The 69722-nt window shown below is 34.7% G+C and overlaps 9 protein-coding genes and 1 long non-coding RNA gene across 17 annotated transcripts in view; 6 read left to right on the top strand and 4 right to left on the bottom strand.

Moving 5' to 3' along the window:
- Positions 1–993, top strand: part of LOC146903135 (uncharacterized) — a 2133-nt gene extending 1140 nt beyond the window's left edge. For 4 of the 5 annotated variants that reach the window (XR_015022084.1, XR_015022085.1, XR_015022083.1 and 1 more), the window contains one exon: positions 1–993. This exon is cut by the window's left edge and continues 32 nt beyond it. This is a non-coding gene — a long non-coding RNA (uncharacterized LOC146903135). The other variant, XR_015022082.1, reaches the window with a different exon arrangement.
- Positions 994–3600: 2607 nt separating this feature from the next.
- Positions 3601–6144, top strand: RUXF (small nuclear ribonucleoprotein F). The gene is made up of 5 exons (XM_085732634.1): positions 3601–3740; positions 3898–3985; positions 4136–4173; positions 4287–4351; positions 5896–6144. The coding sequence occupies exons 1-5, from the start codon at positions 3735–3737 to the stop codon at positions 5963–5965; spliced, it is 267 nt and encodes an 88-aa protein (XP_085588760.1). The 5' UTR covers positions 3601–3734; the 3' UTR covers positions 5966–6144.
- A 3985-nt stretch (positions 6145–10129) lies between these two features.
- Positions 10130–15539, bottom strand: ATR2 (P450 reductase 2). The gene is made up of 18 exons (XM_085731815.1): positions 15080–15539; positions 14919–14978; positions 14727–14803; positions 14544–14598; positions 14365–14451; positions 14217–14253; positions 13382–13451; positions 13091–13282; positions 12917–13009; positions 12587–12812; positions 12386–12469; positions 12148–12299; positions 11654–11750; positions 11416–11565; positions 11244–11321; positions 10996–11118; positions 10795–10908; positions 10130–10567 (listed from the first exon to the last, which is right to left on the bottom strand). The coding sequence occupies exons 1-18, from the start codon at positions 15407–15409 to the stop codon at positions 10487–10489; spliced, it is 2106 nt and encodes a 701-aa protein (XP_085587941.1). The 5' UTR covers positions 15410–15539; the 3' UTR covers positions 10130–10486.
- Positions 15540–21025: 5486 nt separating this feature from the next.
- LOC146903132 (uncharacterized) lies at positions 21026–21778 on the bottom strand. Its single transcript, XM_085737202.1, has one exon. The coding sequence runs from the start codon at positions 21776–21778 to the stop codon at positions 21026–21028; it is 753 nt and encodes a 250-aa protein (XP_085593328.1).
- Positions 21779–23033: 1255 nt separating this feature from the next.
- LOC146903131 (uncharacterized) lies at positions 23034–30304 on the top strand. The gene has a single exon (XM_085735903.1). It carries the CDS (start codon positions 24506–24508, stop codon positions 29951–29953), a length of 5448 nt encoding a protein of 1815 aa, XP_085592029.1. The 5' UTR covers positions 23034–24505; the 3' UTR covers positions 29954–30304.
- A 1468-nt stretch (positions 30305–31772) lies between these two features.
- On the top strand, positions 31773–34960 carry LOC146903130 (uncharacterized). The gene is made up of 2 exons (XM_085733952.1): positions 31773–31902; positions 32227–34960. The coding sequence occupies exon 2, from the start codon at positions 32235–32237 to the stop codon at positions 33402–33404; it is 1170 nt and encodes a 389-aa protein (XP_085590078.1). The 5' UTR covers positions 31773–31902; positions 32227–32234; the 3' UTR covers positions 33405–34960.
- Positions 34961–45480: 10520 nt separating this feature from the next.
- Positions 45481–46812, bottom strand: LOC146903129 (pre-mRNA-processing factor 19 homolog 1-like). 3 transcript variants are annotated; one of them, XR_015023105.1, is made up of 4 exons: positions 46679–46812; positions 46250–46490; positions 46047–46165; positions 45481–45927 (listed from the first exon to the last, which is right to left on the bottom strand). XR_015023105.1 is itself a non-coding variant. In XM_085736299.1 (3 exons), exons 1-3 carry the CDS (start codon positions 46793–46795, stop codon positions 46161–46163), a joined length of 363 nt encoding a protein of 120 aa, XP_085592425.1. In that variant the 5' UTR covers positions 46796–46812; the 3' UTR covers positions 45481–46160. The 3 variants fall into 3 exon arrangements, 1 of the variants encoding a protein (XP_085592425.1); XR_015023106.1 differs by having other exon boundaries at positions 45481–45878; XM_085736299.1 differs by having other exon boundaries at positions 45481–46165.
- Positions 46813–54757: 7945 nt separating this feature from the next.
- Positions 54758–59715, top strand: LOC146903128 (Afadin/alpha-actinin-binding protein). Its single transcript, XM_085739476.1, has 16 exons — positions 54758–54868; positions 54946–54974; positions 55063–55174; positions 55267–55364; positions 55455–55551; positions 55764–55853; positions 55966–56028; positions 56179–56253; positions 56346–56411; positions 56499–56576; positions 57347–57457; positions 57537–57614; positions 57717–57836; positions 58267–58310; positions 58393–58411; positions 59455–59715. The coding sequence occupies exons 1-16, from the start codon at positions 54836–54838 to the stop codon at positions 59467–59469; spliced, it is 1128 nt and encodes a 375-aa protein (XP_085595602.1). The 5' UTR covers positions 54758–54835; the 3' UTR covers positions 59470–59715.
- An 863-nt stretch (positions 59716–60578) lies between these two features.
- Positions 60579–61705, bottom strand: LOC146903127 (uncharacterized). Its single transcript, XM_085739475.1, has one exon. The coding sequence runs from the start codon at positions 61363–61365 to the stop codon at positions 60796–60798; it is 570 nt and encodes a 189-aa protein (XP_085595601.1). The 5' UTR covers positions 61366–61705; the 3' UTR covers positions 60579–60795.
- Positions 61706–62603: 898 nt separating this feature from the next.
- Positions 62604–66887, top strand: RPA32B (Replication protein A, subunit RPA32). Of its 2 annotated transcripts, none has more exons than XM_085739473.1 (10): positions 62604–62929; positions 63073–63183; positions 63258–63355; positions 63457–63498; positions 64264–64341; positions 64510–64588; positions 65424–65522; positions 65598–65674; positions 66314–66382; positions 66485–66887. In XM_085739473.1, the coding sequence occupies exons 1-10, from the start codon at positions 62834–62836 to the stop codon at positions 66564–66566; spliced, it is 831 nt and encodes a 276-aa protein (XP_085595599.1). In that variant the 5' UTR covers positions 62604–62833; the 3' UTR covers positions 66567–66887. The 2 variants fall into 2 exon arrangements, with proteins under 2 accessions (XP_085595599.1, XP_085595600.1); XM_085739474.1 differs by having other exon boundaries at positions 62642–62929; positions 65433–65522.
- Positions 66888–69722: the final 2835 nt, after the last annotated feature.

Genomic DNA, 69722 nt, shown 5'->3' with positions numbered 1-69722 from the left:
GATTTTGGAGAAGGTCATTTTCAAAAGATTCCTCACATTGGTAACTGTTTTGTCTATTTTTTTTCTTTGAAATAGAAATTTCTTTACTCTCTTGAACCATGTCTTTTTGTGTTAAATGTCTCTTGGACCACCATTATTGGAATGCACATTGGTTGTAGGAGAAAGGGGAACACATGTTAACCTTGCTTACATGATTTATGCAAAAATGAAGTAACATTCACTTGAATGAATATTTTTTTTTTCTTTTTTGTGACTATTTTAAGCCAAATAAACACAAAAATATTTACATTTGTAAACTTAACTTGAGATGTAAGATCCTTATAAATACATTTTTTTTTTACTCATTCATTAGTAATTTTTCAGTCCCTCCTCCAAAAACACGGGGGGATTACCGGAGTTATGCTTCGGAAAGTGTATTTTGTGCTTTAACTTGTGCATTTCCCAGGACTGTTAATGATGGTGAAGCTTTGAAAATGTGAGCAGAATTTGCTTAGAATCTGAATTTGGAGAGGGGATTTTTCTATAACAGTATTCTCATTTGGATTAATAGATGCACATCTATTAAACTATTATTCATTAATCTTATTTTTTATTTTTTAGTGGTTTCTTAAACTTCATTTGTATGTATAAATTGAAAGCAGGCACAAACACCTTTACAACATGGATAGAGAATGAGGAATAAGGGATAAATCACTCAATCTGGTCATCACTCTTAGGATCTTCATTGACCGAGAGAGTTCTGAAGCAAATAGGTTATTTCGTGACACCTAGAATAAGAAAAATATGATTCATACCTCTCTTATATGATTGTTTCGTTTCTATTAATAATGACATCTACCGTTTATGTAATTAGATTATGTTTATTAACACTGATCGCAAATGTGTCAAGAAAAGCTCATTTAGTTATGTAAATTTTTTCCTTCCTGAGGCTAATGTAATTGTTAGACTGGACTTTTTGTTTTTCCACAAATTATAGTTGTTTTGGTGGACCAAGAATAAGCGTTAGTTTTTTGTAATTAATCAATTTAGTCAATACATTATAATCGGTGTACCAGGAATAAATGGAATCTAGCAATGTTATCTTAGTCAATTTAGGATTGGAGACTACGGATTGAAAACATACCATTGGAACTACTAGATACACGTTTATTTGAGACGTGCATTTCTTCTGAAGTCATACGATGCATACATGTGGGGTTATGTGTGTGAAGGCTCCGAGATTTATACCGGAAAATGTTTCAACTGAAGCTACCTCTATATCCTCAAATCAAATGTCACTTACATATTATGAGGCAGAATAGACTGCGAAGAATCAAACAAATAAAATGTGTATAGCAGAATATGATTTTGTATTTTACGATAACACTATTATATAATACATTAATTCTGATTTTTCACGGGACGCATATTAATATTTTTCACACTTAAACATATTAGTAAATAAAATATATGATTAATTTTATTTATTAGTTTTTTTAATATCGTCCATACTAAAACAAGAACAATATTATAATATACTATGATTAATCATACTTCAATTTTTTCCGTTGTTTTTTTAAAAAATGTATCACTAAAAACCTGTTGGAGTGTACAATTGTAACATGGGATCCATTTTAGTAACTACAACGAGTGATCAGTTTTAATTAGTACTTTTTTAATATCTATATTTAAACACCGCGACTGCCTAAGTTTTATTAATATTAAAACAAGAACAATATCATAACATATTATGATTAATCATACTTCAATTTTTTCCGATGTTTTTTTTAAAATGTATCACTAAAAAAACCCGTTGGAGTGTACAATTGTAACACGAGACCCATTTTAGTAACTACAACGAGTGATCAGTTTTAATTAGTATTTTTTTAATATCTCTAATTAAACACCGTGATTGCCTAAGTTTTATTAATATATTAATAAAATATATGTGCGTGTATGGACTATATATTAATAAAAATATATATGAGTATATGTTTGTTTTACGGGAATATATTAATATATTCTTATTTATGAAATTTAATGGGAACTATATATTGATAAAATATATGAGTATATGGACTATATATTAACAAAAATATTAGTATATGTTTATTTATTAAATATATTTTACGGGAATATGTTAGTATATGTTTATTTATTAAATATATTTTACGATAATAATATCATATAATACATTAATTATGATTTTTCACGGGATGCATGTTAGTATTTTTCACACTAAAACATATTAGTAAATAAAATGTATGATTATTTTTATTTATTAGCTTTTTTAATATCATCAATACTAAAATTTAATATATATTTGTTCATATTAAAATTTAATTATTTTGTCATTTTTTATTACTACCGATCAATACATACATTATTATGCTTTAAATACTTTATATATTTTCACTATGGACAAAAAAAAAATCATTATGCCAAGCGTAGCCGAAACGCGACACGCGACGGAGCCGCGGCCATATAGCGCGGCGAAGCCGCGCTACCCGTGCTGTAGCACAGGTATCTCGACTAGTTGTATTTGAAATGAATTCATTGTTAGTGGCGAACTCGAGCCATATAAACTCTTATGATATATTCTTATCAACCCCTACCCCAAAAAAATTACTACGACGCATAAATTGACACATATTGTCATCAACGCAGACAAAAAAGAAATTGTTATGAAAACTTCCTTGATAACCACAAGAAATTGTTAAGAAATTGTTAAGAACTTGAGCCTTCATTAATTCAAATTTTCCTTGAATGCTTCAATCCTTGCATTTTTTTCATATGCAAATGTTACTAAGTTGGTATTATGTTAGTTTCTACTCCCTCCGTTTCAAAATATAAGCAAAATTCATTTTTTAGGTTCATTCATTTAATGATGTATGTGGTTCATAATATGGGCCACATACATCATTAAATGAATGAACCTAAAAAGTGAATTTTGCTTATATTTTGAAACAGAGGGAGTAGGAATTAGGAATTGATAGCTTTAATATTTACATTGTTATCCGATTATATTAATTGCATTTTCAACAAATCATTTAGACAACTTTGTTTGTATCTTGTTTGATTTATAAATTAGTCATATGACTCAATAAAACATGTCACAATGGACCGAACAAAAGGAAAAATTATTGTCCCACACTAAACCATGTAATTTGTCCAACTCCAGAAGATAAATTATAAAAAAAAAAAAAAAATACCAAATGACCTTGTTTATTTTCCAACATAAAATATATTATCTTTCTACCTCTCTTCAATATAGTTCTGTTATGTATTGCACTACTATGTTAAGTATTTGTTGTTTTGTAAATCAAACACACCTTTTAAATAAAACTAAAGTGTGTCGATACCGATGGGAGGAAGGGTAGGAAGGTGTGGGAGGGGAAAGGGAGATGTATTTTAGAGGAGATAACAAGAAGTTTGTCCCAAACTTTGTCGAGAAATTGTTGTACAAATATCATTACTTTTTTTTTTAAAGAATGTAGGGGAGTGTGGGAAGTAATTAGGGAAGTGTAGATATGTAGAAAGCCTCCAGATGATACTCATTTAACCAACTGGGCCAAATTTACCTGAATGGGCCATTGGGTTAGCCCGAAAATAACGAAATCCCATACCAAGTTTCGTTCGCGACAAAACCCTAATTTCCAATTTGTTAAACGAAAACCCTAATTTTCACTTCAAGCTGAAACAGAGAGGAGAAAGCATCCACCGTTTCAGCGTCTTCGTTTTCGAACCGTTCTACAATGGCCGTAAGTATCTTTTTCCCTCCGATCAGAATCTTCTATACTTTCGATTAGGTTAATTTCGTTATTCCTTAATGCGATCCAATTTTCTCTATGATTTGTGTATGGTAATTTTTATCAATGTGATTTAATGTGAATTATTTTTCTAATTCATGTTTTGCAGACTATACCTGTTAATCCCAAGCCTTTTTTGAACAATTTAACTGGAAAGCCTGTTATTGTGAAACTCAAATGGGGAATGGAGTACAAAGGTTAACCCTTTATTATTATGTTGCTAATTTTCTACATTATAAACAGTTACATGTTTCATTTCAGTGTTAATTTTATTTGAATTAAACAATGTATGCATATTTTTAAAATCTGTTATTAATTGTATTTTTTGTGTTGTTTTTATTTTGCAGGCTACCTTGTTTCAGTTGATTCCTACATGAACTTGCAGGTACAATTCTAGATACACTAGTTGGTGCCGGTTTTGACCATTCTTTTTGCTACTTCTTTGGCTTTGTTGCAATAACTTTAACTAATTTTTAATATCTGTGAACTTCTCTGTAGCTGGCCAACACTGAAGAGTACATTGAGGGAAATTTTACTGGGAACTTAGGAGAGATTTTAATCAGGTAACTTGCATCTCATCTATTTTATTTGCTACTGGTTTTTGTGTTTTAGCCTAGCACATGATTTCTCAACATGGTGTTTGCATTTTAGTGTGTTTTTAAATTGATGTCGAAACTGGGAACTAAGTTTTGTTTATCTATCATTTGGTGTTTTGTGCTTTCTATTACATGTTTGATGAGCCAGAAGATATATGCTATATGATTTCTGAATCCTGTTGTTTGTTGTTGATTTGAATAAAGCGACCTCGATCTAGTTGGTTTATAATTGCTCAAAAAATCATTTATCCAATTCTTTTGCTTATATTAGCTGTATGATTAGCTCGTTTCTTTTCTCAATAAAGAAACTTACTCCCTCTGTTGTCAATTATAAGCAAATTTTGACTTTTTAGGTTCATTCAATTAATTATGAATGTGGTCTATAATATAGATCATATGCATCATTAATTAAATCAATCTAAAAAATCAAAATTTGCTTATAATTGACAACGGAGGGAGTATATTAAGAAGATGCTGACTCAGCTGCTAAAACAATACAAAGGAAATATGAATATTCTTCAAACCAAGTCGTATTACCCCAACAAGAGCATGCTTAGCCAACAAATGTGCTACATTGTTAGCTCTTCTAATATGATAAGGAAATGCTTCTGAAGCAATGGGCCTTGCTCAAACCAGATGGAACTAAAAGATCCCACATAATCACTAAAAGATATGTGACCCAATATCCCGTTAATGATACCATTAGCATCTGATGCATCATTAAGTTTCCTGTAAATTGAGACTGCGCTATACCTAGTGCATGTTTGGATAAACAAGCTTATTTTCAGCTTAGCACAAGCGCTTATCATGATAAGCTTACATAAGCTATTTCAATGCAAAAGATGAAATAAATTTAAATTGTTTTTGTATATGCTATAAGTTGTTTTTATAAACTATATTAGAGAACTTATGAAAGCAAGCTGAAAATAGCTTTTGAAAATCATCATAATTTGTTTTCATGAGTTCTCCCAAACAATCTTACAAACCTTACGTCAGTAGATAAGCTCAAATAAGTCAATCCAAATAGGCCGCTGCCCCTTCTAGGAGAGCTTTCTCCTTCACCGTTAAAGCAATTGAAGGGCCAAACAAAACCCCACTTCTAGTTATGTCTTCGTTAGCTTGGATATGTCTTAGTTATGACATATTTTATGAACTCCCCAAATAAACATCAAGGGTGTGATGGTGTCATAAAGTTATGTCTTGCTCTTGTTTGTATATATGTATTTGTAATCTTAATATTTTTAGTGCAGGTGAAATTCATGTCACACTGTTATCCTTGCCTTGTATTTATGGTGTGTTGTAAATAATATTTTTTATTAAAAGGTCTGAATATATTGGTGTTGTATTTCTGAGCATGGACAAAATGTCTGACTTTGGCATTGGAAACAATATTGTGCATGTTAATTTTTTTTATCTTCATGAAAAGTTTGGCACCGACTGTGTGACCTCTTTTAATAGTGTTATTTCTCAAAGATGATTGTCATGTCTAATTCAATTGTTTGTATTTGTAGGTGTAACAATGTTCTCTACATGCGCGGAGTACCAGAGGATGAAGAAATCGAAGATGCTGCTGATGACTAGAATTGACTATTGACTGTTATGACATAAAGAAAACTCTATTTACCGTTTTTGTATCTTCACTTAGATGAGTGGGTTTTTCTTGTCTAGTTGTGTGTAGAGATTTTTGAATCAATGATACCCTCAACAATCGGGGGTCTATGTTTAAATTGTTCAAATTATATGTCGTGATTCACTGGAAATCTCATGTTTATACTATTGGAAATATAGCATATTGTAGTTGTTTCAAATGGGAAAACAGAAAATACAGCTCCTACCATAGGCAATTCCCATTCTGTCAGCAATGAATGACATTAGACATGAGCGGGACCATTCACCAGGACAATTAACTGATCCGCACAATTGGTTCCCATCATAATCAAAATATTTAGTACAATAATTCCCTTTTCAAATGTCATGTCTCAATTCCAACCTCCAATTCTTTCTCCATTAGCGATGTATCGTGGATAGCAAACTACCATATATTTACACAATTCTTGAAATTTTCCCTTGATACCAGTTCCTTACCTAAAATAAAGTAGTGGCCCCTTTTTCTTATGAACAAATTATTTATTGTTTTTTTTTCTTTCGAGAAAGACAGATTATTCATCAAATAAACAAGAAAATTACATTTAATATCATTTTTTTACCATCATTTTATCATTTGAATTTTAAACTATAGAATAATAAATTATTTTAGGGTATCAAAGGAAAAAGATAAATAATCGTATCAAACATAATAATGTTTTTTACTGTCTTGGTATGTATGAAAAATAAAATAAAAAAACAAATTATGAACAGAGTGATACTTACAAAGAAAATTTTATTTTTTGTTGATTTTGATAATTTTTTTTTTCCTATAACATAATATCATTAACTATATTATCTCATTTTATTTTGCTTACTCTGCAAAAAATAAGAAATAATATTATTCTTTAAAACTTAAAATAAAAAGAACAAAAAGCTGTTAAAAAATCGATACTTAAGAAGTCACCTCTTTAGAAAAATAAAAAGAACAAAGCCTTTATTAATCGAGTAATGATATTTTGACATCCATTTGATGACAACTTTGTTGACAACCTTGTTTTTCTCACTTCTTATTGGTCAAAAACAATGGAGAGAGAAAAAGGAAGAGAGAGGATAACAACGTCATATGAGTGAGAGAGAAAGTTGTCCAAAAGTTGTAAAAAAGTGGTTGTCAAAATATCATTTCTCTTATTAATCATACCTAAAAACTCACCTTTATTTCTGCGGCTAGTACCTGTTAGCATGTGCAATTATGTACACCACTCAAGTGGTGCACAATGTTAGTGGCTAAATTTTGGTGTCCTCGTACTTCTGGAATCCTCTAGCAATTTATGGCTTATGCAGATTTCAATTCGATAACAGCATTAATTACCAACAATTTTGTATTTAAAAATACAATATTTTAATTTTTAAAAAATTAAATGTAATTTTTTACTAATAATTGTCGTAGAGAAACATGTGGGTACGTAAGGTGGATTCTTTCATTCCATCCATATTTTTTCTAAACATTGAGTTAGGAATCGAACCTATGGTCACACACCGAAGAGGTCCATGTCCTTGAACAAATCCATTGTTGATTGAATGTACAATTTTTAAAACATATATATCTATATTAAGTTTCTTATCTTGTATTCTTAGAACATGTGATAACATTTACCAAAAACAAATTACTGATCCTTTTTTTTTTAAAAGCAAAGAGAACTTTTATTAAAAATAAAAAGGGAAATGTTAACTTGTGCCCTTAAGGCACAAGTTTAGAAGACAAATGTAGAAACTTATTTTTGAAAATTGTGCATTCAATGTCTTGGAAAGTTAAAAACTTATTTTTTCAATACAACACACATGTTTTAATTCTTTTTTTAGATCCTTAACTTGTGCCCTTAGGGCACAAGTTAACATCACCCAAATAAAAAACAACCCACTACATAAGCTATGCTGAGCAGAATCTAGAACATACAGGACAGTATCATATTGTGAGAGATACAACTCATAGTATCAACTCCAACTACAACAGAAAATACAAGAGAAGACATGTATAAAGTGACCATTATCATGTGTATGTACCAGAAAGTTATTGTACCCAAAAAAAATTAAGAAAAAATGTTTTACATTAAATTTGGCAATGGTATACATTCTATTTTTTAAAACTATCCATCAATTATTAAGAGAGAAAAATGTTTCCTCTTTTAATTTTTTTTGTTTAATTAGGAGTATTTTTGTATAAGATTAATTAGGATTATTTTTTTGAAAAATTAACTAATACATCTTGATATTTGAATGTGTCATACAAAAGGACAATAAAATTTTGTATAATAGTCTTATATTTAAGAAGGAAGGTAGAAGTAGTAAAATTATGTGCCTATTTTCTACACAAAGTATCTTATAAAGGATAATATTATAGAAATACCTTCACTAAAAATTTTTAGTGTCACATTCCATCCAATGAAAAGAGTATAACATCTCATAAGAACGGGTCATTCTGTCAAAAAAATAATAAGAACGGGTCATTGTTTTTGATACAAAAAGGTAGAAGAATTAGGCTTCGAAGACTAAATATTTACTGAGTTATGTATAAATCATTCATTAAAGAGTAAAACTCACAATTTTACGAATGAGTAAACTCTTTGCTAACCTCATCAACATTAAATCAGTCATTAAAAATACTATAGTCTCCGGTCTCAAATGTAAGAAACTTTTCACTTTTTAGATTCATTCAATAAATGATGTATGTGGTATCTAAAAAGTAAAAAGTTTCTTACATTTGAGAGCGGAGTGAGTAGAATATAGTTGGGTGAATCGGTCATTGAATTAGTACTATAGTGTAGGTGATGGTGCTTTGAAGTCCCCACCGAAAACATAAATCAATCGCCAATTGAATTAAAGTAGCCTGTAATATAACCGAGTCCAAGCTTACAGGCCAGAAGCGGTGTGTGTCATTGTCACAAACAAATATTTTCCTATCAAAATGATTGACTTTGTTCACCACTTGACATTGATGAAACATGTCGTGCATCATGAATTCATGATAGTCAGGGACTTGGTGTTAAAGAAATTGATGAGTTTGCTGAACTAAACTGAATATGGTTGAATAAGAATACGGCATCACCTAATTGATTAATTATTGTCATCATCATTACAACGGTACGCAATGTGAATTCCGCCTATTTAACTTATTTTTCTTCAAAGTGAGGCAAATCAAACCGTAACCATTTATTTAAGATGTCCAATATATCATTTGAACCAGTTTATTGTTGGTATATTTATTATACAATCTTTTCATAAAAGTTAAAAATAATGACTTTGTTCATTAATGGCAATAGGGTCGGCCGCGGCCTAACATAGATTGAGTTTAAAGCGAAATCTAAATGATGCATTTTAGTAAGTTATTAATAGTTTGTAAAAAAAAAAAAAGTTATTATAATATTTGTTTTACGAAAGTAATATTTTTATTAAAAAAATCACTTTTCAAACTTTTTTGAATGCAAAATCTTCCATTGAATTAATCTTTCTTGACACATTCATCTTAGATAAGATATTAACTTTAATTTTGAATTTTTTTCGACAAACGCAACAATTATATGAATTATTAACATTAAATATTTTTATATAATTCAGTATATCGATTGATGTATCATTTTTCATTTGTATTATCTCTCTTAAAAAATTTAGCTCCATAATAAAATGAGAGATTGGGTATAATAGGTAAAAAAATACTGAGAAAATAAAAATAAAAATTGGAGGCATTAGACAAAGGCTTAGTTTACCTAGCTTGGGTCGACCTTAAATGGCAACTTAATCAAGATTTCATTATATTGTTTTTATGATTTCTTTTAGAGTGTCTTTGAAAGTTCTTTATAAACATTTCGTCGTTAAAGATGTAACTTAACATTAATTAAGAAAGAGTCTTGCTAACTTATACTCTAAGGACACAAGATAAGAAACCATATGCAAAAATTTAATCTTCAAAATTGTGCATTCATAGTCCTAAAAGCTTAACGGTACATAGCGAGAAAATGGTGTGTGAGTTCGACCTTAGTTCACCCGTCCCCCCTCTCCGGTGTGTGCGTCTCTTGGCCACTAAGCCATTGATTATAAAAAAAACATGCTTTACAAAACAGTAATGAAAAATGGAAATTGCATCAGATAATTGGGATATCAAAATTTAATATAATAGTAGCAGAAATAATTCTCATTTTTCTGCAAACAATTTTATTAAAGGTTTACAATACAAGGAATTGTCTGAGTCTCAAAACCCTCCTTATAGGTTCATACAATATAAGAAAGCTAAAATACATAATCTATGTATAAACAAAGTATAAGTTACACGAACAAAAAAGAATCCATTTGAGAATATAGTGACAAAGAATCGTAGGAATTGTTGCCGTGATGTAACAAGCAGAAGTAACCCCTTCTCCCTCTTTTGAGGGCATAACTGAGGGCAAATAAGGCCTTTCCAATATCTTATCTTCAATCCATTACTAGTCTTTACAGGCGTTTTATCATAACCCCGGTTCATCATTACCATACATCACGCAAATATCTGCCACTCATTTGTAGGTTCTTAACCATGCTCTCAGTCTTGGAATTGTCCAAAGAGCCCTAAAATAAGTATAGGAACTTGGTTAGATATTGAATTCACTATGCTAGTAAGCAATACATCTTAAAAGAAAATTAACGGTATGGCGGAATATTAGAAGGCAAACTCAACATGAACAGTAATGAGAGGCTAAAATAGATATATTGTTTGGCATTATGTGTTGATAACCACATATCACAAATGAAAAACTATTGTGGTCAGCCAATAATACATGGCAGCGAATATTTACCTGCTCTTGCAAAATTGTATGCAGAGTGCGGTGTACATCCTTAGCCATACCCTTGGCATCACCACACACATAAATGTAAGCTCCCTCAGATATCATGTTCCAAATATCTAAAGCCTGCACAGAGGAAAGTGTTAATTAAGATTTAAGAGAAGGTATAAAATGTCAATTGGCAATTAAAAGTATTAGAGAAAAAGTAAGCACCTTCTCCATCATTTTATGTTGGACATATTCCTTTGTAGGCCCCTCTCGTGAGAAGGCAACAATGAGCTCGGAAAGTGCGCCACCATGAACGAAATGGTTCAATTCATCTTCATAGATATAGTCCTTCAATAAAAAATATTTTTTAAAAAAATTAATAATCCAATAAAAAATATGTTACCCTACTCACATGCACACGCATTACTTGTCTGCTTAAAGTCATAAATCTAAATGGAGAGCAGACAACTTACCACTTGACGGTTCCTGCATCCAAAGAATAAAACAGAGTGGCCTAGCTCAGCTCCTTCTTCTTTCAGAGCTAATCTTTCCTGAAGTGCAAATAAAAATGCATAAATAATTGGCATAGATAGTTGGATGGAAGAGAGAATTAACAGATCGAACATCAAGTATGTTGGTTCAAACCTGCAAGAAACCTCTAAAAGGAGCCAACCCAGTGCCAGGACCTATCATAATTATAGGCACTTTATTATCAGCAGGGAGTCTGAAATTGGACTGCCTAACAAAGATAGGAGCCCAACTACAGTCCTGACTTTTCTCCATTGGTGCAGAATTCTGGACAGCAAAACAAAAGGTATATCAATTAGACCCGGCAAGTTTTAAATAGTTGGCCACAATTTAGGAATCAGGTAAATATAAATACCTTCATCCAAGTTGAACACACTCCTTGATGAATCCGTCCAGTGGGCATTTTATCATGCACTAATGCACAGGTAACATGAATTCTGGATGGTGCCATTCTGTGAGAAATAACAAACAGCCAAACGGTAAGTACAACATAAAATATGTTATTAAATTAGGAAGAGGAAAAATTACAAAGCCACTTTTCCTCTTGATGCCAATTAAGATATGCCCAAACTTAAAACTTGAAGAAAATTCTGGGTCAAATAGGTTGATAAAAAATATTTTGATATGAATCTGGTAATCCAAACACCTCAGAAATTGCAAATTGTAGCCAAAAGATTTGAAAGATACGCACAAATTCTTCTTCTTAATGCATGGTAAAAGACTAGCAAGTAACAAAGAACTATAAGGCTTCTCCAAGTAAGTGTTCAGTCAAAGGCCTCTCCCTGGTTCTACATACCAGCACAATCCCACATGCACCAACAAACGGCAAGAGTCGCAAACAGAACTAACCTTGGAGATGATGAGATTGAATAATATCTTGGCTGTAGGCGAGGAGCAACTGATGCAAAAAAGACACCAATTGGAGGTTTGGCTGATGAAAATTCAGCCATAACCTCAAGGAGACTTCTTTGAGAGGCAATCACCCACTCTGCATACTCATCCTGTGAAGGCAGACCCACATACCAATGAGAAACATAAACACAAAAAGTTTATTTAAATCCTCAAGGTATAATAAAAAAGTAACAACCTTTCCAGCAGGTGAGGCAAGATGTCTTAGTCGATCAGCTTCAGATGGATCAGATGCATGAGCAGCTAAGGCAAGCAAGGCAGACTGGAACATACATTCAAAAAATTATTATTGTTAACATAAAGCGAATCTCTTTAACAAGTTAGCAAGATAAAGGGATAAATGTTGAAATTAAGGTACAGCAGAACTCAAAAGACGCACCTTTTTAGGTGAACTCAAAACATCTGCGTATTTAGCAAGCGCTGTTCTTAAAGTACAGGGTGGGAAAGGAGGAGGCAAGGAGCTTCCACTAAGAGGCTTCCCATCTTCGTCATCAGTATGGACGGAGAAATAGGTGTCCGGTGACAAACCTAGTATCCTTTCTGCCTCTTCCACAATGTCGGATAAATTATCGCAGTAAACACCAACATGGTCCCCTGTTTCATATCTGTGAAAAAAATATGATATGCATAAGAATTAAAAAAAAAAATGTCAATACATTATACAAACAATTGTGTCTCTGCGTGTATATTCCCACATGCAAATACTTACACAACTCCGGTGCCTGAAATGTCAAATTCTAAATGAGTACAGGAACGATCTGATGCAGGAGTATGAAGCTCCTTTCGCACAGCCACATTAGCCCTGCATTGGCAGTAAGTATACATGTCAGATTACAGTTTGGTACAACTCAGTAGCCAAATAATATACTGCTATATACTGCACCTGACTGGATGATGAGCGTCCACAACAGCATGGCCATTTCCATTAAGCTGCTTCTTTTCGTCCATAGTTGCATCCAATGGATCACGAATAACAACCCGGTACTCCAAAACAGAAGCAGTATAAGGTGTAGCCACAGTTGCATCATCCTCATCTCTTAGCAATTGATCCAACACTGGCCATAGTTCTTCTTTCCTGAAATATAAGTCATAGGGAAGGAGAAGAGCTTGAAACATCAGCATTGAAACAGAGTGCTGATCCGATATATTCATATCCACTTGAATGATTACATACCATGCAGTAAAATCATCTTCTATACATTGATCATCGTCTCCAAGACCCACAGGGACAAGACGGTTCCCACCTGAAATAGCAGAATATAGGTCATATTAGATTTGATAATACACATATATCAACGCGGGTAAGATAAAAATAAAAAATAAACTAAAAGTTGACAACAGTTATTCTAAAGCTTTGTAATACACAAACTTCATTGCCACCAAGATTTATGTGAACCATATTAAATACTAACAACGAAATTAAATTTATAAGGAGGGAAATTGATGCTTAAATATGCCACTTCATTAAGAATGTTTTTTAGTAATAATTAAATCTGGAGAATAAAGAGAGGGTTACTAGCAAGTAAAAACCAACATATTATAATCATTTATGCACAGCTAAAGTCATTTCAGGACAATCATTCGATTCTCATGTGAGGGCCATGTGGAGAGAGAGAGTAAATTTGTATTAAGATGTGTGTGCCAGGCTATCATTAAAAATATAACATGTCATGCGAGATCCAGATCCAAATAATTAAAATAATATTCTACTAGAAGGTCAATGTTATACAAGGAGAGGAGATTCCAGTGTATTTATTTTATTGATTGACTAGCAAGGTTTTCAACCACTGGAACATGCTTGGAAATTTTAATCAATGCACAGCATTATACGTAAGAGTGTGTGACAAAAAAATGAATGGAATTCAAAGTTACAAATTGATAAAGAAAAAATATGCAACTGCAGTTGATTGCCTGCAAGCCAAGTATCAAACTTTGTTCCAAAATATTCAAATGGACCAATTGACATCAAATTCTTAAAAGGACCAAATGTGATCAAGATGACCATATACCTTTCTCAAGAAGCTTATCATCTACTATTTTTGCCACCTGCGTTGAATGACATAGATATGAGATAAAGCATAGAAACTAGCAATACCACCATCATTTTAGTCAAAAGCTTAGAAAACCACAAGAATGCATAAGAACTTGAGTGCAAACCTTATTAAAATGCTCATACTGTCTGTTCCCAAGTCCAAACACACCATACTGAAGATTCTTAAACGAATCTTCTTCCCCTTCAAATTCCTGAAATCAAAATCACAATCACCCGATCAAGATAAAATCCCAATACTAATAATAATCTCACGCTCAATAACAAAGAAACTGCATAATCTTACCTCAAACCATTTATAAAATCTCGCGGCATTATCAGTTGGCTCACCATCACCATATCTACAGCCATCCCACCAAAAAAAAATTATTACAATTATCAACAAAACTAGCTCAGGACACACACAAAGATGCATATAACTCAATTTTTCAAAAAGGTAAAAAAAAAAAAAAAAATCAATAAAACTTACGTAGCTAAAAAGAAAAGAGCCATTGTCTCCTTTTTTAATTTCTCCTCGTATTCATCGTCATCAGCAGCATAATCATCCTATTATCCAAATCCAAAACATATATAAAATCAACGTTTAAAAAATAGATCAAAGAAGAGAATTATGATTAAAATCAAAATCAAATAAACCAAGTTATTTTAAATTAAACAGTACCATATCAACTACTTTAAACTTGGCCTTTTCATAACGCGCTTTTGCCTCTTCCGCTATCGCCTGTTAAGTTCAAAACGAGAAAATTAATTAGATTAAACTCAGTTAATGAAATATATAAAAACAAAGAAAATTAATTAATTGATTGATTATGATTGAATTACCTTGGCAAAACCTTCGGCGGTACCGGTTTGAGTACCAAAGAAAACGGTAACTTTTTTGGTACCATCATCGATTTCAAGTTCAGGAAGTTTCTCAATAACGCGTTTAGGAACTTCAATTGGCTTTGGTTTCTGAGAATTGGATCTACGCCAAATTAAAACGACGACGCAACCGATGAGAACAGCGATTGAAGTAGTTAAGATCATAACGAATTCGCGGTTCTCAAGTATGAGTGAAGCTGGAACGGTTCCATTGGATGGATCGATCTTGCCTTTGATTAGTGCTGACATTAGATCAAGTGGAGAAAATTTGATTGAGCTTGAATCTTGCATGGTTGAAAAAATGAAATGAATTGAATTGAATTGAAGAAAGAGTCTCTCTCGTCTCGTGTGGTAGGTGTGAAGTAGATGGGAGCAGAGAGAAATAGAGAGAGAGAGACTCTTGTGTGAAATAAAATGAAATGAAATGAAATGATATGGGGAGTTATATTAATATTGATGCAACGCGAGGGAAACGATGCAACCAACAAACAACAATGCAATTGTACTGTTATTTTTTTTTTTTTTTCCTTTCTTTCTTCACTCAACTAAACCAACGCCCACCAACCCAGACCGGTCAAATTCACCTACTTTTTCCCTTAACCATGGTTAACAAACAAACACGTTTGCCTTTTTTTTTTTTTTTTTTTTGGTACAAAAGAGGGCCAAAGGCCCAGCAGAAAACTAAACAACTAATTAAACATGCCTAGGAAAACAAGTCCCAGAAAGATCATTAAAAAGAAACCTATGGAGCTCACTAGGTGGAGACTCCAATCTAGTAACAACAAAAGAGTCTAAAGAAAGGCTAAAGATCGCCAACCAATCAGCACAATGATTACCCTCCCTCCAAGTATGACGAAACTGGACATGCCAATCTAAAGCCAAAAGGTTACGAATACGCCGCACCAACGTGGGAATGGCTCCACTAAAGTTACAACTACCAGTAACCATATCAATAAGAGTTTTAGAGTTCCTTTCCACAATAAGCTCTGGAATCTGTTCTCGCCAAGCCATATCCAAACCAAGGTACATGCCCCACAATTCAGCATGAAGCGCGTCACACACTCCAACCTTTTTAATGTAGCCTTTTAACCATCTTCCATCTAAGCTGCGAAAAAGGCCACCACACCCTGAATTTTCTCCACCACCTTTGCAAGCACCATCACTGTTGAGTTTTATCCAACCTTCAGGGGGTTTATCCCAACCCACGTAGATCGTCTCTTTCCGCTGAAGATTGTGATGAGGCGGAAGGGTTGAACAAAGGTATATCTGTCTAGTAAAGTCTTGGATCACCGTGACAGGGTTGTTTGGCAGGTGAAAATCATTTTCAAAGATAGCTTTGTTTCTCCACGTCCATAAGAACCAACAAGATGTCATGAAAATTGTCTTCCAGTTCTTAGTAGTTGCACATATGTCATGCTTGCCGAGGTTGTTGAAAATCCAGTCCCTGCAATCAAAAGTAAAGAAATCAGTCATGAAATGAGATGGAGCTAGGCGGAGCCATACCTGAGTTGCATAGGCACAATCCCGGAGCACATGAATGGTAGTCTCATCTGCTGTCCTACATCTAGAACAAATTGGAGATATGTCGACTCCCCACTTGCTTCTACGAAAATTGGCAAGGGTGCGCTCATGAGCTGCAAGCCAGATAAAAGTTTGAATATGATGAGGTCCTTTCCATTCCCACAAAGAATTCCAATCTCCTTCCAAGGCATGAATATCTCCATGTTGCAATCTATAAGCACTTTGAATGGCAAACTGATGAGTATTAGTTCCTTCCCATCCCATAACATCAGGCATTTCTGCATCAATTGGGGTTGGTAAAGCAACCACTTGGTTCACAATATTAGTTAGTAAATTTTCATGCAAAAAAGTTAGGTTCCAATCTCCCTCGGCATTCAAAACATCCCGCACAGAAATGGTAGTATCAATGAAATTCTGGGAAGCTGATGGGAGGAGCTCGCTCCTGTTAGGGACCCACTTATCAAGCCAAAAATTTGTAAGTCTTCCATCCCCTATTTTCCAAAAAATATGGCGTTGAAAATCATTCCAAACTTCAACCAAAGCTTTCCATAGGGGGGGAATCATAAGGTTGTGAGTTGCAGGAAACCATAAAATCATTATTTCTACCATACTTGCTGATAAGAACTTTGCACCATAGCTCATTCGGATTTTTTATGAGATTCCATATCATCTTCATCAAGAAATCCTCATTCATACGATGTGGTCTCTTAAACCCCAATCCACCGTCACATTTAGGCTGGCAACACACATCCCAATTCACCAAATGTACTTTACGACCCTGATTTGTGTCCCCCCCATAGGAAACCACGTTGAATTTTCTCAATCTCATCACAAATAGTTTTGGGAAGCTTAGCGTATTACATATGATAATACGGAATAGAACTAATAACAGACTTAGAGAGAGTAATTCTCCCCGCAAGACTCAAACATTGTTGTTTCCAACCACTGAGCTTATTTTGGATTTTCTGGACAATGTGCTTAAAATGCCCTCTAGTGGATCTACCAGTAGTCAAATTAGCCCCAAGGTATCTACCAAAACTATTGACATTGGAGAAACCAGTATGAAGTAAGATATCATCACGAAGCTGATTATCCACATTTTTAGAGAAAAAAAATTGAGTTTTTTGACTATTGATCTTTTGACATGAAGCTTGACAGAAGAGATCAAGGCAATGCATAACACAGTGAGCTTGCTCAATAGAAACCTCTACAAAAAGAAGAAGATCGTCGGCAAAAAGAAGAAGCGGAGTACTGGAAATTTTTTAATATTTTTTAGGGGTAATATATTATTGTTTTTTTTAACAGTATATTATTCGTTTTTTTATAAAACTTATTATATCATTGTTTTGTTTGGAAGGATCAGTTTTTGAACATTAATTACAAATCACAACGTGCAAACTAGTATTTTGACATTTTAATAATAATTGGTCCAATGTTTTCTATCATTATTGTAAAAAAAGAAAACTCTCAATTTATATATAATTTTATAATATTACAGAAAGTATTATTTGGTTTTTGTTAGAAGTTATTATTTACTAATCAAACTATTTTCATACTATTTACTGTTAGGCTTTGTTTGGGAGTTTGGTGGGGAGGGGAGGGGAGGGTTTTGGAAAAAAGGAATGAGCAAGTGGAAGAAATAGAAGACATTGGAAGGAGAGGGCTTTGGAGGTTAATTTTTTACTCATAATAAAAAACCCCCCTCATTTGGGGGAACTCAAAAATTGCATTGGGGGAGGGTTTTGGGGGGTTATGGGGGGTTTATATGAATTTTTCAAATTCAATCTATGTTGTTATAATATTCTTAAAATTAAAAATATATTAATCATAAGTATTAGTTTATCATTCTCTAAAAAACTGTTCTTTTAAAAAATGTGAATTTTTTGTCCATTTTTCTATATATTTCCAACCCCCCAAAGTCATCCCCTCCCTTCCCCTCCAAACTCCCAAACAAAGCCTTAGAAGCTTATGCTAATCTTTTCAAACTAAGTGGTCTTTTCAAATTTTTGTATAGAGCCCACGCGCTTACTTCGGTGTCGTCTTTATTTTACTATTTGTTTTGTGTACAGTAGAGTAGTACAGCTTTGAATGAGCCATATTCAATTTCAAAATACCGGTAGTCGATGGAAATGGGATCGCGTCTGTAACCAACATCTCAACCGACTTGAGAAATTCGATCACTGTTGAGCAAAAGTTGACTTTTTAAATTCATTTAATAAATAATGTATATATCATTTATTGAATGAACCTGAAAATGAATAAAGGATTAGAGATAAGATGTTGGATCTCTCCGAACAAATTAGTGTAGATGTTAATGACAAGTGTAGAGTCATAAGATTTTAAGTGAATCAACAATGTTGTGTCATTTTTCATATTTGAATATCTTCTTTTATGTATTTTTTTTTTTGTAAAAAATTAGCTTATAGTTAGAGTTTTTTGAAAATGTTTTTTCAATAAATTAATCAAAATGAGTTGAAAAAAATGTGTATATAATTTTTGGTGCTCCTAAAAAAACAGTATCTTGGACTCTCGGCCCACCTGTCCATGCTTACTGAGACTCTTAATTGAACATGTCTGAAAGGGAAACAGAGAAAGTGGTGATGATCGAAGTCTCATGCAATTCTATGTTTCCACTTGATATTAGAGTCGACGTTATACAAATATAAAGAATTTCTTGTATTTTAAAGTAAGTCTTAATTACAATATTCAAATTGTACCAAAAAAACATTATTCAAATAAATGAATAACAAATAGTTATATTTTTATATCATTTAAAGTAAGTTTATTTTACAATATTTAAAGTAATCTTTTTGGCCGTTATCAATGACGATGATGATAGTATAATTCGTGTTTGTTAAATCTTTCTTAAATAGGTCGGTCTCACATACATAAGAATATTTGTATATGGCTTTTGCACATTGACTTTTTTTAGCTAAATTAGCTTGTAAAAAAAGGTTAACGTTGTCTAATTAAAAAAAGTAAGGCGCATATATAAATCTTAGTTTAATTGGCAAAAATACTTAAATTGTTGGATCAGACGTTACAAATGGGATTCAAACACAAACATCTCCATTTGCGTGTATGAGTTTATAACGACTTTGTCATTTCGTTTATCTACAAAAAAATTGACCAACACATTTTAGGTTGTAGGCTCTTGCCGACCGGCCTAACTTATTTTCAACCCTAATAAGTTAATCTAACAGGTGACGGAGTTTAAAAACAATATATCTTTACATTCCAACTTCGAGACGAAGTTTGTTAGGAGACAAACGAACATGATTTTGCTCATAGTTTAACTAGGGCGGCCTGTTCTTGGGCTAGTCATCATATTTTTTTATTCTTATCATTCTTGTATTGAACATTGGTTGATTAATGATAATAGTTAACTTTGTTTTGGTAAAAAAACACAATATTTTACTAATAAAGTGATTCAAATTAAAAACAAACAAAAGTTTAGTGTATGCTTAATCCATCTTTTTATTGAAAAACCACGTAGTTATCGAGTTTACACATAAATAGATCTGATTCATCAAATAAGGAAAATTAAAAGAAGGTCCACAATTTAAGCGAATTGTTGGACCGCGAGCGTTTCACGAGAAGACATGTCATTTATTTTGACCACGGTTACCCCCCCCCCCCCCCCCCCCCCCCCGGCACCCACACACACACCTCCTTTATTCCGTGAATTTGGACTGCATATCCTTCAAACGTTACATTTAACTTTTGAGGGGTCATATCAATGATAAGAATTTAGTTTTATAAGCTCAAAATATACAATTTGAATCTCCTCGGAGATGATTATAATATGGTCATTAGTGTTACTTTAATTAATTGAAAAAAATTACCATTAATTAACAAAAATTCACCCTTTTTCCATTTAAAAAAATAACCTATTAACATTTGCCTATGCAAAAAAATTGACAAATAACAGAATCCAAAATAAGAGAACTAAGTAGCATATCCTCTTAAAAAATCAATAGTATATATATAAAGTAAGGTTTTTTATGCCACGTGTCACTTCCACATTCATTCTCAATATTTTTATTATTTTTTCTATTTTTAAAAACCAATATTTTATTTAAGATAAATATCTCAACAAACTTTTGATCTTATGCACTCAGTATTTTTTTTTAATTTTTATTGAATTTCTAATATTTTATGTAGCAGAAATATCTCAACAAACTACACATCAATCAATCAATAGTATATATATATATATATATATATATATATATATATTATTTTTTTGAAGAGGCTAAAATGGAATATATTACCAAAATAAAATGTTCTTCCTAGCACAAGGTGTACCAAGGAAGAACAATAGAGTCATTACAATAATTACAAAATAAAAACGACAACACCAAAGAACTAAAAGAGAGAAACAAACTAATTAGTGCTCAACAAAGTTAATGGAGTAAGCCACCATCCATGAAAATTTAGTGGAAGAGAGGCCAATTTTGCCTTCAACCACTCATAGGAAAGTGCCTTAATCTTATCCACCACTTGTAAAATGGAGCACTCTTTTGCCTTGAAGATTATGTTGTTTCTTTCTTTCCACATTTCCCACACGGTAGCAAACCAAATCACCTGCATTAATGTTTGTCGCGCTCTAGCTCCACCACCAGCATAAATAAATTGCTGAAAATGGTTCATTACATAACAAGGAGTAACCATAGAAATTCTGATCCATCTATAAATAAAGTTCCAAACAGAACCAAAAAAGCGACAATGCAATAATAAATGAGATGAATTTTCCAATGAGCCACAACCAGAATCACACAGCTGAGAATCATGATCAATCACGCCACGGCGAAATAAATTAACCTTTGTCGGTAACCTATCTCGAAACAGACGCCAAGCAAAAAGAACTACCTTTAATGGAATATCCTTATTCCAAAGGGAAGATGACTCCACCGTTGTCGTAACAAGAGGTTGAGCTGTCAGATAATGGTAAGCAGTGCGGACAGAGAACACATGAGAAGTATCTAAAAGCCAATGCCACGAATCCTCTTTGTCAACCTGTAAATTAACATTTTGAAGTAAAAGAGTAAGCTCCCCCGCCATCTCGTCCTCCCAAGCGAACAACCTCCTTCTCCACCTCCAAGCCTCACCCTCAACTCCCCACCCAAGCTGGCACATCTCAGACACGGTGTCCCCCTTAGACACCGATAAATCATAAAGTCTACTAAATCTGCTTCTAAAGGACATACCACCAACCCAAGTGTCCGACCAGAAGGAAGTACTATTTCCATTTCCAATCGAACGACTAACATTGTCACCAAACCAACCTTCTCTATGCATGGCGGCTATATCACGCCACCAAGTAGAGACGTCACGACCGCCATCCAACACATGCCCTCCCTCCACACCATATCGGGCCGATAACACCCTAAACCACAAACTCTCCCTCTCCAACAACAACCTCCAACACCACTTGCCTAATAATGCAACATTAAACTCTCTAATTCTCCTAACCCCCAAACCACCAACCTCCTTACCCCTACAAACAGTGTTCCAATCAACCCAAGATATTTTCATATGGTCCTCACTCCCCCCCCAAAAAAAACAATTTAAAATAGATTCAATAGAGGAGACAATACCTGAAGGAACTTTGAAGAAGGATAGCGCATAAACAGGCAGAGATGTCAAGACTGACTTCAAAAGAACCAAACGGCCACCCAACGATAAATGTTTGCAATTCCACACAGACAGTCTAGATTTAATGCGGTTAAGCACCAGTTCCCAAAAAGATAATTGTCTCGCATTACCTCCAATAGGCAACCCGAGATACACAAAGGGAAGAGAACCAACGTTACAATTTAGAACCAAAGCGGCTTCTGCTAACCAAGAACTAGGAACATTGACGCCTACCAAATGACTCTTAGAGAAATTAACCTTCAACCCAGACAAAGCTTTAAACAACAGAAGAACAACCCTCATAGCACGAATGTTACCCCAAGATTTTTCTCCTAAAATTAAAGTATCATCTGCAAATTGAAGATGAGACACCACTATCGGGTCACTCCCGCCGACCTTGTAACCGGTAAAAAGATGATTCACTGATAAAGATTCCATCAAAACATGAAACCCCTCAGCCGCTAGAAGAAATAAGAAAGGAGAGAGAGGATCGCCTTGTCTCAACCCCCTCTCTAAGTAGAACTCCTCTGTTGGGGAGCCATTAACCAAAACCGAAGCTGAGGCCGTCCCAATACATTCTTTAATCCACTTCCGCCATAACGTCGGAAACCCCATTTTCAACATCATGTCCTCTAAATAACACCAATCAATAGAATCGTAGGCTTTCTCGAAATCCACCTTAAACAGTAACAATTCTTTCTTATGTTTACGAGCTTCGTCGACAACCTCATTAGCCACCAGAATGCCATTGATAACCGACAAAAATGTAGGTTATTGCCTTTAATTTTACCTCTAAACCAAGTTTCTTTTGAGTGATTGCATAACTTATTTCTCCTTATTTTCGTGTGTTTTTAATTGTTTTACTGTGCTGATCTCCTTTGCAATTTATTGCATGATTGTTGAACATTTGACTTGCTCCAAGGATGTTTGGTTATGTAGGAATGGAGACGGATAAAAGGTGAGTCAGAAGACAGCTTCAAAGTGGATGGATACATGTTTGGTTAAAGTTTGCTGATAGATTCTTGCTGGCCAACAGGCGCTAGGCGCCAGAACCACGTTTTTGAGGCGCCAGACACCTTAAAGAGGGCGCTAGGCGCCAGGAGAGCATTGCAGAGGCGCCAGCTCTCTGGAAGTGGGCGCTAGGCGCCCATGCAGCAGCGCAGCGCTGCGATTGTTCGTGATTTTCAAGCTGTGCACCGGCGCTAGGCGCCCTAGTCGGGTCCAAAGCGCCCCGTGTTGGGCCTGTTATGCTATAAATACGTTTTTAATCAGATTGAAAGCATCTTTTTATCATTATTGAGCGGAGAAACTTGTGACCTAGCAGAGAAAACAGAGAGGAGGCGGCTTACAACACCATTGAAGGAGATTTATCAAGAATCGTTCATGGATTGTTCTTGTAATTCTTCTTTAATCTCTTTCTCTTGTTTAATTGTTATGAGTAACTAAACCCTCCGTTGTTGGGGATGAGTAGACCTAGATGAATACTTTTGTCGTATGATTTGATTATGATTATTGATGAAACTTATTGAATTATTTTTCTTATCTCCATGCTTAATGCTTTTATTGATTGATCACCTTTAAATTGATTTATGGTTTATATTGTGAAACGGAAGTGGAATTTATAAATGCTTTGAGATAAGAAATTCTTGCCTTTGTAGTCTAGGAATAGATGCAAACCCTTGAAACCATTTGAGAATTCTTGTTCATTCATGCTTAATTCTAATCTTAAATTCACTAAGGAATTAGGGGTTATTTTAGGATTAAAGATTTTGTCACTAAGGAATTAGGGCAAGAATAAATTAGAGGATTCGGTAATGATTCGATAAGCTGATTCAATTGTCATATTCAAGTTGTTAACTCAAGATAGTCATCTAGTGAAACTCATCCCTGACAATTTCATTATTATAAAGTTCAAACAATTTTACCTTGCTTAATTTTCATTATTGCTATCAAACCAATCTCATACCTTTTTGTTCAACTAAGTCACAAATATTATTCGACAGTATAACGCGATCCTCGAGTTCGACACTCGGTCTTACCGTTTTAAATTTACTACTTGCACGATTTCGTACACTTGCGAAATACGCCATCAAGTTTTTGGCGCCGTTGCCGGGGATTGCCAAATCACTGTTGAATTTTATTTTCTTAATTGAAATTTTTTGCTCTGCAACAAAATTATTGTTTTTATTTTTGTTTTAATATTAGTACTCACTCATTGTCTAACCTTGTATGCGAGGCCAGCCCTCAGCTGAACTTACCTTTATTCCAGAAGTTGAAAAGTACTGCCGAGCAATCCGGAAAGAAACAAAACTCCGAAAACTTCGAGAAAAGGAAGGGACCAGCGGAGTAGAGGTTGACACGGACGAGCAGTTAGACGAAGAGATGGCGGAGGGACCAGGGCCACCGCCACAGCCCCAACCTGAAGAAAGACTTCTAGGAGACTATGGGGCCCGAGACAGAAACCGAAACAGGCTGACCATCACTAATCAGCCTGTGACGGTAAACAAGTTTGAGATCAATCCCGGTCTGTTGCGGGAGTTGAAGGAGAATCAGTATGCGGGGAAGTACAATGAAGATGCCAACAAGCACTTGAAGAGTTTCTTGATACTTTGTGAGACAGCTAAGGTACAAGGGCACTCTGAGGAAGCAAAAAGATTGAGACTGTTCCCATTCACTTTAACTGATGATGCATATGAGTGGTTTGACTCCTTACCGGCTGGTAGCATAACAACTTGGAATGAGATGGAAGACAAGTTCTTGGAGCAATTCTTTCCTACAGCTCTATTTGTAAGAAGGCGACAAGACATTTCCAGTTTTCAACAGAAAGAGGGAGAGTCCTTGGGAGAAGCTTATAAAAGGTACAAGAAGTTAATCTCAGCATGTCCCGAGCACAACTTTGATACTACGGTTCAAATGCAGATGTTTTGTAATGGTCTACGTCTGGCTACTAGACAAGTTCTCGACACAGCTTCCGGTGGTTCCATCAATTTCAAAACCGCCTCTCAAATAATCAAAATCATTGAAGCTGTTGCACTTAATGAACAAATGGAGATGTATGATAGAACTGGTGGTACAAGGGGAGGACTCATAGATCTGAATCAACTTGAGCTCAAAAATGCTCAAAGCATACTAACTGGTAAGCAGATTCAAGATGCAGTAGCTGCTGAAGTGTCAAAGAAAATGGCAGCACTTAACTTAGCTCAACCCCAAGTGGCTCCGGTGAATCAATTGAACACTGTCAAATGTGATTGGTGTGCTGGCCCTCATTTCACTATGCATTGTGATGTGCCCATGGATGCAACCCAAGTGGAGATGGTGAACTACCTCAGCAGTCAAGGGAACCAAGTTAGAAATAACCCTTTTGCAAATACATATAATCCAGGCTGGAGGAACCATCCAAATTTCTCGTGGAAAAATCAGCAAGGTGGTTCTCAAAATCAACAACAAGGGGGTTATCAAGGGGGTCCATCAAACCAAGCGCCAAAGAAGGCTGATTGGGAGTTAGCTATAGAAGCAATGGCATCCAACATGAATTCCTTAGCTCAAGAAACCAGAGAGGCTCAAAAGAATACAAGGGCTTCAATCAAAAATCTTGAAACTCAAGTTGGGCAAATTGCTCAACAACTCTCACAACGAGCTCCAGGAACCCTTCCAAGCAACACTGTCGTCAATCCAAGGGATCATGAAAATGTGAACATGGTTACCACAAGAAGCATGAAGAGGGATGAATCACTATCATCTCAAGCTAAACATGATGAAGGTGACTCATCTCCTGAACTAATTGAAGTGGAGGTTGAAGTGCGTGATGTTGTTGATACTCAGGTTGTCGAAGAGCCAGAAAAGAAAAAGAACGATGACCTCCCAAAGCCACAAATCAAGCTGCCTTATCCTCAAAGGTTGAAGAGAGAAAAAGATGAGAAGTGCTTTGCAAAATTCATCGAGATGTTCAAGAAGTTACAAATCAACATCCCATTTGCTGAAGCTCTCCAACAAATGCCTTCATATGCAAAATTCATGAAGGACATCCTTTCAAGGAAGAGAACAATTGATGATGAAGATGTGATGCTCACCGAGCAGTGTAGTGCGGTCTTACAAAGAAAAATACCAAGGAAACTAAAAGACCCCGGGAGTGTCACTATTCCTTGTACCATTGGGGATAGAACTTTCAAGAAAGCTTTGATTGATCTTGGAGCTAGTGTGAGCTTGATGCCGCTGTCCATCTACAAGAAACTTGGCATCGGAAGGGTAAGAGATACAAGGATGACATTGCAGTTTGCAGATAAGTCCTACAAATTTCCTTATGGCATAGTTGAAGATGTTCTTGTGAAGGTTGATAAATTCATCTTTCCGGTAGATTTTGTTGTTCTTGAGATGGAAGAAGATGATGACATCCCATTGATACTGGGACGTCCGTTCTTACAAACTGGAAGGTGTTTGATAGATATGGAAGATGGTACATTGACTTTGAAATTCTTTGATGAAGTGGTCAAGCTAAATGTACTCAAAGCTATGAAACATCCTGAAGAAAAGGAGAAATGCTATAGGGTAAATTTGATCAAATCCTTTGTGAAAGAAAAATTACAAAAAGAAGTGCCAGCTTTACCACTTGAAAGAGTCTTGAGTTTACCACCAGAGGTTGCTGAAGAAAGTGAAGACCCCCATGAATGTGAAGTTCTAGCTATGTTAGAGGCTTGCCCATCCCACAACCGTCGCACCCCTACTAGGTGGGAGGAATTACATCCTCAAGAAGAAGTTGTGGAAAAATCAAAGAAAGAACCGGTAGTTGAACTCAAACCATTACCTCCTCACTTGAAGTATGTGTTCCTTGGTGAGAAAGAGAAGTACCCAGCTATCATAAGTGCTAGTTTGAGCAAACTTGAAGAAGAGAAACTATTAAGAGTGCTTAGAATGTACAAGGGAGCTCTAGGCTGGTCCATTGATGACTTGAAAGGCATAAGTCCTACGTTCTGCATGCATAAGATCTTGATGGAGGATAATTACAAGCCGGTGGTGCAACCACAACGAAGACTCAATCCAGCCATGAAGGAGGTAATCAGAAAAGAGGTTGTCAAGCTACTTGAAGCAGGTATCATCTATCCCATTTCAGACAGTTCGTGGGTTAGTCCTGTCCAAGTTGTTCCTAAAAAGGGCGGGACAACCGTGGTGATGAATGAGAAGAATGAGTTGATCCCAACTCGCACAGTCACTGGGTGGAGAGTATGCATAGACTACAGAAGGCTGAACACTGCAACCAGGAAGGATCACTTCCCACTACCTTTCATTGATCAGATGCTTGAGAGGTTGGCGGGTCATGAGTACTACTGCTTCTTGGACGGTTACTCCGGTTACAACCAGATTGCTGTAGCACCAGAGGACCAGGAGAAAACTGCTTTCACATGTCCTTATGGGATATTTGCTTACAGGAGGATGCCATTTGGGCTATGCAATGCCCCTGCCACGTTTCAAAGGTGTGTTATGTCCATATTCTCCGATATGCTTGAAAAACATATCGAAGTTTTTATGGACGATTTCTCTGTCTTTGGCTCTTCTTTTGATAATTGTTTGCATAATTTATCTCTTGTATTGGAAAGATGTCAAAAAACTAATTTAGTCCTAAACTGGGAAAAATGCCATTTCATGGTAAGAGAAGGAATTGTTTTGGGTCACCGAATCTCCCACAAGGGGATAGAAGTTGACCAAGCAAAAATTGATGTAATAGAAAAACTTCCTCCTCCCACCAATGAGAAAGGCATTAGAAGCTTTTTAGGCCATGCAGGTTTTTATAGGAGGTTCATTAAAGATTTTTCAAAAATAGCAAAACCCCTCACTAACCTGCTTGTCAAAGACATCCCTTTCCAATTCAATGATGAGTGTTTAAAAGCTTTTAACACTTTGAAGCAAAAATTGATCACTGCCCCTATTGTCATTGCACCTGATTGGTCACTACCTTTTGAAATTATGTGTGATGCAAGTGACATAGCTGTTGGGGCAGTGCTTGGTCAAAGAAAAGATAAATTGTTGCATGTAATTTATTATGCAAGTCATGTGCTGAATCCGGCACAACTTAATTATGCCACCACTGAAAAAGAACTTCTGGCTGTTGTTTATGCTTTTGATAAATTTAGATCTTACTTGTTAGGGTCTAAAGTTATTGTTTACACTGACCATGCTGCACTAAGGTATTTGTTTTCTAAGCAGGAATCTAAGCCAAGGCTTCTTAGGTGGATACTGTTGTTGCAGGAATTTGATTTAGAGATCCGTGACAAGAAAGGATCGGAGAACACGGTGGCTGATCACCTTTCTCGTTTGGAGAAGATGGATGAAACGGAGGAGGAGAGGCCTATCCAGGACCTCTTTACTGATGAGCACATCTTAGCTGTTACGATGGTGCCGTGGTTCGCGGACTTTGCGAACTACATGGTGGGTAAGATTATACCTCTTGACTTTAACTCCCAACAACGTAAGAAATTCCTGCATGACTGCAAGTCATATGTGTGGGATGAACCATTTTTGTACAAAAGGGGGGTTGATGGTTTGTTAAGAAGGTGTGTCCCCGAAGATGAACAGGAAAAGGTGTTGTGGCATTGTCATGACTCCAGCTACGGGGGACATTTTAGTGGGGATAGGACTGCTGCAAAAGTCCTTCAATCAGGCCTGTTCTGGCCTACTCTTTTTAAAGATGCCTTCACCTATGTTAAGAAATGTGACCGCTGCCAACGCACAGGAAATATTTCAAAAAGAAACGAGATGCCACAAAACCCCGTGTTAGAAGTGGAAATCTTTGATGTATGGGGAATTGATTTCATGGGACCATTCCCATCCTCATGCTCAAAGATGTACATTTTGGTGGCAGTGGATTACGTTTCTAAGTGGGTAGAAGCAATTGCCACGCAAACCAATGATGCTCAAGTAGTGGTTGCCTTTCTTAAGAAAAATATTTTTTCACGCTTTGGGGTACCTAGAGCGCTAATTAGTGATGAAGGCACCCACTTCCTCAATCGAAAGATGGAGGCGTTGTTGAAAAAGTACAATGTGCATCATCGGATTGCCACACCTTACCACCCTCAGACAAGTGGCCAAGTAGAAGTGTCAAATAGGCAAATCAAGCAAATCCTTGAAAAAACTGTGAACTCGTCCCGAAAGGATTGGTCACTTAAGCTTGATGATGCCTTGTGGGCATACAGGACCGCATTCAAAACTCCTATAGGTATGTCTCCTTTTCAAATTATTTATGGAAAATCTTGTCACTTACCATTGGAACTAGAACATAAAGCATTATGGGCCACCAAATTCCTAAATTTTGATCTGTCTAAAGCGGGTGAATCTAGAATTCTTCAACTTCATGAGTTGGACGAGTTCCGGAATTTCGCCTATGAAAATGCCAAAATTTTTAAAGAAAAAACAAAGAAATGGCATGACAAAAAGATCCAAAATAGGGAATTTCGGGAAGGGCAACTAGTTCTACTTTTCAATTCCAGGTTGAGATTGTTTCCCGGAAAGTTGAAATCAAGGTGGTCTGGTCCATTCAAAGTTTCAAAAGTTTTCCCATATGGTGCTGTTGAAGTGAAGGACCCAGACTCGGAAAGAACATTCAAGGTGAATGGACAAAGACTCAAACCATACTATGGGGGAGAGTCTGAGCGTCCAACCGAGTCCATCACATTGCAAACCATTTAAAAATGATGCGTCAAGCTTAGGACGGTAAACCAGCGCTTGATGGGAGGCAACCCATCTGAGGGAGTTATCTTTTTCCTTGTTTTTGTTTTGTTTTTGTTTTTTTTTTTTATTCTTGTTGAGTTAAAAAAAAAAAAATTGTGTTTTGAGTCAAGTCTTTGTTGAGTCGAGTCTTTGTCTATATAAAAAAAAAAAAAAAAAAAAAAAAAAAATCTTTTGAGTCAAGTTTAGTTAAATTATGCAAGTGTCGATGATGTTGCACCCTTGGTTGCTACTCAGTTGTAACAATGCTTGTTGAAGTGCATGAATTTCATAACCTTTCCATTTAAAAAAAAAAGAAAAAAAAATGAAAAATATTCATTAAAATTGTTTTTGTCTCAGAGAGCTGTTTTTACCATCAAGACAGAGGGCTAGCTTACTTCTAAAGTTCAAGAGCATTACTATGGGGCTTGCTGCGGAAGATGCTCATCAGAATCACCACTACTTTTCTCTATAGCATAACCGGTGAGGAATTTGAGCCAAATACTTTCCATTTTATTTACCATATTTCTTTCATTTGTGAGTATCCATGTTTCAATGTTATTTTCCTCGAGTTTGCATTAGTTCTCTACAGTCTATTGGTCGTATTGTCATACACACGAGGCACTTGTTTGGTACTCTGAGCCTTTTCAAGCCACCCTGATTATTGTGATTATCCTTTGCTAACCCCTTTGAGCCTCCATGCAAAATTCTTTGTTGTTTTCGTGACAAACCGTGTCACAAGTTTTAAACCCAAAATGTTACATTTGTTTAATTTCTTTGGAGTTAGATAGAACCATAGGTACTTGATATTGAGTTTAAAACTAAGTTTGGGGTTGCCTTTGAAATTAGCAACGTTGTAAGTTTAAGGTGAGGTACTAGTAAAACTTGGTAAACAAAAAAAAAATGAAAAATGGTAGACTTAAAAAAAAAAAAAAAAAAGGGTCTACAGAAGAAAAAAATTAGAAAAATAAGAGCCAAGGAATCAAAAAAATAAAATAAATTGGTCTCTTAAAAAAAAAAAAAAATGTAGATAATGAATAAGCAGTTTTACTAGTTCCCATGTTGTTTTGGCAAAGAGATTGAAGGTTGGAAGTACTTTAATCTTTAGGGATCCATAGTGTGTATCTAACTCCAATTCTTTTGTTTAGTCCACTTTCCCAAATTTATCCACCCTTAACCCAAGCCACGTTACAACCCTGAAAGACCTCTAAAGTGTGTGTGATGGTACTTGACTTTGAAGGATTGTTTAGAATTTTTTTCAAGTTCATAGGAAAATGCATTAACATGTTGAGTTGAGCGGGCAAATGCGATATGACCAGCCCCACTGGCTTTGAGAATTGGTGAGGAAGAGAATAGGGAAAAGAGTGTGGTTGAAAGAATAAGCTAGCTTCTCTAAGTCTGCCCCGCTTGAGCGAAAGTGGTAAGCTAGTCAACGTCTGAGGTGGGACAAACAAGGATTTGAGCACCCTCTCGGAAAGGTAAGTAAATTTTTCATATTTGTGCAAACTTTGACTTTTTAGCTATTCTGTTACTCGAGGACAAGCAACATAGTAAGTTTGGGGTTGCGATTACTCGTCATTTTCATAATAGTTTGTTAGTTTTAGACTTTGTTTTAATTAATTTTCTTCGTTTTTCTTGTTTTAAGTTTGTAGTCATTTTCTTTAAAAAAAAAAAAAAAAAAAAAAAAATTGAAGTTGCGTTGCAACTTTTCATTGTGTTTATTATTTGTTTTTTAACTTTTCGTTATAAAAAAAAAAAAAAAAGAAAAGTATATATTATAAACAAAACCGAAAAAAAAATCGATGCCCATTCTTTCCCTGTTCTCTTTTCACGCAAAACAACAGGGGCTTCTTTCTCTTGCATCAATTGCATAAGCCCTTCTCTTCACTGAATCCCCACCTTTCTTTTGTTAAGTTTTCTAAACTCCACAAGTAAGTTTCTTCAACTCTTTGATTTCAATTTGAATGCGAAATTGCTTGATGTAATTTGCTGTCACGTTAATTTGAATGTTAATTTGCTGCTTGTGGTTTTTATTTTGGGTTTAATTTATGAGATTGAATGCTTGGTATTAGTTGTTATAATTTTCATGATGCCCTCTAGGTGTTTGATATTTTTCCTGATACAAAGGAACACTAGTTTGAAGGTTATTTGTCTAACTAAGTTGATAATGACTGAGAATTGGGTTCTAACTCACCTTGTGAAGAAGCTACTGACCTGTTTGTGTGAAACAACATTTATTCTACCTTGTTTTGTAGATTATCCCATGTCTCGAACAGGAAGAGGTAAAACTGCCACATCGGTGCCAAAATTCGATGCCAAAAAGTTTCTCTCTGTAGAATGTGAAAGCAGAAAGGGGTTACTTGCTCGTCGGAGTATCATTCATGAAAGGGTGCTCTCGATACCCGGAGATGATATGCCTCCAATCCCTATTCAGATTGAGAAGAGAGGTTGGGAGTACTTAGTGACATATCCAGGAGAAAAGGAGGCATATGCTGAGTTAGTTGTTGAGTTCTACTGCAACGCGTATTGTCCACAGAAAGATAAGCAAAAAGGGATAAGTTTTGTGAGAGGGAAACACATTTCTTTTGATGCTGACACTATTAATTCCCTGTTGAAAAGCAAGTTACCCAAAACTAGGGATGAATGGCCAGCCTTCAAAAAAAATGTCAACACTGTTAGCCTCTTGAAGGAGTTATGTAAGGATGGAACTTACTGGATGTTGGATTCAACCGGAAAGCCCAAAAAGTTTCCCTCTTCGTCGCTTGTGCCTTTACCAAAAATTTGGTCAGCATATATTGGGTCCAATCTAGTTCCATGCTCGAATGTTTCAGATATTAAAGTGGAGAAAGCTGCCCTCATTTCAGCAATTATGACCGGGAAAGTAATTGATGTCGGGAAAATTATTCATGCTCAGATTCAAAACATCGCCAACTCGGCCACAAATGCGTTGGCATTCCCTCGGTTGATCACCCTGTTATGTGAAAAGGCCAAGGTTGACATGAAATCTCTCCCTCCTTTGAAGAAACATACTGTTATTGATTGGAACTATGTCCGCAAGTACTGTGGGGTGGATGACGATGACGATGTTGATGAGCCAAAAGGGAAAAGGGTTCGATGGCAGTCAGGTGTAGGGAGCTCCCACCAATCAGCCCAAACCACTCAAAGTCGTGAGGAGAGAATTGATGTTTTAGAAGGAAATGTGCAAGCCCTTCGTAGAGCTGGTCAAATCCAATATGAAGATGTCATGAAGGCGCTAGGGGTAATAGGTAAGAGCTTGAAGGTAACTATTCCAGAAGCACGAACATCAGAGGAGTTAGATCAACTTGTTGGTTGGGTCCCTATGCCGGTGCAATCATCAGATGAAATTCAAACTGAAGAGGTTGGTGGAGAGTCCGGAGAAGGAAGTGACCGGGAAGAGTTCAGTGAGGACTAGTTATCTTCACCAGGAGAGAGAAGCACATGAGTTACTTTCATCAATTAATTTCATCTCTGCTTAACTCTTTATCTTTTATTTTCCTGTTTAGAACTTGCAATTAGTGCACTTATTTTCTATGTCATTAGGAGTTATAGGTCAAAGTAGTTTCTGTCAGTTCTCATTTGTAGCAATTATCTTTTGAATTAAGTATTTTGTTCAGGTTGAGTTAGGATCCGATGATGACTTTTATGGTGAATTAGTAGGCTCTGTTAGTCCCCCTACGACGCAGCCTTGTGAAAAATCCCATTTGGTAATTACATGAAGTTGCAACTTTAGTGAGAGTGGAAATTTGCATAGTAAGGAATAACAAGAATCATGTTGGTGAATATAAGTCTGAAATGCACATAGAGTAGCATAAATTAGTGTGGGAAGCACAACGAAACAAAAATTCCCATCTAGCTTATGTGAAAGAAAATGGTCATTTGATTCATATGTTTAGTGGCATGATTAGGGTTATTCATTGTGATGTTTTTTTACACAGGAGCAAGAAGAAAGTGAACTGCACACACACACACACCATATACCTATGTGGGGAATGATCCAAGCTGTTTCGTCAGGGGATGACTTAGATGTCTGCTTTAGTAACCATACCTGAGGAAATCCGACTAAAAAAAAAAAAAAAAATAATTCAATGTCTGCCGTCTTCATATTATGCTAGGAATTAGGAACTGACAGTCAATGCTTTTCATTTGCATCACTCGAGGTCGAGCAATGTTTAAGTTTGGGGTTGTGATAACCGACAAAAATGTAGGTTATTGCCTTTAATTTTACCTCTAAACCAAGTTTCTTTTGAGTGATTGCATAACTTATTTCTCCTTATTTTCGTGTGTTTTTAATTGTTTTACTGTGCTGATCTCCTTTGCAATTTATTGCATGATTGTTGAACATTTGACTTGCTCCAAGGATGTTTGGTTATGTAGGAATGGAGACGGATAAAAGGTGAGTCAGAAGACAGCTTCAAAGTGGATGGATACATGTTTGGTTAAAGTTTGCTGATAGATTCTTGCTGGCCAACAGGCGCTAGGCGCCAGAACCACGTTTTTGAGGCGCCAGACACCTTAAAGAGGGCGCTAGGCGCCAGGAGAGCATTGCAGAGGCGCCAGCTCTCTGGAAGTGGGCGCTAGGCGCCCATGCAGCAGCGCAGCGCTGCGATTGTTCGTGATTTTCAAGCTGTGCACCGGCGCTAGGCGCCCTAGTCGGGTCCAAAGCGCCCCGTGTTGGGCCTGTTATGCTATAAATACGTTTTTAATCAGATTGAAAGCATCTTTTTATCATTATTGAGCGGAGAAACTTGTGACCTAGCAGAGAAAACAGAGAGGAGGCGGCTTACAACACCATTGAAGGAGATTTATCAAGAATCGTTCATGGATTGTTCTTGTAATTCTTCTTTAATCTCTTTCTCTTGTTTAATTGTTATGAGTAACTAAACCCTCCGTTGTTGGGGATGAGTAGACCTAGATGAATACTTTTGTCGTATGATTTGATTATGATTATTGATGAAACTTATTGAATTATTTTTCTTATCTCCATGCTTAATGCTTTTATTGATTGATCACCTTTAAATTGATTTATGGTTTATATTGTGAAACGGAAGTGGAATTTATAAATGCTTTGAGATAAGAAATTCTTGCCTTTGTAGTCTAGGAATAGATGCAAACCCTTGAAACCATTTGAGAATTCTTGTTCATTCATGCTTAATTCTAATCTTAAATTCACTAAGGAATTAGGGGTTATTTTAGGATTAAAGATTTTGTCACTAAGGAATTAGGGCAAGAATAAATTAGAGGATTCGGTAATGATTCGATAAGCTGATTCAATTGTCATATTCAAGTTGTTAACTCAAGATAGTCATCTAGTGAAACTCATCCCTGACAATTTCATTATTATAAAGTTCAAACAATTTTACCTTGCTTAATTTTCATTATTGCTATCAAACCAATCTCATACCTTTTTGTTCAACTAAGTCACAAATATTATTCGACAGTATAACGCGATCCTCGAGTTCGACACTCGGTCTTACCGTTTTAAATTTACTACTTGCACGATTTCGTACACTTGCGAAATACGCCATCAGCCATCAAGAATTTGTCGACCTTTAATGAAAGCAGACTGAGAACTCGAAATGACAGATCCAATCACCATTCGAAGCCTATTAGCAAGGACCTTCGCCAAAATTTTGTACATACTTCCAACCAAAGAAATAGGGCGGAAGTCATTCAAACGTTGAGGACTATCAACCTTAGGAATAAGGGCAATAAAAGTACTATTTATCCCTTTGGTCAACCTCCCATTCCTATGGAATTCCACCAAAAAACGCATCACATCATCCTTAAGAAGATCCCAAAATTGTTTGATAAGTCCAAAGGTAACACCATCAGGGTCTGGACATTTAAAATTATCAAATTCCCACACCGCTGCCTTCACCTCTTCCATAGAAAACGGTTTAACCAAACCTGCCCCTTCTCTGATAGAAAGAGATCGAAAATGCATCCCATCCAACCCGGGGCGATCAATTTGACTGGACTTAAAATGGTTGGAAAAGTGTGAAAACACAGCATTACGGACGTTGTCGACCCCTTCAACAAGAACCCCATCGACTAAAAAACAAGGAATTGCATTTCTTTTCCTTCTGCTTGACATAATTCCATGAAAAAACTTTGAATTTGCATCCCCTTCCCGTAACCAGTGTACTCTTGACTGCTGCCAACGAATACTAGAATTTATTGTAGACAAAGAGAACAAATTTTCTGATAAACCATGTAACTCCTCTACCTCATCATCAAGTAACAAGTCAGACTCACCTTTCAGATCAAAAGCCGAAATTTTGTCCTTCAAAGATGATATTTTAGCAGATAAATTCTGAGAGTGACATTGATGCCAGTCTTTCAAAGCCAATTTAATTAATTTGAATTTTTCTTTCAACACATAGCCTCCCCAGCCATCCACCTGAAAAGACTGCCACTTGTCACGAACAAAGTTTTGATAACCTGGAAAAGTCTCCCAACATTTTAACATACGCAAAGGTTTAGGACCCCAATTTTCCTCATCAACAGAAAGCTCTAACGGACAATGATCCGACAAACCGCGCGCCCAAGCCGTCTGATAGCAATTATGCCAAGTCAAACACCAACTTTCAGATAACAAGAATCGATCAATGCGACTCATAGATCTCCCATCCCCTCGAAACCACATGTAGCTGCGGCCCCGAAGAGGAAGGTCGATCAAAGAATTACGATCAATAAGATGGTTGAAGTCGGCCATCCCTGCAACTCTGGAGTTACCGCCAACACTTCGTCTTTCCTCCACATAACGGACGACATTGAAGTCACCGCACACACAAACTTTCACTTCAGTAAAAGACTCCATTCGGTTAGAAATATTATTCCAAAGAACCTGTTGACGATTGACATCACTCGTAGCATAAACATTAAACAACACAAATTGTTCCTAAGAGTGCAAAAATCGGCCAATAATCACCAAAACATGCTCAAAGGACATAGTCGACCACACTTCAACCTCCGTACAATTCCAAATAGTTAATAAACCACCTGCTGCCCCAACAGAAGGTTGAAAGGAGAAGCCAACATTAATATCACTCCACATTGACTTACAAATCACATCATCAAAAACAGATAACTTCGTTCTTGAATACAAAAAATAAATGGTTGTTTATCCCTCATCAACTGACACACCTCCCTCCTCTTTTCATGCCCACCTAATCCCCTGACATTCCAAGAAATTATCTTCATTACTACCAATATACACCACACCTACCACCACCCTATTCCCACACACCCTTCTCGGCCTACACCACCTTCCCATCTCCCTCTTGATTTTTTCTTCCCGTCCCAGACAACACAGAAAACATATTATTTTTATCTCCATTGAACTTTAAACCAACCGTTTTCCCTATCCCCAAAACATCCTCATCCACCACTTTTTTATTACCATGTAACACTAACCAGTTTGACCAATCATTATTAACAGATGTCTGTGAATTACTTTGAGCAGAACCTTCATTTGAAATGACCTTAGACTTTGAAACATCGGACACAAGCCTACGCTTCTTCACCGCCCTTTGTAACGCACGAAGAACTTCCTTTCTATCTTTATCTGGTAGTCTTGCAATTCGTTTTAAACTAAGAGCACAATGACGAAGGTAACCACCTCCCTTTGTTTTACTAATTTTTTGAACACCGGATGAATCTGATTTATTGATAGTACTTGAATTTGAAGAAATATTGGCACTAGCATCAACAAGATTTTTCCTCTTAACCCAATCCAAACTCCACGGACCTGCGTGAATAGACCGATCTCTCACTGGCGGGCACGACAAAGTGCGTTTCACAACTCTTTTAGGTGCACTTAGGACTTCACGGGCCTTACTACTACAACCTGCTGCAGCTGCATGCTCACTAGCTACTTTGGTTTTTTTAAAGAAGTGCTCACTAGCTACTTGTGGCATATTTAACAAATGATCATCCATAGGCACTTTCGTTGGAGAACTTTTCTCAAAATTACAATGATTAGTTTCAGCACTTCTAGAAATTGCATGTTGTGGCAAAGAAGAAGCATCAACCGATCCACTAGTACCATGTAGCTCTCCTTCTCGAGCACCTATATCACCAATATCAACATTAAAAAATTGTTGTTGGTTAACATCTTCCAGGTCCGCCTCTTTACTCCATTCCTCCGATAGTTGTTGCAATAATTTATTTACCTCACCACTTCGTGTACCATCCTCATTCTGCTCTTGCGTACTATTATTATCCACCTCTTGCGTGTCGTACTCATCAAGTAAACAAGCATCCTCCCCTAAAGAGAATCTCCACTCTTCAATAATTTTAAAATCAAAAATCACGCCGTCCACCATAATCTTTGCACCGGTGTTAATTACCTCCAATGATGACGTAGCAATCAAAACCCGCGCATAATCAAACCGTTCTTTTTCCACCGTTACTTCATCCACACGCAGTAGCCGTCCACAGTCAAAAACACATAATTTGAAAAAAATTAGAATTCCATGCATGAAGTGGCAACCCGTAAATCCTCACCCACGCACCTCTTTAACGAATTAAAATGTCCTTGTTCCACTTGACCGGTTGAAAAAAGAAATGATCAAAAAATTCTGAAGCCTTCGATAAAACCATGCTGACATCCTCATTGTCAATTGATCGCACCAAAACTTTATCTGCCCCCAAAGGAATAATGTCCAGCTTCTCAAACCCAGCATCAAAGATTCGACGTTGTAAAACAGGTACAACCTCACCATTTATCACAGACACCACTAATCCTTTCGATGCCCACGACACATCACGATCATCAGACCGATATTTTCGAATATACATTTGTTTATTCAACACTTCAAGAGGACTTTGTGTGCCTGTACCGATTTCCAACACTACATCAGCCTTCTTAACACCACTTACGGTTACCCCCTCCTTTCCCACCTTGCCATCTGCAACTTCCCTCCTCATCCTCACCTCACCATTCCCCTTCCCATCTACTGCCGGACAAGGTCCCCTAACCTTATTATTTTCTACATCGATAACTTTAACACCCTCAATCTTACTTTGTTCTCCCTCTTGTATTTTTTCTCCCTCAACCCTGTTAGAAACAGCATTCCGATTATTACCATATCTATCAAAACTAGGACCTTAGCCACCACCTTCCAATCACCAAACCATACATTATTCAAAGCGTGCAAAAGCTTATCGACATCTTTTACCTTACAGTAACGCACAAAACCAAACACCCCACCATTAACATTCCTTTTTCTAGCCAAATAAACATCATCCATCATCCCACAAACCTCAAATCCTTGACTTAAAGACTTATGAGAAATATCAGCTAGTACGTTGGTGAAGTAAAAAGAGACAAAGTCCTGAACATTACCAGAAGCATTGTGAGGAGTCTGCACCTGTTTGGAGCGGTCCTGATGATTTGCAACACTTACTGATGTTAAATTGCCATCACGGTTCTCCTTCCCTTGAACACGAGAATTTGAACGCAGCTTCTTACCGTCAACAACATCATACCATTCACGTTTCTTATGCTCCTGTCTCCTTGATAATGACCGCACTCTTTGCAGCACCGACCAATCAGTCTCCCAACGATCCACCATATCCCTTGGACGTCCAAAATTCGAGTACTGTAACACAACCCTACCGTCGTGTGATAGTTCCTGATCGCAGTATCCAAACCGTTCCGCTGATTCCCTATACCTCTGTGCTGAACCGTGCCTAACCCTAACCCTAGACTGCCTGTGTCGATGCTCCCTTGACCGTCCGCGCCACTGATCCTCTCGAAACATGCTCCGCAATCCATCCACCTGTTCGAACGCTATCCCCCGTCGCGGTCTCACAACGGAAAAATCTCCCCTTCCCCCCCATATAGTGGCACCCTGCTTGGATCCCGACCCCTCCCAAAGTACCTCTCCGCCGACGAATGATTCCGACGTGGTTGCCCTCGGTAAAACCGTGGAGAACCGATCTCTCGCTCTCTCTCTCTGGACCACTCTCTCACGCTCATTGTTGTTTAGTTTTTTTTCAACAATTAGTGTGTGTGTGTGTGTGTGTGTGTATATATATATGGTTATGCTAATACACACCCACCTTCATTTTAGAAGGTGTGTGTTAACATCCTACACCTTGTTGCTTTAGACAAAAAGTGTCCTTTTCTCTTTCTTCAATTGTGTTTAAATGCATGTCCCTTAAAGTAATTTTCTTAGCTACAACCATCAATTTCTCTCTCCTTTGAATGCATGGCTCTAAAAGTAATCTCCGTTTCCACACCTATAAGCTTCTCTCTTTCTCTTGAACAATAAGGGAATTTAAAAAATCTTCATACAAGCCACATTTTGATTTTTTTTTTTTGAATAAACTTTTCAGAATTATTTTAAAAAGTATGGAACCCAATTTTTTGGAATTTCGTTTGGTTATTTTTGAATAACTTTTCCAGAATTTTGTTCGTAAACCAATCTCTCCTTTTTAAAAAAAATAAAAAATAAACCCAATATAATTTCATTTTTAACTTGAAAACATTGTTAATAATTTGAAGAAATGTTTATAATAAAACTGCAACTTATAGGCAATTTGAAGAAGGGGGTGAGAGAGAAACTGACGTCTTTTTGTTTCAAAAGAGAGAGAAATTGATGGTTGTAGCTAAGAAAATTACTTTAAGGGACATGCATTTAAACACAATTGAAGAAAGAGAAAAGGGCACTTTTTGTCTCAAGCAACAAGGTGTAGGATGCTAACACACACCTTCTAAAATGAAGGTGGGTGTATATATATATATATATATATCAATAGTATATATATAAAGTAAGGTTTTTTATGCCACATGTCACTTCCACATTCATTCTCAATATTTTTATTATTTTTTCTATTTTATTTAACATAAATATCTCAACAAACTTTTGATCTTATGTACTCAGTATTTTTTATCTCAACAAACTACACATCAATCAATAGTATATATATAAAGTAAGGTTTTTTATGCCACATGTCACTTCCACATTCATTCTCAATATTTTTATTATTTTTTCTATTTTATTTAACATAAATATCTCAACAAACTTTTGATCTTATGTACTCAGTATTTTTTATCTCAACAAACTACACATCAATCAATCAATCAATCAATAGTATATATATAAAGTAAGGTTTTTTATGCCACATGTCACTTCCACATTCATTCTCAATATTTTTATTATTTTTTCTATTTTATTTAACATCAACAAACTTTTGATCTTATGCACTCAGTATTTTTTATCTCAACAAACTACACATCAATCAATCAATCAATCAATCAACAGTATATATATAAAGTAAGGTTTTTTATGCCACATGTCACTTCCACATTCATTCTCAATATTTTTATTATTTTTTCTATTTTATTTAACATCAACAAACTTTTGATCTTATGCACTCAGTATTTTTCATTTCAACAAACTACACATCAATCAATCAATCAATCAATCAACAGTATATATATAAAGTAAGGTTTTTTATGCCACATGTCACTTCCACATTCATTCTCAATATTTTTATTATTTTTTCTATTTTATTTAACATAAATATCTCAACAAACTTTTGATCTTATGCACTCAGTATTTTTTATCTCAACAAACTACACATCAATCAATCAATCAATCAATCAATAGTATATATATAAAGTAAGGTTTTTTATGCCACATGTCACTTCCACATTCATTCTCAATATTTTTATTATTTTTTCTATTTTTAAAAACCAATATTTTATTTAACAAAAATCGGGTTTTCGGGCTACTTGATCGGATTGCTCCGAAACATCCCCAGAAAATCAGAAAAAATTCAAGGACCATGACTCCCTTAGAAGGGACTTCTTACGGGACTCCGCCCCTCAAAATCCAAAATTCCATCGTTTAGACCCATTTTTCATTTTTATTAATTTTTCATATTCTCATAAAAATCCGAAAAAATTTCGATTAGTTTTATTTGATTTTTAGAATTTTTTGGTACTATTTTTATATTTTTATGATTTTATTTGACAGGTTTTTAGCATTTTTTACTTAATTTTTTTGTTGTTTTTAAAAGGAAAACTCAAAACTGTTGAAATGTGAGAGAGTCTGATGACTGATTATACATAAGAATTGTCCGGATTATAAAATCCGAAATAGTAAACATGAATCCTAATTTTAAAATCCGGAATGCACAAGGGCATTTTTAAAAATTTTACAGGGCGCGGGAGAAGGCAATAGGGTGGGAAAGTAATAGTCCATGTTTAAAGGACCCAAAACTATTACCACTTGGACTAATTCATTATTGATTTTGTTACACTTTTTATTCTTGCATTGAACATTCATCTCATCATTTATATTTATTTTTAAATTTTTTTGAAATATTTATATTTATTTTTATGATATTATTATAATTATAAATTTAAATAAATTCAATCTAATATACTGACACGTGTATTCGTGCACACAAACTTATAAAACTTATTTAATATCTAACCCGGGCAACGCCGGGTCTCTAAACTAGTATATATATAAATTAAGGTTTTTTATGCCACGTGTCACTTCCACATTCATTCTCAATATTTTTATTATTTTTTCTATTTTTAAAAACCAATATTTTATTTAACATAAATATCTCAACAAACTTTTGATCTTATGCACTCAGTATTTTTTTTTTATTTTTATTGAATTTCTAATATTTTATTTAGCATAAATATCTCAACAAACTACACATCAATCAATTAATCAATAGTATATAAATAAAGTAAGGTTTTTTATGCCACGTGTCACTTCCACATTCATTCTAAATATTTTTATTATTTTTTTATTTTTAAACGCCAATATTTTATTTAACATAAATATCTCAACAAACTTTTGATCTTATGCACTTAGTATTTTTTTTAATTTTTATTGAATTTCTAATATTTTATGTAGCAGGAATATCTCAACAAACTACACATAATATTTTCAACAAAGTTTACATATACGATCTTATTTTATGATTAAAAGACTCCAATTTGTTTATTTGTTTTTAGGAAAAGAAGCTTCAATTAGTTATTACTAATCTTTTAGCACTATATCATTCAATTAGTTTTTATGTTTGAGGGAAAATAAAAGGTTCGATTAGTTTTTTTTGATAAAAAAAGGTTCGATTAGTTATTATGTTATCTTTTAGCGGCATATTCTAATGCAAATGTTAACTATAAATAAATAAATTTTCGTTAATCACATATTTACATATTTTGAGCACAAGCAGAATCCCCAAACCTTCTTTTCATCTAACATTTTTCCTTCTTCAGGTTTGCCAAATACCAATTTTATTATTTCTCATACATATACTTTGATATATATATATATATATATATATATATATATATATATATATATATTACAACCACTTTCTTACTTTTCAATCGATTTCTCTCTTTCATACGCATGAGCCACGAAACAAACCCACGACCACATGTTTAAAGGGACCCAAAACTCTTACCACTTGGACTAATTCATTATTGATTTTGTTACACTTTTTATTCTTGCATTGGACATTCATCTCATCATTTATATTTATTTTTATGATATTATTATAATTGTAAATTTAAAGATTCATGTACCACTCTTTTGGTACACCCATGACATGACATATATTTTTTGTCTATTCATTTTCAACCCAAAAATAAAATAAAAAGAAATAAAAACAAATAATTGTTTTTCTTTCTCTCTCAATGAACCCCTCTTTCTCTCACTTCGAGCACCCTTTCTTCCCCTTCTAAGACAGCCTCTCCCGCCGCCACGACCACCGCCTCTCACCGGCCGTTTTCTCTCTCACACCACTCGTCCGCTGCTCTCTCGCCGATCTCAGTTCCGTTCATCGTCCTCCATTCTCCTCTCACCTCTGTCCTCTGTTCTCCTCACAATACACTGTTTATGGTTTAAATTTTTCCAGATCTGAGTTGTTTCAATTGAGTTGATGCTTGATGTACGGATAAAGGCGGTGTGGTTGTGTTGGCTGGTGCGAAACAGAGGGTGGGGCGAAATGAAGAGTAGGATCATCAATAACAGTTTTGATGTTTCTTCTTATATTTTCCTCTTCAAATAGAACAGAAAAAAAATGGTGAATTTGATGAAGCCACCAACTAATTAACTATATGGAGTTCATCAGAAAATTGCCACTCTTTTACTACAACTCTCTTCTTTATCTAAAAAAAGTGAACTAAAACAGTTAAGATGAATGAAACATTAAACAGTTTTCATTTCATTCAGACAAAAGGTAAAACAACTTTCATTTTCAAGAGGGAAAGTGTAAGGACAATTTGATAGTGACTCTATCTTGTAAAGACATTCTAATTTTGCCAATTTTGAATGCATGAAAGAATTATGGTTACGACATTGGTAATAAAAAATTAGTGGTCACGCATATGTAAAAATGTGGTCATACAGACCATATATTTGGCTAGTTTTTCTTTCTCATGTGTAAATAATATCGTTTTAGGCGAATCGAACGCATGATCTCATTTGATCACTACACTAACAGCCTTTCCAACCATAAATAACCTGATTTACAATCGGCGAGTTTATCACGCTTAAAGACGGACAAGTTCTAATTTATGAAAAAATAGTGGTCACGTATTTGTAAAAATGTGGTCATACAGACCATATATTTGGCTAGTTTATATTTTCCAGATGTAAATAATCTCGTTTTAGGCGAATCGAACGCACGATCTCATTTGACCACTGCACTAAAAGCATTTTCAACCATAAATAACCTGTTTTACAATCGGCGAGTTTATCACGCCTAAAGACGGACAAGTTCTAATTTATGATAAAATAGTGGTCACGTATTTGTAAAAATGTGGTCATACAGACCATATATTTGGCTAGTTTATATTTCCCAGATGTAAATAATCTTGTTTTAGGCGAATCGAACGCATGATCTCATTTGATCACTGCACTAAAAGCATTCTCAACCATAAATAACCTGTTTTACAATCGGCGAGTTTATCACGCCTAAAGACGGACAAGTTCTAATTTATGAAAAAATAGTGGTCACATATTTGTAAAAATGTGGTCATACAGACCATATATTTGGCTAGTTTATATTTCCCATGTATAAATAATCTTGTTTTATGCGAATCAAACACATAATCTAATTTGATCACTACACTAAAAGCAATTCCAACGATAAATAACTTATTTTACAATTTACGAGTTTATCACGCCTAAAGACGGACAAGTTCTAATTTCTGAAAAAATAATGGTCACGCATATTAAAAAATGTGGTCACACATACCATATATTTGGCTAGTTTATATTTACCAGGTATAAATAATCTTGTTTTAGGCGAATCAAACACACAATCTAATTTGATCACTGCACTAAAAGCAATTCCAACAATAAATAACTTATTTTACAATCTGCGAGTTTATCACACCTAAAGACGGACAAGTTCTAATTTCTGAAAAAATAGTGGTCACGCACCTTAAAATATGTAGTCACACAAAACATATTCATATTCATACTTTGTCAATATCTATCTTAAGAACCATAAAACCATACATAGTGCGATTAGAAGGAATAGTACATTACAAGCTTAGTGAGTACCATACTATAGTATTGTTCAAGAAAGTTAGTAACTAACAACATATTATGTTTCATTAATAATATAGGTTTAACATGGTCCTGTAAATTTAAAAGAGCATAAAAAAATTAACATTAAATTTTGATTACGCCACTACACTATTTTTATTCTTCCTCGTATCACTTTTCACCCACGGTGTTCCAAGAACCCCGCTCTTGACACGATTTCTTGACTTGTCTTTTATTCGAGTGAACACGGTTGATGCTTGGTGATCTTCATCATCTGATACATTTGATGATCTTCATCATGTAGATACCCGAACCTTCACAAACTAAAAATAACTACGAATGCAATCCTTCATCAAATTTTTCAGACTTCTTATCAGGAACAAGGATCCAAAAACACTAAAAGAAAATCCAATGTGTTTTAGCCAACCAACTTGAATACAATTACGAACAATAGTGACAACTGACAACACATTGAAAGAGGAGCAACAGAAAAGGTGATGGCGTAAAAAACTTACCATGCAACAAGAAAGTCTAGTAATTCAATGTGTTGTTGAATGTATTCTACACAGCAATCATTGGAATCAACCTTTTGTTTCAACAATATCGTCCAACAGTGGACTAAATCCTTTCTAGCCTGTATCAAAATTCATGCACCCACGATGAGCAACCAGTTAAGTCAACTGCATGCATATGATAGTGTAGTGTATCTGAATCTTACTTCCCATCCAAGTATAGGCAACTTGTGAATTAGAAGAGTAAGAACATCCTCCTTGCAGATTTCCTCCACAAGCTGTGAAACCTGATCTAAATTCGGTTCTGATTCTCCATATATATCCTGCAATTCTAGCTAAAATAAAACCGACCTTTTTAGAGTGACCGCTGAGTGTAGCTAATACCTGTCCTGATGGACGGTCAAAAATAACAGCATTTGTATCAATATTTCCAGTTGCGATTATGTCCTGTAAAACGGAATTAGTTGATCCTCAGTTATTGCACATTAGTTTTCTAATTAAAAAATATGTCGTTTTTGAATATTACTTGTAGAGATTAAAAGTAATACCTTAGAATAAAGGATATCAAGAGCTAAAATGCCTTAATTAAAAAATATTTCGCTTTTGATATATTACTTAGAGATTAAAATTAATACCTTAGAATGAAGGATATCAAGAGCTATAATGCCCTGTTTGCTAGTTTTGTTTAAGGGATGGCTAGATATCTGCGTATATGTCTCTAGAGCGTCAACAGAAGCCATAGAACATGTCATAAATTATAAAGATTATGTGTTTACCGACATCTCTCAAAGGTTCAATGACACACGAATTCAACTGAATCAAATTATAATAGCTTTAATATATAATTACATACAATGGACATATGACCAGTGGCACACAGGGCAAGCAGAAGCTGAACAGAATTAAACGCGCGTTTGTGACAAAACATACGGATGTCGCAGGAATGTAAAAAAAACAAACTACTTGCAAAATCTTGTCCTACTAAAACATTGGTATAACCAGCTCCATATATCAAAAGGAACAAGCAGAAGCACAATTATTACACCAAGCCAAAACCATAAGCAGAATACAAAGAAACCAAAAACTGGCACCAAATAAGCTTAAACTAGAAGCATACATCAAAGTGACTCTTAATATATATGAGAAACTTGACCAAAATGATCTATTTAACAAAAGGTTATAAAATTTCAAATATCATTTAACATAAACACAAATTGTTTGTTGAGATCAGGAGAAAGTGCACAAAGATAACAAAATACAAAATCATTTAAATCTATCAAGCATATGTCACTGATTTGAAAATAATCCAATCCTATGAGAAGAAAACCAAATTAGAGTTTAGACGAACAATGAATTTGAAGATGACACAAAGCCAAAAAAGTATAGATGAGGCAATGGCAAGTTATCACGACCGTAGTTTTGATATCAACAACGAGGAATGAAATTTATGTGTTCCCCAATTTTGGATTTAGGATTTCAAAACTGATTTTTAATTTTGAATAACTAATTTTAAAATTAGTGTTTAGGGTTCTTCAATTTTTATGTGCACATATCAGAATTGATTACAAAACTAAACTTGTATTCTAATTTCTATGCTTCACTCAAGTGTTTACCAAATTCTGAAAACAAACTTCAAACCACAAAAGAACCTAAATGTAAGCCATCAACACCCATGAATTGAAGAATCAACAATAAGATAGAGCTCACCTTCCACATAATCAATAACAGAGACAGTCCGACGACAAAGATAGTGAAGCCACCGGTAACTGGGGGAGACGAAGAGACTGAGTTTCCGACGACGACAGTAAGAGAACGTGACGGCACCGCCAGGCGTGTGGAAGGAGACGAAGCATGGGGTTTTCGCAACCAGAGGGGTAGGAGACAACATACATGATGAGATGAGAGAGAGAGCAAACAAAATAATTCATTTTTTTTTCAATTTTTTTTGTTGACAAGACATAGACTTATTATTTTATAATTAATTGTGACAAGTGGAAGGGTGTAGGAAGTGGTATGCCACATATGGTGGTTCACGTATCATTACTCTTGATTAGTTATTAGTTGATGATAGATAGAAAACAATAAACACCTGGAAAAATAAAAGAGAAAAAAACTTGATACATACACCTATCAAACCATAAAAACGTGGAAGGATATTCCACCTAAACTTTTGTATGATGTACAAACACTACAACCTCTCAAAACCAAAAATATAAAATAAAAATTGCAACACCGTTTTTATGGGTTGAGAAGAAGTTTTGCCTAGTGCTTAAAAAAAAAGACATACACCTATCAAACCATAAAAACGTGGAAGGATATTCCACCTAAACTTTTGTATGATGTACAAACACTACAACCTCTCAAAACCAAAAATATAAAATAAAAATTGCAACACCGTTTTTATGGGTTGAGAAGAAGTTTTGCCTAGTGCTTAAAAAAAAAGTTTTGCCTTTTTCTTTAAATAAAAGCGAAAGAAACCAATAAAGACAACACACTTTGACTTTATATTTATTTATTTTTGGTCTTGTTAACTTATGTCATAACAAGAGTGTAGGTTTAGGAATCTAAAAAAAATGTATTGAAAAAATAATAATATTTTAATTTTAAAAAATTTGAATGCACAACCTTTAAGATGAATTGAGAATCATCCAACTATGGTATTGATAATATGTCTTATCGGTAGATCTTCCCTTTCAGTGCATTGTACCTAGTACCCTTTTATAAGGGATTGATGGGACCATTGGTGACTTGGGGTATGGGTGTAGTGTACAAAGGACGAGTAAGATCAGGTTGTATGTGACATGAATCCAGTCCTGACATTTGACTGGACTGATTTTTAGACCCTAGCCCGACCATAAACCCGATTAAATCCAAAGACGGGACAATAGGAAGACAAGACCGGAGTCGTACCAAGACAAATCATCAATACATACATTGTTCTTGGAAAAAGAATTAACCAATTATTTTTTTCCGAATCATTGAAAACAACAACATAATCAAAAGTAGCATAGTCTTACAAACTAATCAAAGTAAATAATGTATAAACAAAAGAATGCAACCATCACTCAAAATAAACAACGATCTGAATCCTTTCATCTTCGTACTTATTGCCATCGACCTTCCAAGAACGTTGTGTGTGTGTGAAGGGGGGCTTGTTGACGATGAGTCGGTGTCAATGTCTAAATGTATGTGTCTACTAAGTAAAAAGTAAATCTACCTTATGAGTTATGATATTGCTCATATGTATAGAGTGAGGTTTTTAACGTTCCTCTTATTGAGGACTTTATTGTGGTCATCCTTCTTAGAGACCGTGGACACACTCTCCATTATGTTTATCTAATTCCTCTTTTATTGACCGATTAAACTATCCATGCTCAACTATTACCTGACTTTCTTTCAAAAAAAAAAAATTACCTGACTTGACTTACTCGGGCATGACTTGGCCTCGTTCGGATCACGGGTCCTATAACTTAGTGATGAGCCTATGTATATTATATAGTATGAGCCAAGTAGATATTTTAGAGACGCCGATACAAAATGAACTCCACAACATACTAAACTTTTTCTCTTCCTCCATTGATCGAAACCTCGAATTTAATATAATTTGTAAAGAAAGCAACAAGAAAAAATTTCTACACATCCCAAACCACACCCACAAGAAGTAGAAGGAAACAAAAATGCAATTCACTATGGTTCGATACTTCGTACTTACATCCATAATGTCTCAACAAAATATTTATAATAACTTTATCTCACAACAATGTTATTGTTTATGTAAAAAATATTATACACCCTCCGGTCACTATTATAAGCAAAAATCTATATTTTAGATTCATTCATTTAATGATGTATGTGGTCTTTATTGTAGACAACATACATCATTTATTGAATGAATCTAAAATATAAATTTTTGTTTATATTAGTGACCGGAGGGTGTATTAATAATTTATTTGTGGTAAATATTTTCTCATGCATAATATTATTTACTCTGTATGGTGAAACAACAAATTTAATGGTCACACTTCTCAAATCAATGTCGAAAATAAAAAGACGTTTCCTCAAAAAAAAAAAAGTTCGCTTTATGCATGAAAATATGTTGACCCGACCTTATAGGTGAGCCAACCAAAGTCACCGGAGCAACCCAACACCATCCCCTCCACCGTACAGTGTCCATTCCAGACTCCGGAGGAAGAGGTAAAATGTTTGAGAACCAAGGTTTAAAATGAGTTTAGCCGATATGAGTGGAATTTCCAGCACATAACATGTTTCACCTCTTCCACTCATATCGGCTAAACTCATTTTAAACCTTTTGGTTCTCAAACTCTTCTAATTGTCTAGAATTGAATGAAAATTGACCACGAGAAAATTAGGGGTTATATTCAAAATTTTAAAAACATCGGTACGCTAATTAATTACGTGAAAAATTGGATTGAAAGGGAACAATAAAATACTACATTATGTTGAGGTTTTGAAAGTGAACTGGTCAAAGTAAGGACTAAGGATGTTTTCATGTTTATTTTATATTTTATATGTTTTGATTGAGCTTGATGTTGTATAAAAAAAAACTAAGTGAAAAGTCCCCTGCTCGCATTTCTTGTTCTTGGACGATGTCAACACTCAATTGAAAAGTCCAGACGTTGATACATGTTCAGGGAACCAGCATGACCCATATAAATTTTCAAGCTTAAAATATGTTAACCTTGCTATTATATATGTTTTCTTTAGTTACGTATTTTTTCTCTTCAGTTTTATAACCATATTAAAACAATTTGTTTATTACTACTAATTAAACATGTTACTAATGATGCACACAACACAAAAATCCATTCTGTAATTTAAATTTGATTGATTATAAATATGCATGTCCGAATCATATTGGAAATGTTTATGCCTTGTTTCTTTGTTTGATTGCATTTTTCAGCATTCATCTGTTGAATTATCGAAAAGGTCAACTGCAGACTTTTCCCTCCTGTTGAATTGATATTCAATGGCGACAAAGCTTGATTTATTATCGAAAAGGTCAATTAGAGACTTTTCCCAGTTGAATCAAATATTCACTTACGATTAAAAAACAAAATTGTCCAGAATATTTTTCCCTGCCAATTTTTTTTTAAGTAATCTAGTGGCTAGAGCTCACACAATTTAATTGTGGAGAAGTGAAGTGTCCAGAGTTCGAACTGCAACCACTGCATATAATATGCAATATCTCTGCCAACTTATAATTACATCTAATTAATGTTGTATGCATCACCATTGATGGGAAGGATATTATGTCCATTGTTGGAGGAATATTATTTGCATCACTCTCAAATTATTATATTACCTTTATTATAATGATAAATACACTATTTTGTAAAAAAAAAAATACATTAATGTTTGGTCCATAAGTTTTTTATGGTGTCCGGGGTTCGAACCTCAGACCTTGCATGTATTATGCATTGTTCTTACCAACTAAGCTAAACTCACGGTTTTTATTCAACTAATTAAATAATGAAATTGCTTCCTTAAAAAAATTACAAAATCGTTAGACGGATGTCATGACTGGAGAGTTCAAACCACGGTTCCTCCACATATATTTGAGTTTTCAACGGCTATAGTTATTTTGTCTATTTAAAAAAATACATCATTGTTTGTTAGGTATAATTTGATATATTTTCTATCTTTCGTTTACAATCCTTCGTATATGGGCATACTAGTATATAAATGCGTCATCGTGAGTTTAGTTCAACTGATATGGACAATGCATAATATATGCAAAGTTCGGGGTTTCAACCATTGGCCTCTCTAATTTCTTCCTCATTTTCATGTTATTGAGAATGTCTTTTTGTTTTGATTCCTAAGCATGATTATTGAGAATGATACTAGAATTGAGTACTTTAATGTTACCAATACCAACCGTTCTTGCAAATTTTTGTCTTGAAATCATATCAAAAGTGTTTGCCGATAGATTATCAACTATTGTCCCCAAGCTTATTTCTAATGAGCAGAGAGGCCTTATTCCACACTGCATTTATCTTGCTTTTGAAGCTATTGTTTCAACAATAAAAAAAGCTATTAATAAGTCTGGCAATAAGTGCTGTGGTGGCAATGTTGCTTTAAAATTTGACATTAAAAAAACCTTTGATACCTTATAGGGGAATTTTCTTTTGAATATTCTCAATCTTTTTGGTTTTTATCCTAAATTCGCTCATTGGACAGTTTTAAATTCTATTAAATTATCACCTGTTGTCAATGGAGATCCATTTGGATTTCTCTCTTGTAGGAGAGGAGTTTGACAAGATGATTCCATTTTCCCTTTATTGTTTTGCTTAACTGAGGAAGCTTTAGGTAGGGCTATCACTCGCTGGTAGTTGATAAGAAAGTAATACCTACGTCTAGTCCTAGATCTTATGCTACTCCTACTCATGCATTAAGAAAATAAAATGTTTAACTAGTGATTTTGTCTAAGTTGTAATACCCAAATAGTGGAATGAAATATTTATTCCGTTCCGCTCCGTTCGATTTCATTCAATTTCATTCTGCTCCGCTCGCTCCGTTATATTCCATCGATCCAAATAGAGCCTAAGGGCTTATTTGATATGCGATTTTTTTAATGATAAATGTTGATATATAGCTGCCATGTTATTTTCTCTTTTGTCGGGATTTGAACTCTAAATCTTTAATTTCTTAACACTTTTAATCCTATAGTTCAACCAAAATAGTTCAACAACCAAACGAGCTATTCACCCCTCTAATTTGATATGTCAATTTTCTAGATCAATCATGTGAATTTTTTATAAACCTTTCTCAGCATCAGGAAGCATACTTTCGAATGTGTTCTTCTAGACCAAATTACTCCTCCTGCAATTTCTCCAAGAGTATACTCCTCGGCTCGATGTGTTTTTTTAACAGAAAAAGTTATAAATGGGGTGGTTTTAAGAACATTGGAGGTGAGAAAACAAGCTCTCTCACATAATTTCTTCCCCAACACAATCCAACCCAATGGTTAAACCAAAGCCCAAAACCGAAAATTGAGAATGGATTTTTTTTTTTTTTTTGTGGTGGCCGGGGTTCGAACCCCTTTGTGGTGGCCGGGGTTCGAACCCCGGACCTTGCATATTTTATGCAATGCCCATACCAACTGATCTAAGCTCACGAGGACAAATTGAGAATGGATTTAAAATAGAGCATCAAATTATTTGTTGTCTCTGTGAGTTACTTTCAAATTAATTAACGATTTTGTTAATGATTCAAACTAATTTATATTTTTGTTCAAAAGTTTGTCAACAACGTTTTTTTTTTTTTTTTTTTTATGTTTTTGTCATAAGACGAAAGACCTAGATTTTTTACAGAGACAATAACTAGTTTAAAATATAGGAAATGCTAACGAGTAATCCTAGAACACTCTTTAAAAATTTTAGATAATAAAGTTTTATAAACATTTATGTATTCAATGTATCGAAAATTGAAGAATTAGACTTTTTCAATGAATAACTTATAAATTTAAATTTTTTAAAAAGTTCCTTTAAGACATTCGTTAACAAAACACATGACTTATAAAAAGAAGGGTTAATTAAGTTTTTGGTCCCTATAAATATCTGCAATTTTGTTTTTAGTCCTTATAAAATAAATCACACTTTTTAGTCCCTACAAAATTTTTCGTTAGTGTTTTTAGTCTCTATTAAATTAAAATTTGTTTAATTATGCTTAAAATTTTAATTTTTTTAATGATTTTTAACATACTTGTTTAAAACATTATAAAACGTTCCGCCGCAATAAGTTAGCTCAAAATTTTATTTTTAGGTCCAAATTTTCGTTAGTTTTATCTTGAATTTTTGGCGTTTTAAAAAAATTATATTTAATTCATTGCATGTTAAAAAATTCTAATTTTTTTATAAAAGAGATTATTATAATGTTCTTAACATGTCTGTAAAAAACCATTTAAAAATATAAAAGTTTAAGTATAATTAAACAAATTTTAATTTAACAGGGATCATCACATACTTTTAGTCCTTGTAAAATTAAAATTTGCTTAATTATGCTTAAACTTTTAAATTTTTAACATATTTTTTACATACTTATTTAGAACATTATACAAAGTTCCTCCGCAAAAAAGTAACTCAAAATTTTATTATTAGGTCCAAATTTTCATTAATATAATCTTGAAATTTTGGGTTTTAGAAAAATTCATATTTAATTCATTACATGTTAAAAAAACTAAAAGATTTTATAAAAGAGTGTCTTACGATGTTATGAACATGTCTGCAAAAAATCTTTCAAAAATTTAGAAGTTTAAGCATAATTGAACAAATTTTAATTTAACTAAAAACACTAACGAAAAATTTTATAGAGACTAAAAAGTGTGATTTATTTTATAGGGACTAAAAACAAAACTGCAGATATTTGTAGGAACAAAAACTTAATTAACCCTAAAAAAGAATTGAACCAATGAAGTGGTTTCCTCTAACAATTTTTTCTAGTCACGCGTGGCAGCACATGGACCTTCATTGCGCCATAAATCCCAACCCCAAACCCCAATTCCCAAACAACTCAAAATCTCCACGTGGTAAATCATTAAACCAAGACCAGTTGTAAGCTTCTTATTGGTGAGCACATAAACAAATATCCAGATCCGAATGCAGAGTATTATTATCTACCCGCCCAACAAAAACAAAGAAACACCGATTTCATTTATTTTCATCATTCAAATTCAGACACCGCTTAAAGCCAAAGACATAGATATTAGATAGATCTAAAACAAAGAAAAAGAAGAAGAAGAAGAAGAAGAAGAAACTCTTTTTTCAAAGACAACAATGCCTTCCCCTGAAGGAGACTTAGATCTTAGGGTAAAACTCAATTAAATTACTATTCCCTTTTTTTCTTCTTTAATTTCTTTCCCTAACTGTCTCATTTTTTCTTTCAGCCATCTTCTCATTCTGCTTTCACAACCGGGTCAGTTCAAAACCCTATCATCTTCAATTCTCTCTTTCGTAGGGTTTTCGTTTTCGCAACGACTAACGACATTGTCGTTTTGTTTCAGAGAATACACATTCGCCGATGTAAACAATTTGGAACATTGCGCTAAGTATTTGAACCAATCACTCGTTACATTTGGTTTCCCTGCTTCACTTGATCTATTCTCAAACGATCCCGTAAGAATTTTGATCTTTGATTTTGTTTCGATAATTACATTTTTTTTTTGTTCTTGTTTTTGAAAATGGTGTTGTTTTTGAAAATGTGGTAGGTTTCTATAGCAAGGACGTGCAATTGCATATACTTCTTGCTTCAGCAAAGACAGCGTGATGTCGAATTTAGAGAGTCTGCGAATGAACAAAGACAACGGTAATTGGTTCAATTTTGATATCATTAGGTTAATGTTCTGTGTTTGTTTGTGTGTTTGGTCTTGAAAGTGTTTTGATTTTGATGTTATAGATTGTTGTCGGATATATCAAGATACGAGGCTAAAGTTGAGAGGCTTGATGGACAACTACAAGCTAAAGATAGAGAGATAGCGACGATAACTAGAACGGTGAGGCAATGATTTTAAATTATGGTTTTGGTAAAATTTCAAGCATTGAATTGAAAGTGTATCTATAATGCGAGCATTGAATGATTTCCTTATTTACAAAATAATGTTAGTAGATTTGTTTGTTTTTGCTCTTTAGCGGTGGGATTTTTGTTTTGGGTACAATCTAGTGGTGGAATTTATTTTCTTTGTTAAGTGTTAACTCTCTTGTTTAGGAAGCTAAAAATACTGCAGCTCTCAAGGCCCAAATTGAGAAGCTGCAAAAAGAGAGGGATGAATTTCAGAGGATGGTTATTGGTAATCAGGTTAGAAGCTGTATTTACTTTGATTATTTTTCGTGTCTTGTTCTACAACTCCTACTTTAAAATGGATTAGCTCTGACTCTTTATCAATCTTACTATTTGATCGGTGCTAAAGCAAGTTAGGACTCAACAAATACATGAGATGAAGAAGAAGGAAAAGGAATACATTAAGTTGCAGGTAGGATATCTTTGACTTTTGTTGTTTAATGTGAATGGTATTTTGGTGATTCGTGCTGCTATATGGTAGGGTTTTTACCATTGAATTATTTCACGAACCCGCAAGTTATTAGACTTAGAAATATGAAAGGCTGGTACATTTTACTTGCAGGAGAGACTAAACCAAGTGTTGATGGAGAAGAAGAAAGAATCTAGGTCGGGCATGGAGATAATGAATTTGCTTCAGGTTTCAACCATCCACGTAGTTTTGAATGTTGCTTGTAACTTTTAAGATCGTGAATTTTGTGATAATTTGGTATTTGTGATGTGCATAAACAGAAGGAAGGGAGGCAACGTGGAACATGGAATGGGAAGAAAACTGACAATGATTTTTATAAAAAGATTGTATGCAAGCTTTCACCCTATCATTATAAACTTTATATTCTGGACACATTTTCATCTTTCACAATTTATTTATTATAATAATGAAAGGTGGACGCTTATGAGGTGAAAAATCAAGAACTGATAGCAGAAAATGCTGATTTAAGGGCATTGTTGAGATCAATGCAGGTGGGTTCTTGATTAGTAAGTTATTTGCTGAAATTTCTACTTGCAGACGTATAAGAATGCAACCTATGTGTTTTTTTCCCCATGTTTCATTGATTTTCCTTGATGTGATTTTGGATTTTCTAGCAACTTTTGTTTTGTTAACATCTTGTCAATGTATTTTTCTTTCTTAACGTGTTCATTCTTTAAGAGGTCTCTGGGTATTTGTGTTTGCGCGCGCGCGCACACACACAAATGAATTCGCCACTTTAATTCCGTTCTCATTTCATTCATAAATTTTTTATGCTTTGGGGCTGATTTTAGATATGATAGCATTAGAGAGAAACTTGGAGGAAAAACCTCATGAATGGTGGTTGTATGGGTTTTGGTGGTTGCATATCTCATTGGAGGAAAAACCCAAGCATCAGAGAAATTTTTGGTGTTGGTGGTTGTTGCTGACTGGTTTTTAGACATAAAGACAACAATATAAATTCTTTAATGCATTTGGGGAACTAATTATTTTGGTGATGCAAAGTCCAATTGGACGGAGATTGGATGGCAATAATAACTAAATGGAACCGGGAAAAAAAGGAAAACATGAACTCTAATAAATCTGGTCTGGTGGCTTTCAGCATGTTTCTTCCTTTGTTTTTCATCCATCGTTGTAATTTTTATTTTGCGTAGGATCTGTACTTCCTTCCTTGTAAAGGCCGTTGTTCTATAATAATACCCACCCCCCTCTAAAGCAGGGTACTCAACCTAGATTATGAGATTTGTAAGTGTATTGATTACAGGTGGATATGCGTGATTTCTTAAATGCTCCTAACGGACTACCAAACCAATCTCCCATTACTAATGAAAAATCTGAAAGTAATCCTTCACATTCTCCGATGGTTGGAAGAACGGTATGGAAATTTACTAGTTTATTGTCCTTTGTTCGCATTGTCAAACTCTCCATGAAATTTATGAGTTTGTTACTTGCAGGACGTATTTGATCTTCCTTTTCACATGGCTAGAGATCAAATTGAAGAGAGTCTAAGAGCAAAGATGGCTTCTATAAAGGTTATTATTATTAGCATCACTTTTCTGTTTCCATCATTAAGTACTTGCATATATGAATTGTTTGTGTTTGGTTGTTAACGGCTTGAAAGTTGAAATATGAAGGAGCGCATGGTCCAATTGCAAGATGCTCAGAAAGAGGCAGAAGTCACTTCGGAAGCTACTGAGAGAGAACTTGAGCTTGAAGCTCAACTTGTTGAAGCAAGGAGCATTATACAAGAGCAGGTAATGTTTTATGCTCTCGCAATTGCAGCAAGTTAGGTCCAAGGCATTTAGAATCCTGTTTTACTATGATGCAAAATAACAAAAGCTGATACTTTTTATTTTGAAATGCTATTCATCTGATGTTTTATGGTGTTTGGCCAATGCAAATTAGTTCTTTATGATGACAGCATAAACTAAATTGCTATTGAATTGGTGTTTCTTTTAGGATCGATATATGCTTACAACTTATAAGTCCATGTCTTTTGGTGGGTGCAGCCCTAAACATGTATCTTATTTTCAATCAGCTCTCTCCTTTAACAAATCCACGGCTTTTTTCTTCTTTCTTTTGCAATTGAATTGCCTGACAGTACTTTGCTCAGTGCTGGATCATGCTAATTTGGCTATGCATTTCAAATTTACGAGAATAATGTGATAATATGTTGTATTGCAGGCATCTATAATGTCTAAACATCTTGCAAAGTCTGACAGGCCAAGGTATTCTTAGTGTTTTCTATTTGTTATAAATTGCCTAATATGTACAGCTGCAGTAAATTGATTTACTTTTTGAATTTTACAGGGAATCGGCACCAGCTGAGGTATGTATTTTATGTATATGTTTGTCTGTTTCATGTTTTGGGTTGGGATTCTGTTGTGTCACTTTATAATCAACCTAATTTTATAGTGTGAATTTGTTGGTGGTTGGTGGAAAAGTATCTTTGGAGATTTACTTTCAGTGAGATGTATTTTATTTTGTAATGATTAGGGCCTCAAACAAAATTGTTGCATGGCTAATCCTATCTGAGTTTGGGTTTCTTAAATTTCTTATTGAGATAGTTTATGATGTTTTCACATCAGATAAAACATCTAATATATTATGTATTTTTTTCTGTCGATTACGCGCATGCAAATGGGAGGTTAGGATTTGTTTTGGGGGTCTTACTCCTGGATAAATTTTCCTATTAGTTATGTTTATCGAGGTTATAGGAGTAAAAAGTTTTGCTTGTAAGAGTGCAACTTTCAAAAGAAGGTTTTTTGTTAATAAGTTGATACAACTTAATTAGCATGATAGGACAAGATGTGTACCTAACTTTTTAACGTTTTGTGATTTTGTAAATATGTTCAAAATGTATTGATCTGATTAAAATCCACTGGCTTTCCTATTGTGGGAACAACTCATTTTGTATCTTCTTAGACATCCAGTTTTAAAGATACAACTGGTTTGTACTAGGAATTAGAGCTTTAAAGAACATTAGAAATGGGTTTATGTCAAACTTATTCCTCTGCTAGCAGCAGAAGGGGTTCAACTATTAATGCTGACATGGTCCGTGTCTCTGTGGTGTTGATAGGGGTGGTGCTGGACACCCTTTTGATAATTGTCCGTGGCGGTTGTCAAAAAAACTGCCACACCATTTCCGCCATGACCGGCATTTAACTACACAACACTAAATGAGATTCAATCATAAAGTTAAAATCTTTATCATGTATCATCGCATGATCATATTGGTAGTAATTGGAAGCCTGTAATAATATGGTAAAATTGTTGTTACCACTTTACATTTAGAAGTAGATTCATTATTAATTGCGTCCCAATTGGTCACCTTATGCCTGTGTTGTGATATTGTTCTTTTCTGATTTACAGGGAGTATGCAACTAACATGGCTGAGGGTACTCAGGTTTCATGCTTGTCATGATTAAGTTTAACTATATTGGCTCTGTAGTGGAGCATGCATGCTTTTAGCCCATGTAACTAATCTTGCTTGTCCATTCTTCACTGCCCCCCTTAGTTCTTATGTAACAGGCCATCGTATGGTCGAATGTCATTGTTATTAGTAATAGTATGATATTGTAATTAGTGATATTGTGATCTTGGAAGTGCTTCTAGAGGAAAAAAAGTTATTAATGTCTCGAGGGTCACTCAAACTTGCATGACATTTAAAATTGGTAACTAGGAAGATTTTATGAGTTAGTAGTAATTATAAAGTATTATTCATAACAGTTTTACAATCTCTCACTCACGGCATCTTCACTTTTTTTTTCCCTTTCCAAGAATTTCCACTAAATTAATCAAATAAAAACGAGTAAATATCAAAATGGTAATGTGTCATACATTTTGAACTTTGAATTTTAAGAACTTGAAAGGCTATCCTTCAAATTGAAACAGAGTTAGTCAAGTTAATTATTTCGTCAAGTTCCTGTTTGATGTCAAATGCCAATAACATTCCTATGTAGATGCAACCTCACTCCCGTACCACAAGGACTGAATTGACCCGTTTTTTAATGGCTAAAATGACTAGAACGATGATAAATTTGCCAGCGTTTTAGTCCGTGTGTGTATATAAAATACAACTCATCCATCAAGAATTTGACGGAGGTACTGACCACTGATCTGTTACAATCTGAGGTATATATTCGTTAAGTCGGATCATAAAATTCAGAGACCAACATATCCGACATTTACAATTTCGATGATCAACTGATTCACTCAATTAAAACCCAACCATAGATCAACCAAAATGTCTTTCCTTTGGCATCTGCTGATGTTAAATAAACGTTCATTAGGGTATATTACAATGTCATTAACTCACATGAGTTGAAGTAGTAGCATTAAATAACCCAACCATAGATTAACCGCACTTTTTTTTTATGTTAAATAAACGTTCCTGCCAGGGTTTAAATTTCTACTACACATACAGCACATGCGAACCAAACCACTGCTCCAACAAGTCAATTCATTAGGGTATATTACAATAACATAAAATCACATGAGTTGAAGTAGTAGCATTAGAGTGCATTGCAGGTGCAAAAGAAGCTCTGATTAGAAGCCAGTTATGATTAGAATAGATGATAAATTTTCCACAAAATTTAAAAAATATTGAATGAAAGTGAGTGTGAGTTGTGTATGTCATTTTTTCTTCTTCTTCTTCTAATGTAAATGTAAAAGCATAAATAAATAAATAACCGACTCCACATACTATTATTTTCAATCACGCCTTGTAATTGAAACAAGAACTCTGCTGATGTGCATCGGGAAACAACCTAAGGTCGTTGGCTTTCGAAACACTTGTTTGGTATTACTCTCCGAGCATGATGAGCAGACTGAGTGCAATGAAGAACGAGTACTCTTCATCAACGACATAGACGAAGAGGAAGAAGAAAAGCTTGAACCACGGGGTGACACCATAGATTCAGAATCAGAGCTACAATCCAATCTTGATAGTACATCAAAATCTTCATGAAAACAATCTTCTTGTGGCTTCTTGCTTTTGATTTTGACTACCCTTTTCTTCCAAAACTTCAGCTTTGACATGGTTGAAGCTGGTTTTTTGGGGTCCAAAATGCTTGGTTTGGGTAGCCCCAAGCTAAGAAGTTTTGGTGGGGGAGTGAGTGGTGGAAGCATTTCCTTTGGTGAAGATTCTTTTGCTATCCCTGGTTGCATTTCCCACTTGAATGGAACACCTTCTCCACTCCTATAATATGATATACGAGAGGAACATCCCACAGAGGATCTTCTTGATAGAATCTTATTGCTTTCAATCTCAAATAAATCCATTTCACCTTTTCCCAGTACTAAGAATTATGAAAGAGAGAAATAAGCTGCATGTATTTATATAGAATTCAATTCAACCGTGTTGACCATTAGAGTTATCATAATTTAAAAATTACCTATCTTGTTGGGTTGATCAGTCATAATATATGTTACTTGCAATTTGAGTGACTTGAAGTCTTTTTTGTATTGACAAGGAAACAAATTGCAAAGCAAAGTGAAAATGTGTCGTTGTTTCTAAGGTTTCCCTTGATAAACCTTTTATATTGTATGTTTGCCGGCCTCTATTGCATGTGCAATTACCAAACCCGAAATATTTGGCCTCCATTTTAGCTACCTTCTCACACAACGTGAACAATATTACATATTATTTTTCTATTACATATGAATTACGGACTTGAGAACATAAGTATGATGATAACGAGTCTAAAGTAAACCACTCTTGTGGCTAGTATACTTGAAAACACTCTTGTGTGTCAATAATGTTTTTGTTGAGAAAATTTGATGTTGAATTTTCACTTAGGTGTAACTCAGTCTCATTTTTATCTATATCCATCTACTATGTTTTTCGCACTGGACTAGGACTACTGGTTACAGCTTTTGATTAGAAACTTGATAACTTTTCTCAATTGATAAGAAAGCAAAACCCATTACTTTGGAAATTAGTAACAAGAGTTTCGTCCACTGAATTTGAATGAATGCAATTGCGTCTACTAGCTATTCAATTACTTAATTACATGAATGGAGTGGACTTTAGGGAATAGTGTATTTTTAACTCTATATCATCATGTCATATGTCATGCAATTTTAATTTGTATAACTTATTTTTGGGCATGATTCAATTAACCTACAACACTATTTTTATCACAAATCCTTTTTTATCACGTTTTACTCTTCATCCCATTGCTTATCTTTTTTTGTTGATTTGCTAATTTTTTTTGGGTGAAATTTTGCTCATAATTAGAGACTTAAAGAGTTACAGTAAGATAAGAAAAAGTTGATATGAGCAAAATTTATTCATATCACAAACATATAATGAAAATGCACTGAATTTCAATTTGTGTGGGAATTTAAGCTAAGAAAAGTGATTTCAATTTGGGTGAAATTTTATTGACAGTGTAATTTTTTTTACAACAATAAAAATTTAAATCTTAAACATATTAGTGCTTTTTAAAATATTAACATTTATTTGAAAAAGTAAAATAACCAGATTGGCTAAAATAACTAGTTGTAATTATTTTCTTACAAAAGTAAAAAGTTTTCCTCCGTAAATAAAACTAATATCTACAGTCAGTTATAAAAAATCATTTATCTTTTCCACTTCTTCCGGTGAAGAAAGTAGAAACAAGCGGAATAACACAGAATCAAAAATCGGGGAAGAAAAATGGCGGGAAACCACTTATTTTGATATTAAATATCGACACAGCGAATTGTGAAATTCGAAATTTCTGTTCAATCACGGAAAATCGGCACCATGAGTCAGTTCGACGGTAACGCCGCTTTCTCCGGCGGCGGTTTCATGCCTTCTCAGGCCAATCAAGGCGGTGAATCCTCTCTCACTCCCTCCAAGGTTCTTCTCAGTTCTCACTCTCCATTTTCTTCTTAATAATCTTAACCGCAACATCAATTAGACACGCTAGGGTTAGGGTTTAGGGTTTTGATTTGATTTTCATGTAATTGATGTGTTTTAGGGTTTATTATATGCTTTTGCAGAATCGCGAAAGTCAAACTTTGCTTCCGCTGACGATCAAGCAGATCAACCATGCTCTTCAATCAAGTGATGATAGAACCGGTCTTACTATTGACGGTGTTGGCGTTTACACTGTGCGTTACTCGAATCTTCTATTGTGAATTACGATTTGTGGCTTTTCTTGTTCTCACAATTTTATTGTGTCCAGGTTACTCTTGTTGGTAGGGTTTGCAACAAATCTGGACAGATTACTGAATTTAAGTTTGTACTTGACGATGGCACTGGAACAATCGAGTGTACTAAATGGTGAATACTGAATACTGTTAAATTTGTTCAACTTATTTAATTTATTTAATTTTTTCTTTTCAATTTACCTTTGTGAACGACGAGTTTTTGTCTACTTGCAGGCTTCACGAACCTGCTGATGCAATGGCAGTGGAGAGTATCATGTATGTTACCTTTCCTTTACAGGATTGTATGTTGCCTTATTGTATTGCATTTAGTACTATACTTGGTTAATGTCTAATCAGGTTTTATACTTTCTATGTAAGTAAGGATAGGAATAGGCTGGACCGACCGACCTAGACTTAACAAACACCAAACATGGCTTGGACTAACACTTCAAGGCATAGGCCTGATCTGTAGTCTGCAATTTTTTTATGAACATATTTAAATAAGCAATATTATCTATATCTAAACAAACTAATGAGCTATTAGACAAACAAGATTGAACTCCATTTTGATATTATAATCACCCTTGTCGGTTAGCCTGACTTATTCTCATCCCTATCTGTAAGTATGGAGAAGACTAACAAGAAAATTTACTTATTTTAACCACTTTTTTATGCTTTCTCATCCGCTTCTTCTTATAACTAAGTTTTACTAGGCTAATTGATTTAAATTAAATGTTAAATGCTGAATTTTTTTCCATAAAAGAAAAAGGAAAGAAATATGTGATTGCATTGAGGTGGCCCGTAAAATTGTAGTTGCCCCCTCCTTTTATTTTGAATGGCAAATGTTAGTATGTAAATTGTTGTGTCAGTAGTTTTTAACTTGCCAAGATTTGAACCCTAAACCTTTAACTTTTTAATCCCTTTGCTCAACCAAGTGAGCTACCCCTCCCCCTCCCAAACTAGTTACCCCCTCTGGTTTATTTATTTATCGTACAAATTAGATTCATATAATATGAACTAAAATTCCATTTTCATTGTTAGGAATGGAATGTATGTGCGTTTATATGGACAATTGAAAGGTTTTCATGGTAAACAAACCTTAAGTATTTTCTCTCTCAGGTATGGTGATACAAAGTTCACATTTCTCATTTTGTTTTAGCAGTTCAATATTTTAAATTACTTTGATACATTTGTCGTTAATCTATTACCATAGGCTAGTGTTTTTAGCATACCTGTTGTTTTGCTAGCAGATGAAACATTTACTTCCTTAATTTGTGTCATTTTCAGGCCCGTTACTGACTTCAATGAGATTGCCAGCCATTTCCTTGAGTGCATTTATGTTCATCTATATAATTCGAAGTTACAGGTATAAGTTATAAAATTGACTTGTTTGTGTTTAACATGATATATAAGATTAATAAACCCAGACTCAGATAGGATTAGCCATGCAACGATTTTGTTAGGCCCTAGTCATTACAAAATAAAATACACCTCGCTGAAAGTAAATCTCCAAAGATACTTTTCCACCAACCACCACAAAATTCACACTATAAAAACCTTCAAACTCTCAGTTGTATAAAATTAGGTTGATTATAAATTGACACAACAGAATCCCAACCCAAAACATGAAACAGGTAAACATATACATAAATACATACCTCAGCCGGTGCCGATTCCCTGTCAAATTCAAAACCTAAATCAATTTACTGCAGCAGTACATATTAGACAATTTATAACAAATAGAAAACACTAAGAATACCTTGGCCTGTCAGACTTTGCAAGATGTTTAGACATTATAGATGCCTGCAGTACAACATATTATCACATTACTCTCGTGAATTTGAAATGCATTGCCAAATTAGCATGATCCAGCACTAAGCAAAGTACTGCGAGGCAATTCGAATGCAAAAGAAAGAAGAAAAAAAGTCGTGGGTTTGTTAAAGGAGAGAGATGATTGAAAATAAGATACATGTTTAGGGCTGCACCCACCTAAAGACATGGACTTATAAGTTGTAAGCATATATCAATCCAACAAGAAACAGTAATTTAATAGCAGTTTATTTTATGCTGTCATTATAAAGAACTAATTTGCCTAGGCCAAACACCATAAAACATCAGACAAAGAGCATTTCAAAATAAAAAGTATCAGCTTTTGTTATTTTGCATCATAGTAAAAATGATTTGTGCCATATTTGTGGCAGCATACCCAGGCTAGCATCCCCAATCAGCAACATGCTCCCAATTCCATACAAAGCACTGCCACAAAAGGTTATCAAGCTCAAGCCATTCCACCAAATCAAGTAAGTCAACCATATCTTTTATTTTCTGCTTAGTTTTTATCATATCCTCACTGGTTCAGTACTTTTTCTCTGTAGTTCTCCGGTCAGCAGAATAATGGTCAGAAGAGTGTTCATGACTTGGTGTTAGAATTTTTGGCTCTTCCCACAAACAGGTGTATTTTAAAAGTTGTTTTGTTTTCTTTTATTTCATTGACTCCTATAACATATAACAGCTGTTATTTCTCAGAGCCTTTGTTATTTCTTGAATTTCGGTGTTAGGTCTGTTAGTTGAGAGTTAAGTTAGGATTACCTGGGACTTGACCTAGACAGTACGAAAAACACAAATTGTTAATAGCCTTCTTGAACTTGGAAGGTGAATGAGCAAAAAGTTGGTGCAGTCTTATATATACATTTTCTGTTATAACAATTAAAAACCCAAAATTGTGTGTTTTCTACTTTTATTTTTCATCTGAACAGAATTTTTTACGAGTCAACTAGTAAAAAATTTACGGTGGTGTATATTCTCAAAATAAACAGTGACAAAAAATTATTTTTGGCAATTTAACTTGATGGCATATTACATGGTTAACACAATCATACAAAACCATCACACCAGATTACTATTAAGTTTTCAGTTATCACTTGTTTGTTATTAGAGATGCATATGTAGAATACTGCATTTAGTATGCTTTTAATTTTTCAGTTGCTTAACCAATCTGTTATTTATCTGTGTTTTACTTTGTTAGAATTGGGATTACTTGAAGGATTTTGTCCAGTATCCACAACCTAAAATTTTGTTACTGATGTTTCAGGGCAATGGAGGGGGGAATCTCTTGTGAATCTATTGCGAACAATCTTGGAGTTTCTTTGGATAAAGTCATGTCTGTATTCTCTCTCGCTCTCCATCCCCCTCTCCATCTCCCTCTCCCTCACTTATCATGTTGTCCAAGTTATGTTTTTTGACTCCTTATCTTGTTTTGCAGACCTGCTCTTGATGTTCTTGGTAGCGAAGGTCTCGTTTATGAAGGTCTACCGATGCACTATAAGATATGTTCCGACGGTTGACATCTTGGTGGCAGAGGCATCAATATTGCCTTAATATGCTCTACTTTGCCTAAGTTTTTATGCGTACCTGTGATTCTACATATGCGGACATAAGGAAAAGCTGTAGATCTGGCTATATTTTGAACAACTCGTTGTCTTTTCTCAGTAGATAAATGTATTTTTTTCTTACGTATCTAATTTGACCCTTGAACTAGCGATAGATAGCATGACACTTAATGCATCTGTTGTGTAAACGGGTTTTTCTCAGATTGTTGGAGATTAATCACTTTTAAACAGGTTTTAGTGAAATGACAATTTTTTTTTTTGAAAGATAAGGGAAAAGACAAATGTTAGTAGTTAGTTTGTTAGATTGATATTTTTAAGGTTTTTCTCTTTGTTAGGACTTGAACTTTGGACCATTAATTCTTCAACTCTTTAATCCCTTAACTCAAACTAGTTGAGGTACCCAACCCCCTATAATGTAGGACTTGCTTGAATTTATAAAAACTATGTTTAAGTCCAAACAATCGGGATATGGCAATTGTTTTTTAATTTGCAAGTCTAATGGTATGTAAATATAAATACTTAGTCCAATGGTTTGTAGTTTTTTTTTTTTTTTTTTTATCCGTAGACGAAATGGTAAAGACCACTGAAACTCTTATGCACTGCAAGGTCTCCGGTTTGAATATGGGTGATGTCGTCTAACCTAACAATTTTGTCATTGTCAGTTGAACTAGGTTTTCGAACATGATTTGTAGTTCTTTAAATGCATATCAAACGTAATAAGTAATGGTGCATAATTATCTCAAAATTGTATTCTATACTTCATTTATATCTCACCCCTACATTTTTTCATGAACAAACCTATTTTATCCTTATGAAGTTACAACACTTCATTTTCATTTGCCCCTCACAATCTTTCTCCGATCACATATGGGAAAGCAAGAGAGTGGGTATGAAGATTCGTATTGAAAATCTTCATTTTTAAGTTTTTCGATTTTCAGGCATCAACAGAAATACGTAGGTTAAGTCTTCCGGTATTCCTAAATTTTGAAGATTACTCTTTATACATCTAGTAATTGCTAACAAATATCTTGAACTACTGAAAACATCTCCATCGGCAGTTAACTGTTGTTCGCTTGTTTTAATTGCTCTTACAATTGCTCACAAACATCTTGAACTACTAAAAATATTTTCACCAGTAGTTAACTACCGTTTGCGTGTTTTTTAAATCTGTTAAACCAATTTAAAAAGTGTTAAACGGTTAATAACTACCGTTCAACATCAAACGGTAGATAATTGGTATTTATTTAACTGTTTTCTCTTCCAACGCTATGTTTTTCAAAACTCAAGCTTTGTTCTGATTAAAATCCGCTTTGAGAAATGCGGGAGGTTGTAAGAGAAATAATATTTCATTAATAAAGCTTAGAAACATGCCCTCTCCTAAAAATAGGTATTGGTGTGAAATGGATTCTTTGCGATAAAAAGAAATCCTCGCCATAAGTTAAGGAAAATAGTTATTTTCATCATCAAATGTGTAATGATTAACCACGATAGTCCTTCAACGTGTCTAAATTTTAAAATATACCATGATTGTGCTCTCCTCGGTCAAAGTAGTTATTGACCTTAAAATAGTCCTTTAATGTATACACCAACTCTTTAATGAATAGACCTTAAAAAAGTCCTTTAATGAAACTTAAAATAGTTATTGACCTTAAAATAGTCATTTAATGAATATACCTTAAAATAGACCATGATCGTGCTCTCGATAGTAACTCTTTTCTTATTAGTCACATCAAAATTTTCAAATCGAAGAAGAATGGAGATGTGGTATATAAAATTAATCTGGGGAAAGCTTATGATCATATGAGCTGGACTTTCCTATGGAACTGTCTCCAGCAATTTTGTTTTCCATATGTTATTATTGATTTATTTATGCATTGTGTGACTGCTTCAAGCCTCTCACTCATTTGGAACGACACATGGTTACCTGCTTTTACTCCTACTCGTGGCCTGCATCAAGGGGATCCTCTCCCCTTATCTTTGTGTGATTTGTATGGAGTTTTTGTCCCATGGTATTTTGAAGGCAGAGGAGTTTTTGTATGGAGTTGAATCATTGGAAGTCGGTGAGCATATCTCACTAGAATAAGACAAGCCTTTTAGCTGGAAAAGTATCTTGGCTTCCCTATGATTCACGACGGTTAACTAAGAGTGAGTATGAGTTTTTGCTTGATAAAATTCAAAGGAGATTAGCCTCATGGAAAAGCTACTTAACAAGGAAGGTAGATTGGCACTAGTTCAGTCGGTGTTGACCTCAATTCCCAACTATTACATGCAGAATGCTTGGTTACCCTTTTCTATTTGTGAACACATAGATAAGTATGCGCACAATTTTTTCATGAAAGGGAACAAGGATAAGGGTGTCCATCTTGTGGGATGGGATAAGATCGCTAGGTCACTGAAAGCTGGCTGTTTGGGTATTCGAAGGGCTCACAAATCAAATACGACTATGTTGGGAAAGCTGGTTTGAGACATTCATTGTAATTCAAATAAATTATGGGTTTCTCTGCTTCGACACAAGTATGTTGGTGATAAGTTCTTTCTTGATATGCCCATAACCCAAGGTTCCATTGTGTTGCAATCTATCATGAAAGAAAATGCAGCACTTCGAAATGGGTTCGACTATAGACTATGAGATGTGTCGTCTTCCTTTTGGTATGTGTTATGGACTGAATTTGAAAAGTTGTGTGAATAGGTTTTATATGTGGATATTCATGATGTCCATTTGATAATAGCTTATGTGATTCCAGATAATATTTGGGTGTTGGGTCGTTTATTTACCCAACTTTCTTCTCCAGTAGTTGAGGCTATATGTGGCACCCCGTTATGTTTGAATGGTTGAATTTGGGATGGCTTTCCATGCAAGGGTAATCTGGATGGTATTTATTCGAGGAAAGCTGGGTATAAGTGGCTTCTGAAGTTGAATGCAAGTGAGGATGAGGTCGGATAGTGGAAGTGGATTTGGCGATTAGCTGCTCCTGAAAAGATTAAATTTCTACATTGGACAGTTTGCCATGATGTTGTTCTTATGAGGTCGTTGCTGCATAACAAAGGTATGATAGACAATAATAATTGTCCGAGGTGCCTTCATAGGGGTGAAAGTATCATGCACTGTTT

Source organism: Medicago sativa, chromosome 8 (assembly GCF_051527215.1).
Source record: "Medicago sativa cultivar Bolivia chromosome 8, Bolivia_mono, whole genome shotgun sequence".
NCBI lineage: Eukaryota > Viridiplantae > Streptophyta > Magnoliopsida > Fabales > Fabaceae > Medicago > Medicago sativa.
Note: the sequence above shows the minus strand (reverse complement) of the source record. Positions and strands in the feature narration are given on the sequence as shown.

Excerpts from the sequence above, each read along its gene's own strand:
- ATR2 (XM_085731815.1), bottom strand. The coding sequence starts at position 15,409 with ATGCAAGATTCAAGCTCAATCAAATTTTCTCCACTTGATCTAATGTCA. Across the intron at positions 11,751-12,147 it reads TCAATCTCATCATCTCCAAG|AATGGCACCATCCAGAATTC; the intron begins GTTAGTTCTGTT and ends TATTTCTCACAG. Across the intron at positions 10,909-10,995 it reads AACATAAAATGATGGAGAAG|GCTTTAGATATTTGGAACAT; the intron begins GTGCTTACTTTT and ends TCCTCTGTGCAG.
- LOC146903128 (XM_085739476.1), top strand. The coding sequence starts at position 54,836 with ATGCCTTCCCCTGAAGGAGACTTAGATCTTAGG. Across the intron at positions 54,869-54,945 it reads AAGGAGACTTAGATCTTAGG|CCATCTTCTCATTCTGCTTT; the intron begins GTAAAACTCAAT and ends TTTTTCTTTCAG. Across the intron at positions 55,854-55,965 it reads GGATGGTTATTGGTAATCAG|CAAGTTAGGACTCAACAAAT; the intron begins GTTAGAAGCTGT and ends TCGGTGCTAAAG.
- LOC146903131 (XM_085735903.1), top strand. The coding sequence starts at position 24,506 with ATGCGAGGCCAGCCCTCAGCTGAACTTACCTTTATTCCAGAAGTTGAA.
- LOC146903127 (XM_085739475.1), bottom strand. The coding sequence starts at position 61,365 with ATGGATTTATTTGAGATTGAAAGCAATAAGATTCTATCAAGAAGATCC.
- LOC146903129 (XM_085736299.1), bottom strand. The coding sequence starts at position 46,795 with ATGACATGTTCTATGGCTTCTGTTGACGCTCTAGAGACATATACGCAG. Across the intron at positions 46,491-46,678 it reads TTGATATCCTTCATTCTAAG|GACATAATCGCAACTGGAAA; the intron begins GTATTAATTTTA and ends TCCGTTTTACAG.
- RPA32B (XM_085739473.1), top strand. The coding sequence starts at position 62,834 with ATGAGTCAGTTCGACGGTAACGCCGCTTTCTCCGGCGGCGGTTTCATG. Across the intron at positions 63,184-63,257 it reads ACGGTGTTGGCGTTTACACT|GTTACTCTTGTTGGTAGGGT; the intron begins GTGCGTTACTCG and ends TATTGTGTCCAG. Across the intron at positions 64,342-64,509 it reads TTAAGTATTTTCTCTCTCAG|GCCCGTTACTGACTTCAATG; the intron begins GTATGGTGATAC and ends TGTCATTTTCAG.
- RUXF (XM_085732634.1), top strand. Across the intron at positions 3,986-4,135 it reads ATGGGGAATGGAGTACAAAG|GCTACCTTGTTTCAGTTGAT; the intron begins GTTAACCCTTTA and ends TTTATTTTGCAG. Across the intron at positions 4,174-4,286 it reads ATTCCTACATGAACTTGCAG|CTGGCCAACACTGAAGAGTA; the intron begins GTACAATTCTAG and ends ACTTCTCTGTAG.
- LOC146903130 (XM_085733952.1), top strand. The coding sequence starts at position 32,235 with ATGTCTCGAACAGGAAGAGGTAAAACTGCCACATCGGTGCCAAAATTC.
- LOC146903132 (XM_085737202.1), bottom strand. The coding sequence starts at position 21,778 with ATGTGCCAGCTTGGGTGGGGAGTTGAGGGTGAGGCTTGGAGGTGGAGA.